Source organism: Eumetopias jubatus, unplaced genomic scaffold, assembly GCF_037043125.1.
Source record: "Eumetopias jubatus isolate StellerSeaLion01/CBP00866 unplaced genomic scaffold, mEumJub1_p1.0 scaffold_11, whole genome shotgun sequence".
NCBI lineage: Eukaryota > Metazoa > Chordata > Mammalia > Carnivora > Otariidae > Eumetopias > Eumetopias jubatus.
Window position 1 is genome coordinate 90,652,133 of NW_028274817.1, and position 71,545 is coordinate 90,723,677.

Here is a 71,545-nt window from a genome sequence, read left to right on the forward strand (position 1 = left end):
ACAAAGGTTAAGTATTATTGCTTTAAATATCTTGGGGGAAATGTCTTATTTAAGACATTTATCACAAAAGAAAAGCTGAAAAAAGAAAACCAGGCAAGTGATATAGGAAGAAAAACATATCTTTAGTAAAAAAAAAAAAAAAAAAAAAAAAAAAAACGTGACCTTTCTTTTGTCCAAAATGACTCCAGGAAATCAGTGTAATCTGGCAGGTGAACTTTCTAACAGTAATAAAGGAATCAATTTGTGCTTTAAGATATATCAGAAGTCACTGGTGAAATCAGAAAGCCTTCTCTGAGTGGAACAATTTTCCCAACCCTTTGTAATAGTCAAGAAAGGAAAGCCTGAAATGAGAATTGAAGAAATTCCTCCTCAAGATATCATTTCCATGACCATCATTTTTCCCTTATTAAAAACCTACCTTTGGGAATTTTTTAAGGAATACCATGGAGTTCATAGTTAGTGATGTTTTCTCTGTCCTACCATTGGTATTGTCTTTTTCTTTTGTTTTTGTGACACTGTTGGGGACCAATCTCACATAATCTAATGCCAGAAATAATTTTGTAGCCATTAAGATTAGCTTTTCCAGAGACGGACAGAAAAACCTTTTTTTAAAAACACTTCATTTTAAAAAGGTAGAACTTTATTTTACTTTCCTATAACAGGTCTAGAAATATGCAGGCCAAGGCTAAAATGGCAACTCTGCTCATGAAGTACCCAGTGATGCAAATTCCTTCCAACTCACTGCTCCACCATCCTGAGGATCTGGCTCTTTGTCTTCATGAGCCAAGATGGCAGCAATTGGATTATAGGAAACAGGTAGACAAAGGGATGGCAAAAAAAAAAAAAAGTTATATAAGCATGCCTGGGTGGCTCAGTCATTAAGCGTCTGCCTTCAGCTCAGGTCATGATCCCAGGGTCCTGTGATCCAGCCCTGCATTGGGCTGCCTGCTCAGTGGGAAGCCTGCTTCTCCCTCTCCCGCTCCCTATGCTTGTGTTCTTGCTCTGATTATCTTTCTCCCTGTCAAATAAATAAATAAAATCTTTAAAAATGTTAAATAATGCTTCTGCTTACAGCCCATTGACAAAAATAAAGGCACGTGGCCACACTGAGCTGCAAGGGAGGCTGGAAAATGTATTCATTACTCAAAACAACACACATCCAACTAAAAATCCTACTACTATGGAAAGAGAGAAAAGCAATTCAAGGGTGACAATCTATCATTACTCCAGCTTCTTCCTTGTCCTTCCTTCAAATCCATTTTCAATAATTCTCTGAGACAAGGGTCCAGATAGGAGGTCAATTCCAGGCTGACATTGACCTATGAAAATGACCTTTTCTTCCCCCAGAGTCACGCAGTCTGCTGCCACCAGCATGAGACCACCTCTAAAAAATTGATTTGAGTGTATAGAGTAATAGAGACAACAGGAATACTATGATAAAGCAGAAACAGCTCTGGGAGCTGACGCCAAGGGCACAATTTGAGATAGGGCAGCCTGTTTATGTGGTACTCTCCTGCGCACATGTGCACATGCGCGCACACACACACCCATTCATTCATAGTGATGAATAAAACATATGCTCTATATCCTCAAGACACTTACATTTATAGGAGTGGCAAATGACAAAGAAATAAACATGAAAATAAATATCTAATTACAAATTGCAATGCATACCAAGAAGGAAAAGAATACAGGCTGGAAGGTCAAAAGGAGGAGATTAATTTGGACAAAGGACTAAGCAAAGGCCTTCCTGGATGAATGTTATTTGAGCTGCCATCCCTAGGCTAAGTGGATGTTAGCCCAGTGGAAGACAAGCTGTTCCAGGAGGGGAAAAGGGTATGTGCAAAGTTCCTGCAGTGGGAAAGAGCCTGGCACATTTGAAGAATTTTAAAGTAAGACTGCTGTTGCACCCAAATAGGATTCACCCAGCACACTGCTTGGATTCATTTTCTTTTTATCACACAGCCTGAAAACCCACCAAATAGAAATCCACTAATATATATGTTTAAGAGACTCATTAAGATTAATTTTTAAAAATATGCCACGCTCCCCCAGTAGCTCAGAAGTTTATTCAGTGCAGGACTCTTCAGGAAAGCATCAAGAACATCCAAAGGAGAAGGACCCAGAGGATCCCTGAGCAGGCCCTGGACACTGATACTAAGGGAAACAGTCTTCATCAATGGGCTCCAAGTGTGCACAAGCCAGACCAGGAAAGTTAGTCAGGGACAGAACAACACTGGCTCCTGGAGTAAATGGTATATCAAGGCTTAGTGCTAGGACTGAAGAAATAAAAAGAATTCTAAATCTAAAAGTGTGGGAGGTTAAAGATGGCTACAGATTTTTTGAGATGTCTCCTATCAAGAGGCAGGGTCTGTTTCCCTACTTCTTGAATCTGGGCTACATCGTGACTCCTTTGACCAACAGAAGGTGGCAAAAGTGATGCTATGCTAGTTCTAGGCCATCTTCAAGAAAGTCAGCAGCTTCTAACTTGGTCTTTTGGGGTCTTGAGCCACCATGTAAGGAGTTTGACTATGCTGTTGAAAAGACTCGGTGGAGAAGCTCAGAGACGAATTGGATGGCCTTCCAGCCATCACCACCAGAGTGCCATCCATGTGATTGAGGCCATCCTGGACTTTCTAGACCAGACAAGCCATCAACTGAACACCACCAAATAACCACAATCAATAAGACATGGGACAGGAGAATTTCCCAGGAGAACCCTGCCCCAAATTTGGAACCCACAAAATCATGAGATGCAATAAATTTGTTGTTGTTTTGGAGCACTAAGGTTTGAGGGTGTCTGTTCCATAGCAGTAGATAGTGAAACACTGGCCAAAGATCTCTTTTGGCCTATGAATTTTTCAGGCTTTTAAACCTATGGAATACTTGGGATTCCTGGGCCTTTGTGGGTCTTCTTCTTTCTATTTCTCTAGTTTGCATTACTAAAGTAGTACCTTTGGCTTAAAAAGCTAGACAGTTCGAGAAGAGAAGAAGTAGGAAGTGAGAATGTGGTAGGTACACAGTCAGGGCTGGCTGATATTTGTTTGTTGAATGGAGAAGAAAATGCCCCTCTGCATAACTGCCCAGCCCTGTAAAGCAGGAAGGAAAGACTGCCCTCCAAAGTCATTCATCCTGCTGGATTTTTCTCTTGAGCTGAGTGTCTTTTGAGATATAAGAATGTATCAAATAGGGTTCCAGAAACGAGCAACCCCAAGACTCACCACCATTTATAAGCTCATTTGAGAACCAAATCCACTTGTATAATGGTGACTGCAGGTTTGGAAGCAAAAGTTGAAAACCACCATAATAATGTATTTCTTCCTAATCAAGCCAGTTTTGTCATGCCCTCTGTATCTGCTTACACATTCCCTATATAAACATTTGGAACAGGCCCAAATTATTAATTATTCTTGGTAATTGGGTCACGAGTGGTTAGAATAATCACAAAGAAGTCTCACGCTTCAAATGAGTATGTAGTTTCAAACCAAATATCAGAACTGCCAAAAGTGAGTTGCCCCGCCTGGCTCTGCCTCCCTGGATAGAGTAGTTAAAAATAGTGAAATGGCAGTAGAACAAAAGGAATCCAAAGGCAAGCCAATATACAATAGAAGGCCCAAAGATCTACTATAAAGGGGTCAGACAAGGAATTAGGAGACTCCAGCCCTCTCATTTTGCCAACAACTGGGAAACGTAGACAGACCTAACCTCCCCATCTCAGTATCTTCTTCTGGACATTAGAGAGAAAATCTTACAAGTTTACAAGACTGTTGTGAAAATCTATGTGATCATTAATATGAAAGCATCTTTCCAACTCACACACACACGGGGACTTAAAAGTGTTCAGCAAATGTAAAGTGTTACTGTAGAAAATTCAAAATGTATTTGTCACTGAAGAATAAACGAATAGCTGCATTCAGCTCATCTATGGAGGTCAGCTAACACAACCCATTTGTTTTGTAGACAATAAAACTCAGGTCTAGAAGGGTCAGTGATGACTGTCTAGGAAAGTGTTCTCACCACTCAGAGGCTAGTGGTTTCTCAGTCCTCCTGACTTCCCTTGAATACCCCTGAAGTTGGAGGCAATGTCGAATGGTCATCGGTGTGTGTGCGGTTCTCAGGGCTTTACTGATTAAAATCAGAGATCCCCCGTCAGTCTCTGAACCTCCTAGCCGATCCATCACCTAGTGCTAAGTTTACTTCTCCAATCTTTCTGGAGATTCATTCCCTCCTCTCTACTCACCCAGCAGTCCCCAAACCAAGCTTTCCGTCCTCCCTCACCTGGTCTATGCTAACTGTTCCCCTACCTTCCATTCTTCAGCCCTGCAATCTGTTTTCCACACCAGAGCCAAAGGACTTTCTCAAAAAAAGCAAATCTGACTGCATCCACCCACTTAAATTCCTTCAAAGTTTTCCCATAAAAAACAATGACTTCCCAAGGCCCACCAGGCTCTATAGACTCTGGCCCCCGCTAATCCCTTTAACCTGATTTCCTATTCTTCTTCTGGTTCCAGGGCCAGGCCATGCCCTGCTAGTATGCCCACGACCACTCCAATCCCCTTTGCCTCATTAGCACCTTTCCCCCACAAATCTAATTCAACTGAAATGTCCCCCTCCTCCAGAAAATGTTGTGAGTCACCCACTAGACTAGACAGGGCTCAGGGCTTCCTATAATTTCCTTTCCATCTCTTTTCAGGATTTGGAATTATATATTTATCCGCGTAAATATTTGATCCATGCCAATCTCTGTTGTCACAGTCTATAAGGTCCACAGAGCAAAGCCCATGTCTGTTTTGACCACTCAGTAGTCAGGGCCTGGCATTCAGTAGGTGCTCAATTAACTGTTGATTAAGGAAAAGAATGAAGAAAAAAGTTGTTAACCCCAGGGCACAATAACCAGCATTTTTTTTTCACTGAATCCTCTAAAAATAAATGAAAATGATTTTTTAAAAAAAGAACCAGTTCTCATTTCATGAAGACCCTTGAAGCTGTAATGATTTATAAGTTCTGATGGAAAGGGGATCTAACTTCTAAAAGCAATTCCTATTTTCAGAACATTACTCTATCTAGTCTTCCTTAAAATCCCCCAAAAGACTGTCATCTCCTCTCTCTCCCCACCATTGAGCCCAGCAGTACCCTAAATCTAAGGTTGAAATGGGTATGAAACTTTAAAAATAATGAAAAATACATTGAAGTTAAATTTTCCAGTTGGGTAGAGAAAGGTATAGAGCAAACCAAAACCCTCTCTACCCGGATTATTCCAGTACAGACAGAAAATCCCAAATCTTTTTTTTAAAGCAGGTGGTAGGGAGAAATCAATTAGTTACCAAGCTTCTACTACATTTCAAATGTGCACTAGGCATTATGCATATCATTTAATCCCACACCATGCTATTAGTTGGGTGTTATCTATTTTATACATAAGGAAGTAAGCAAGCAGCAAGCCCAAGGTCATACATCTTTATACATTGGCACAGCTAGAATTCAGACTCAAAGCAATCTGGTTTCAAAGCTTACCTGCCATTTCTTAAACCATTCCATTGTCCATAAGAAAGATGCACAGAAGCACTCCCACCATAATCCAATTCTGTTCATTTTCTCCCCCAAATCTATCTTCCCAAATGAATTCCTGAGGATTTGCAGGAAATAGGCTGGAGTTAAGTCTCCTCCCATACCTTCATTCATTCTATGCACTTATGATCTTTGACTACTTGCTAAGGTTTGAAGTACTGAGATAGACACACATGCGTTTGTTTACACCAGTCACACCTCCACACCTAGCCTGTGAGCTCCCTTGAGAGCAAGGGCCATGTCTCATTCATCTTTGAACCTCTGGCGCTGAGTGAAGTCTCTGGCTCTCAATAAATCTTTGTTAAATTAACTGGATGAATGTGGACTGATGCAGAGATGAATAAAACATGGTCCTTTCCCCCAAGACATTTAAGATCTAATAGGAGAGGAACACACAGAAAGAATAATAGAAGACAGTAGTAAAAGTGTCACAGAGAGTTAAAAGGCCAAGAAAAGGCTTCACAGACTCTGGGCATGGCCTTAGAGACTTGGTGAGATTCCAACAGAAAAAATAAGGTAAGAACCAGGTTCATGGAGGGTATCCCAGGTGAATGGAACAACATAGAGTTCCAGAAGAAAGAAAGCCTAAATATGACTTGGGATAATCTCATTTAGATGGAGCATAGAGTTCAGATAAGGGGGTTGCCTGGCAAGTAGGCTGGAATCAAATTAGAGAAAGGAATCTTAGAAGACAGGGCCAGAAGATGGGCAGGGGGGATGAGCAACACTCAAGGAAAGGCTTATTTGGGAACCATGTGCAAGATGAACTGAGAAGTTGGGAGAAGTTAGAGCAATTCTTACAGGAAGGCTATGTACAGCTCAGGGCAGATGCAACTGTGCTCTCAGGTTCTCCTACTGGCCCAGAGAACTTGGATATTGTAACTTAGTACCCACCACTTTCTTCCCCGAAAGATGGACTGAGGTGTAAGCAGCCAACACTCAACATAGGCACTGGTTCTTCTAAATGTGCCAGGGTTCCCATTTTTCATCCAAACCAGTAGGTCTCTCTCTTGCTTGGTATTTATCATGAAGCTGGGCAAAGTAAATGCTCCAGGGAGATGATTTCCCTGGGACAAGCCCTCAGTAGATGATGGGTAAGGAGTTGGACAAATACCCCCCCTTCCTTGCTGGGGCAACCCTCGTGTGTGTTCCATTCTGTCTCCCAGAGAAACCCAGTGGGTCTGAGCCCCAGGTGGCCACAGTAGTAACCTGCTTGATATATATAAACCTTTATAAACCGCTTTCTCTTTCCTGTCTTACTTCCCTATTCCCCCACTGCTCTTTCCTAAGATAACTTTCCAAATAGATTATTTGCCCTCAGATCCCTGTCTCAGGGCCAGTTTCTGGTGGAACCAAAACTAAGACACAGGGATTTGTGGCTTCTTCAGGATGATGAAGCTTCTCCCACCAAAAGGAGGGAGACCCAGATGGTACCAGATTCGGGGCATTGTGGGGTGAAGTTTGGCATGGAGAAACCCCTCCCTGAGGCTTGGGACACCAGACCTGCCTGGGCCGACATAGGATGATGTACTGCCAGAGGAGAGAACAACGTCCAGGAGGTCTACCGGTTAGCGAGCCGTGATGACTCCACAACCAAATCTTTCCTCTATGGTCCTGGCTGCCACGTTCAACAAACACAGCTAAAAAATACTGAAACTAGCATTTAGGTCCCTGTGTTCTTTTCCAGTCTAAATTGCTGCTCTTACCTATCTGGAGTTTGCCCCAAGGCCTTTTATAGAAGCTTCCCAAAGGCCAAGGCAGCCGTGGGCTAAAACAGAGAGAGAAAAGCAAGAAGATCCTGTATGTGGAACATCAAATGACTCTGCTTATAAGACAGAAATTTGTTGCCAAAAGGAGAAACCCCTCAGTAAGGGAAATCAGCAGCTAAGCAGACGAGGACTTTCAAGTCAAGCCTTTGCTCCAGCCCGGAATCACAGTCAAGTTCTCTTTGGGCACAAACTCAACAAGTAAAGGAAACACCTCATTACAACTCAAAGGTAACTTTCCTAAATTGCATTAAGCTACATAGTGCCAAAATACCTACCCAATCCCTCTCTTGGTTGCAGGTCAGAAGGAGGGAACCTGGATGTCCTTCTCAATGACAAAAAACGTACACGTGAATATAGGTGCTCCCTCCCCTTCTGCTTTAAAAGCTATAGGCCTAGCATGTGTCCCTGAGCCTCGTTGTCTGTCATGGTGTTAAATTAGGTTTTACTGCCCAAACACAACATCTAGGACATTTCAACTGTCTGACAAAAGAATGCAATATATTTTCCTATCGAGAAGGCAGCATTCAAATACACTAAATCTCCAAGCCATTGTTGCTCACAGCCTGTAAGACTTGGCAAACCAGAGCAACATCTTTGTTGAATAATATATCAAGGGACAAATTCCACATCTGGAATTTTGAACATACCAGTCATGAGACAAAAGGATCCAATAGTAAGTGTTGAATCAAAATATTTAGATGATTAGCACAAGATTCTGGCAGAGATCACCATGAAAGAAGCATGCAATCTGAAATCATTTTCCGGCTTCTTTTGGCATGCAAACAGTTCCTTGTTTAATCTTCCCTGAAGTTAACCATAACTCCAGTGACTGAAATATGCTGTAACTTCAGAATCCAGTGCAGTGAAGAAAAGATGATGACCAAAAGTCATTTAAGGCATAGCGTGCAAGTCAGGGCACACAGCACACTGCATAATTGTAAAGGCACAAAACAGCTGTAAAAACCCTGAAACTAGAGTATCATGTCACCTTATTTTAGAGCGAGCACACACTGAAATTCATGGGCTTACAGTTTGGGGCAGAGTTCTAGACTAATGCTTCCAATCTTTCAAATGTTAGTCCTCCCGTGAAAGCAATGCCACACTATGGAATAGAACGTTGTCTTTGCATAGAGCCAGAATGGACTCTGCCCCTGACTGGTGGATCACACAAACCAATGAGGCCCAGTTATTGGTTTGACCCCCAGAGAGCCCAGTTAGCACTGCGTCTTTCTGCTTTCCTAGCTACTTGCCTGTTTCTCTTACCTCCCTGCCCTGCCCTTCAACCTCTTCTCCTTGCTCCCTATCAGCATGCCTCCACCACCTCTTCTCTGCCAAGACTTGGACCTTGGCCTTTCTCTCTTTCGTCTTTCCATTCTTCCTCCAGGGTATGATCTTCTCTATATCTTCATTCTCCACCTAATAACGGATGCCTCCCAGACTTTCTCTGGGCCCACAGTGCTAGTTATTTTAGTATATCTGTCCCACGGCATCTTACAAATAAAGTATCTAAAAGTGAATTCATTGCTCTCTCAATTCAACTTCTATCTTTTTAGGCTTCCCATTATCGGGACTAAGATTTTTCAGTTATACATGTTCGTCCCCTACTCTTTCCAAATTCTCGCCCTGGACCAAGCCCACTTCAACTCAAACGGAAATCACTGGTGGGGGGGGGGGGGGAACAAAAACAAAAACCTTCTAATCCATTTCTCTGCCTCTATATTCTTCTCCTTTATCTATCTGATACTAAATTCTACATATTGCCTCCAAAATAATCAGCCTATTCTGGCACACTGAATCAAATCCAAACACATTTTGGTTTGCAGAGCTAACCTTCCTTGTGTACCCAGCACATAGGACTAACCCTCACGATGTGTGAGAAAAGCTGGTTGTCATCCTTCACACAAGCACTCTCTCCTACTGACAATTGTGGGCTTCGAGGGAGCCCCCTCCCCAAATATGCATCTGGCTTCTTCCCTTCACTAGTTGTATAACTTTAGACAAGTTATTGAATTTCTGAGTCTTATTTTCTTGATCTGTGTATTTTAAGAGGGAGAGATTAGTTATACCTACTTCACAATATTGGGGTTTTTTCCAGCCTTATTGAGGTATAATTGACAAATAAAAATTATATATATTTAAGATGTACAATGGGATATTTGATATATGTATACACTGTGCAGTGCTTGTCACAATGAAACTGTTAACATATCCATAACCTCTCATAGTTGCCCCTTGTATGTGTGGTGAAAACACTTAAGATCTACTTTCTTAGCAAGGTTCAAGTATACGATACAGTACTATTAACTGGAGTCACCATGATGTACATTAGATCCCTAGAATTTATCTTATAACTGAAAATTTTTACCTTTTGGTCAACATCTTCCCATTTTCCCCACCCCTACTCCATTTCTGTGAGTTTCACCTTTTGAAATTCCACATGTAAGTGAGATCATGCAGGATTTGTCTTTCTGTGTCCAGCTTATTTCACTTAGTATCATGTCCCTCAGGTTCATTCTTGTTGTCACAAATGGAAAGATTTCCTTTTTTGTTAAGGCTAGATAATATTCCATGTATAGTGTGTGTGGTTGTGTATCTCACATTTTCTTTGTCCATTCATTCATCAAGAGAGACAGATTATTTCCATATCTTGGCTATTCTCATGGTATTGTTCTGAGGTTGGAATGAGTTAACTATACACTAAAGTGCCTAGAAGAGCATCCAGAAAATAGTAGAAGTTTAATTAATTAGTTCCCTTCTTTATTTCTTTTATCATCTCCCCCCCCCATCCCAGCTTCCTTGTTGGGATTATTTTGTTGTTATTTTCTGTTTGCGGGGGGGGGGGTATGTTTCCTTTTTTTTTAATTGAGGTATAAAGGTCATATATTATATGAGTTTCAGGTGTACAACATAATGGTTTCATATTTGTTTTGAAATGATCATCACAATGAGTCTAGTTACCTTCCATCACCACACATACTTATAAATTTTTTTCTTATCACCATAACTTTTAAGATCTACTCTCCTAGCAACTTTCAAATATGCAATGCTATATTGTTAACTATCATCCTTCTTAAAAGCTGAGCTCAAAGCTCGCTACTCTTGGAAACCTTCACTGGGTAATTCCAGGCCCTTCTGATCAGCTTTTGCATCCTCATTCAGGTAGGATTGTACATGTATCATGATGAACACTGAGTAATGTATAGAATTGTTGAATCACTATATGGTACACCTGAAACTAGTATAACACTGTATGTTAACTACACTGGAATTAAATTTTAAAAACCCATTGCAGCTCTAACCTGGAGAATATTTGAAAGAGTTACATTACACATTCAATTGCCTAGATACTAGCATTACAAAGATGAATAAAGCAAACTCTCTGAGCTCTGAGAACTTCTAGTGAGGAAGGCCTCTGGGTAACATTTACAATGTAATCAGGTAAATGTTCAGATGTAGGACAAGGAGAAGGTACTATGGGAAATCATATAAGAAAGGCTCTGCTTGGGGCAGGGGTTAGGGCAGTTTCACAGAGGAAATAACACTGGGGCTCAGCTTGAGAGAAGGAGGTGGATTTGTTCATCAGTATAGTGAACCCAGAGGTGACGATGAACTGGTTACACAAGTCAAATTCAGGAAATAATATCCATGGAGGAGAGGTGTCCTTTGTGAGGGGTGAGGGGCTTAGTGGAAGCTTGGGAGAGAAAAGGTTTTGGTAAAACACACACACACACACACACACACACACACACACACACACACACACAAAATCATCCAATTTTATAAATGAGACTTGAGTGGAATGTGAAAATTCTGCTGTGATATGTGACTTAGAGACAAAACCTGAGAAGGTGCCAATGACCCTAGAAGGCATTTAGAGTAAATAATATTCAGGAACATGAAAAACTACCTGAGGGGCACCTAAGTGGCTCGGTCGGTTAAGCGTCCAACTCTTGATTTTGGCTCAGGTCATGATCTCAGTGTTGTGAGATCGAGACCCACAATGGGCTCCATGCTCAGTGCGGAGTCTGCTTGAGATTCTCTCTCTCCCTCTCCCTCTGCCCTTCTCCCTGCTCTATCCCTCTCTCTTTCTCTCTCAAATAAATAAATAAAATCTTAAAAAAAAAAAACCTACCTGAAGTGCCCAGTCCTTGTTGTACTTCACAAGACAAGGTCATTGCACAAAGGTGCAGAAAGTAGTACTTCTCAAACTACTTGTAAATAACACCTAAAGTGGTCTATACCCACACAGTTCAATAAAAATATAAAAAGGGCTGCATATGTCATTTTAAGTTTTCTAGTAGCCACATTAAGAAAGTAAAAGAGGAAAGCTCACAATTGTCAAGATGCCAGCCTTCCCAATTTGATCTATAGATCCAATGCAATCCCAATGAAAATTTCAGCAAGTTACTTTGTGGGTGTCAACAAATTGACTCTTAAGTTTATACGGAGAGGCAAAAGATCCAGAATAGCCAACACAATATTAAAGGAGAATAACAAACTTGGAAGACTGACACTACTTTACTTCAAGACTTACTATAGTCTTGGATGGGAGAGATTCAGTAATCAGAACAATGTGGCATTGGCAATAGAATCGACAAGTGGATCAATGAACCAGAATCGAGAGCCCAGAAATAGTCCCATATAAATACTGTCAACTGATCTTTGACAAAGGAGCAAATGCAATTCGATGGAGAAAAGATAGTCTTTTTGATATGTGGCTCTGGAACAACTGGACATCCACATGCAAAAAAAAAAAAAAAGGAATCTAGATACAGACCTTAACACGCTTCACAAAAATTAACTCAAAATGGATCATAGACTTACATGTAAAATGCAAAACTGTAAAACTCCCAGAAGATAACATACGAGAAAATCTAGAGGACCATGGGCATCAACACCAAAATATAACACCAAATGTATAATCCGTGGAAGAAACCATTGATAAGTTTGACTTCATTAAAATTAAATATCTTCTGCTTTGTGAAAGATGCTGTCCAGAGAATGAGAAGATGAACCACAGACTGAGAGAAAATATTTATAAAGGACTGTTATCCAAACTATACAAAGAACTCTAAACAATAAGAAAACCAAAAAATCTGAGTGAAAAAAATGGGCTGAAGACCTGAACAGACGCCTCACCAAAGAAGATACACAGGTGGCAAAGAAGCAATATGAAAACATGTTCCACAAAACTGTGGAGAGAATAAAAAGATCAGGGGTTGCCAGGAGTTAGGGACTGGGAGGAATGAGTAGGTGAAGCACAGAAGATTTTTAGGACAGTGAAACTATTCTGTACGATACTATAATAGTGGATGTATGTCATTATAATTTGTTCAAACCCATATATAATATAAAACAGTGAGTGAACTCTAGTGTAAACTGTGGACTTTGGGTGATAATAATGTGTCAATGGAGGTTCATCAGTTATAACAAATGTACCGCTCTGGTGGGGGATGTTGACAGTGGGGGAGGCTGTGCCATGTTGGGGGGCAGGGTGTGTATTGGAACTTTCTGTACTTTTGCTTGATTTTGCTGTAAACCTAAAACTGCTCTAAAAAGTAATGTCTAGTTAAAAGTAAAAAGAAACAAACAAAAAGTAAAAAGACACAAGCGATCTTAATTGTATAATATCATTTCCTTAACCCAGTATATGTAAAATATTATCATTGCAACATGTGAAATCATTATTAATGAGATATTTTAGATTCTTTTTATTATACGAGCCTTTGAAATCCACTGTGTAGTTTACATTTACAGACGTCTCAGCTCAGGCTAGCCACACTTCAAGTGCTAATTAGCCACTTGCAGCTAGTGGCTATCCTACTGAATAGTGGAGGTCTGTAGCCTGCCTAAGAGAATGAGTTCAGCGAATATGCATTTGGGTATCTTTGCAATGTCAAATTGCTATGAACATTTTTAAACGCTCACTCTAAATTTTCAACGTATCATGGACCAGCAGTGTTGGTTCGCCCAACACACAGAATGGGCCATACTTTGAGCACCTATGGATTAGAAAGCTCCATTCTGCTCCAGATAGCAGGCAATCAGTAACACAACTCAACACGTGATGGACATGGAGTCTCTTAAGAATCATTTGTTCAGGGTGGAAGCAAACTACGGCTTGCAAAAGGGTCCTGTGTTGGGGAAGAGTAGGAGATCAAGTGAAGACATCTTTCTTTCTTTGCTCTGCCACCCAACCCCATGGAAACAGAAATGGAAAACACTAAACAAAGCTCAAAACAGGTGGTTTCACCCAGCTATGGCCATCTACCACCAAATCTTCCCAGGCTCTTGGAAATTGGTAAACACAGCTTAAAGCGAGATTTAAATAAGTAAACAAAAATCAATCATTTTCAAATATAGGTTTGAAGGGAAACAAATAAAAGAATTCCCTTAAGTAACATGGCAGTTCTGGAGAAATGGCCTTGTTTATAGATGTATTAAAACCATTGGAAACCTATAGGGAATCATTTTTCTGAGAAACAGTTCCCTTGAAAATAAACAAAACTTATTTATTCTGAAAGAGGAGGCAAAAATTCACATAAAACAGCTTCAAACAGCAACTTTTCAACCTAAATGAAACAGAAGAGCTTCATCTCTGAAAACCAGTCATAACATAGCAAATCAGTGCTCAGAAAAAAAGTTCAAAATACAAAGGAAATTTGAACAGAAAATAGTCACAAAAAGATGAAGATTTAAATGCACCACAAGTAACCATTAAAAAGAAATCTCCAATGTAGAATAACCAAATTTAACAGGTCCTGACTCTGCGACCTCATAATGTCAAGAACAAGTCAACATCACTCGGTACATATAAGTTATATATAGTTAACTCTTAAGGAACTGGTGAATTACAGAGTGAGTGACTTGCCTAATGGATTACCTGAGATGCGGATAGTTACACAAGAGCCAAAATCAAACTTGGAATTTAGATTATTATGGACTGAATTGTCCCTCTCTCCATTCCCGGCGAAGTTCATGTGTTGAAACCCTAGGCCCTGATGTGCCAATATTCGGAGATAGGGTCTATAAAGGAGGTAATTCAGGTTAAATGAGGTCATGAAAATGGGGCCCTAATCCAATAGGACTACATGCTCATAAGAAGAAGAAAAGATAGGGGCACCTGGGTGGCTCTGTCTTTTAAGCATCCAACTCTTGATTTTGGCTCAGGTCATGTTTTAAGGGTCATGAGATGGAGCCCCGTGACGGGCTCTGTGCTCAGCGCAGAGTCCACTTGAGATTCTCTCTCCCTCTGCCCCTCCCCCCCACGCTTGCACTCTCTCTCTCTCTCAAATAAATAAATTAAAAATCTTCAGAAAAAAAAAGAGGAAGAAAGGCCATCTGAAGGTAGGGAGAGGGGCCTTCACCAAATAACTAACAGTCCTGCCTGAATCCTGATCCTGGACTTCAAGCCTCTGGAAATGTAAGAAAATAAATTGCTGTTGTTTAAATCCCCCTGTCTGTGGTATCTTATTATGGCAGCCTGAGCTAACACAGATAATTTGGAAGTCCCCAATATACAAAGAAATTCCCAGACCATCTTTAAGGAGCAATTAGTACACACAGCAGCAGCTAATTGACTCAGCTGCTATGATGTTGAATGATCAAAGTGCGTGTGTGTACATGTGTGTATGTGTGTGTGCCTGAGCTATCCAGTGGTGATGATCGGTCATGGGGGTTTTCAGCCTAATCAGTAAGAACTTGGCCTTGCAAGAAATAGGAGAGACCATTCCTGTCAATTAAAAGCTCCCTATTTAGTTAGGAAGAGAGAACTAATGTGTGTAAAATACTTAATTATTCTCACTTTGTTCTTCATGCAGCAGGAACTCTCTTTTTAAAGATACAGGATCAGTGCTTCTTCCACAAGGAGCTGGCAACAAAGGAATATCAGTCAGTGCCATTGGTCCTGAAGCTGTCCCCAAAGACTTTCTTCATGTAATTCTTCTAATTACCAGAAACACCTGATACACAGAGCACCAGGATGGCCAACATAGCTCATTAAAACCAAGGTGATGAGAGTAAGAATGCTAATGAGATAAGAATTAATGGTGCGGTGTGTTCTAATGTGTTGAATCACCACCAAACGTCAGAACAGAACTTTGAACGTTGGAGCTAAAGTTAAAGACCAAAGGGTCTAAGCTCCCGATTTTCCAACCCAGGCTTCTAAGTGCCTGAAGGACTATTCACGAATGTAAGGGTACACAGGTTCCACATGGTGAAAGGGGAGGAAACTTCTTGAGACAAATGCTGGAGAATGGGGAACAAGGAAGAAAAAGGAAAGTGATGCATATCGAGCATCTACAAAGGGCCAAGAGGCACCATGCTAAATACCTGACATTAGTCATCATATTTAAATTCTCTTGTGTCTCAATGGACACAGATTAATTAATTAGCTAATTAATTAATTATCTTATGTACCCTTTAAGGGGAAAGGTGTTATTCACGCCATTTTACAGATAAAGAAACAAAAGCTCAGTTTGGAAGCGACTTGCGTAAGACTATACAGACAAAATGGCCAGACCAATACTCCAGCCGCTATCTCCAGCCAATTCTGAAGACGTCACTCTGCTTCTCCAGCTCACACACACCTCCAGCCTAATTCTTAAGCATACCGTAGAGCCAAAAAGATTTCCAGTGTAGGCAAAGCTCAAAAATAATACAGTTTCCAAGAAAATCACCCAGATCCCCCTTTAGAGCTAAGGCACTTATTCCCTCATTGCTCAGAGTATTGGTTGCAAAAGATTGCCAGCTGAGTCCTTCCCCAGGATTTGACCTTGGTAGGTAGGAACCGCCCAAAGTTACTCCCACTGTCTTGAAGGTAGCCACATCCAAGGGCTGGTCCATGGGTGTGGGGTACAAAGGTTCAGCCCCCTTGCCTCAATTTGGGGCAACTCTGAAGAACCATGTCAGTTTCAGAGTTCTGCACTGCACCTGCTGAGGCGCTGTTGTGACCGCATTACAGCTCAACTTCTCCCTCTGTCCGATCCTGCTTCCTTCACTCCCTTATAAATGCTGATCCTGAGGGCACCCCCCACTCCAAGAAAAAATTGGGAACGTGACCTAGGAAATACATCATTTTTAATTTTACCAAAAAGTGTACATAATGTATCTGAAGCAATATGGAGAAAATGTTGTTCCCTTAGCAGCTGATACATAAAAATCTCATTCCCTCCTAATGGGAAAAATCTGTTGATAGGTCTCTTGGTGTGGGGGTGTGGCCTGAAAACCTCAAAGAGCATGGCTGGTTAACAAATTAGGGTCACTAATTGGCTGAGATATAATGGGACAATCCAGGACTGGGGAGAACCTGGTGAGATTGAGAGCCACATGTAGGAAGAAATAAAGGACCTTGGACATTGGGGAAACAGCGAAAAGAAAGACCGTAACATTAAGGTAAGCACAGCATCCCAAGAAGATCAGAGTCATTTGCGGTGAGGTGTGCAAGGTCAACTCCTTCCTCTGTCTGCCCCGCAAAATCGTCAGTGAATCGGACACTGTTTACTTTGTGTGAGTAGATTCCCCCTGGGGAGTTCAGAGAGGTTGCTGTGGAGAGATCTGATACCTGCATTTGACTTCCAATGAAAAAGAGTTAAGTTCTAACTCAGGAAATAGTGACATGAACTCTCAGAATCCAAGGAGACAGATATATAGTTCCTCTCTGGTTCTAAGGATCTAAAAGTGCAAATAGGGGCACCTGGGTGGCTCAGTTGGTTAAGCATCCAACTCTTGATTTTGGTTCAGGTCATGATCTCAGGGTCATGAGATTGGAGCCCTGCGTCGGGCTCTGTGCTCAGCAGGGAGTCTGCTGAGAGATTCTCCCTCTCCCTCTGCCCCTCCCCCCACTCTCTCTCCCTCTTTCTCAAATAAATAAATCATTTAAAAAAATAAAAGGGCAAATAAACAACAGCATGCCATTTTCACTATCTGCTTAGCAAAGTGATTTTTAATGACATTACCAATACAAGAAAAGAAAGTGCATAGGAATGGACACTTCTACACTATTGGAGAAATTGTATGTTGTTACAACCTTTCTAAAGGGCAACGTGGTGATACAGAGCAGGAAGTGCGCACACATTCATGTTCTTTGACCCGCTAATTAGCCGTTAGGAAACATATCCCAAGGAAATGGTGCTACACACAAAAAGTTAGGTACATGAAAATACTTTGGAACATTATTTACAATAGCTAAAAACTACTCAACAGTGGGAAAATGTTTAAATAAATTATGCTACATTACCATCCATTACTGGAAATTCTTTCTTCAAAGAACATTTAATGAGATGGGAAAGTACTTGTGATAATGTTAAGTGAAAATATATGTGCATCAACTTCTACGCTAGAATCCCAATTCTGTGAAAAAGAAAAAGCTATAAATCTTTCAACTACTTGGTCCAGGTGATGTGTGCATGTGTAAATGAGTACCTAGATCTACCTGTGTGTATATACATTTGTGAAATTGGCAAAATGGGTATGTGTTTTTTACAAGCGGGAACAAATGGCACAAAAAGAGAAATCCAACTAAAAGACAGGGCTCAGTCGATTAAGCCTCTGCGTTCGGCTCAGGTCTGATCCCAGAGTCCTGGGATCAAATCCCCTATTGGGCTCCCTGCTCTGCAGGAAGTCTGCTTCTCCCTCTCTCCCTCCCCCCATTCGTTCTCTCTCTCTCTCTCTCTCTCTCTCTCTCTCTCTCAAATAAAAAAATAAAATCTTTAAAAAAAAACACAACGCAAAATCTTAAGTTTTATGTCCTTCAGCGTAAGAGGAACTTGCTTCTTCTCATTTATATTATTAAACAAGCAAACCCATTTGAGCACTCAAACTACGTACCTGCCTGGTTGGTTGTGTAAACTATAGAACTAATAAAATCATTCCTCCATGTTTTCCCAGGATGCGAAAGAGATGATTCCTATGAAGTCCAATTGTTGGGTCATCTTATTTAATGGCATTTCACTAAAGGAATGCGATTATGACATCCAAAAGATAAAGAGCCTCGGTCACTGTTTTCCTGTGGAGAAACCTGCCTAGTCTACCTCCAAGGCTTAACTCAGGGGTTTTAAGTTCCTTCCTGGCATGACAAGCAATAATAGAGAGGTTCCAGGCAGAGAGGCATGTTCAGGTTTCCAATTTTGCTTTGCCCTTCACTTTTCTACGAAACATGAGGGCTCAAGCTTTATGTAGACAAAAGACTCATCCAAGTGATGCGCATTTTGCCCTAAATAAAACATCAGTCTTCCTCCACAGATAGACGTGCTTCAGGAACAATGCAAAACAAAGAAAAAAAATATTAGCTTTAAAATAACACTTTGTCACACCCACAAAAGGTGAGATGAAACATCACTTCTCTCCTCCAGAACCTCACAGTCTACTAAGGAAATTCAGTGTGTAAGCAATCACAACATAATAAGATAAATAGGATAAAGAAGTAGAGACAGGAGGTGGTGGGGCCATTGTGAGTTTGCCTCCATGTTCTTCTCAGCGCCCAGCTGCTGGCTTACACAAAGTACCTGGTATATTTTCTTTGTACATGGAGGAATGGATGGTCCAATTAAAGGATGAATTAATGAATAGAATAGGGAATTCTTGCACATGAACTTGACCTTGAAGGATAGATAGGCTGCCATAAACACAGCCACGAGATTGTGCAGCTGGTCCCATTAAAAGGTGGAGTCTGTTTCCTCAACGCCTTCAATCTGGACTGATTTGTGTCCTGCTCTAACCAATGGAATATGGGGGAAGTGACACTGAGTTCTAGAACCTACATCTCAACAGGCCTTGCGCCTTCCACCTTTAATTTCTTTGAATACTCCTGCCACTATGTAAGGAAACCTACGCTAGACCCCAGAATGATGAGAGGGCCAGCACCAAGAGGCAGTGCCCAAACCCCAGTGATGTGAGCAAGGCCATCTTTGACCTCCCAGCCCCAACTGAGCTGCCAGCCGTCTGCACCAATGAGTGCAGTTGGGACCACCCAGTTAACCCCCGTGTTTGTGAAAACTACAAAATCGTCATTGTTTTCAGCCAGTAATTCTTGGGATGGCTTGTGACAAAACAACAGAAGACTAAGACTCGGGCATTGACTAAGAAGGGAAGGAAGGAAAAAGGGAGGGAGGGGGATAGAAAGAAGGAGAAAAGGAGAGAAAAGAGAAAAGAAAAAAGTGGGGGAAAGCTGTTCTAAACAGAGGCAAGAGCATGTACAGCATTCCAGAGTACACAACAAGAACACCACGTGCTGAGAAAACAACATCAACTCTGAGGGGGGGCGGCGTGTAAGCGTCCAGTAAGGAAGTAGCAGGTGGATGAGGCTGGAGAGTTTGGTTGAAACCAGATTGGGAAGGCCTTGTTTGCCAAGTTAGGGAATATGGGAAATGCGAAGGTTACATATAACACTTTCAAACTGAGATGATCAGGCCGGTGTTCTGGAAAACTGACCCTGGCAATTTAAGGACACTGAATTGGAGGGTGAGAAACTGGTAACAAGAAGAGTAGGTGTGAAATGGTGGCATGGGTTCCACTGTGAGGGGATGAAGACCTGAGTGAAGGCAGAGTCAGTGCAGGTGACAAGAGCTGGCTCCTGCTGATGCTTACAGGATTGACGCACATGAATGTGAAGGCTTCAGATGAGGGCAGATGAGGTGACATAAAAGAACCACTATTCTGTCATCCACATGGATTCTGTGAGTTGGGTATTCGGACAGGCACAGCAGGGGGACATCTATTCTCTGCTCCACAGTGTCTGGAATGATGATTTGAACAGCTGAAGCTGACTCAAATGGCTGGGGCTGGGGGATCCTCTTCAAAATGATGTTCTTGTTTAGATGGCTGGTACCTGGTCTGGGACAGCTGAAGGGCAGGCTGTGCTGAGACTATTGACTGGAGCACCTACATGTGGCCTTTCCGCATGGCTTGCATTGCTCACATCATGGCAACTGGGTTCGAGAGAGAGTGCCCTGAGAAAGAGTAACTAGTGGATACAACTCCAAGACATCAGGGCGGAAGCTGCATGGCCCTTTCTGTCCCAGCTCAGAAATCACACGCTGCCATTTCTGCCACATTCTGTTAACTATTAACCTTAATACATATTATAGATGGATAGATGGATAGAGACATGGAGAAATTTGACCAATAATAAATATGGTGGGAGTGACATTCTGTGCATTCCAGAGCCTAGACCTCAAGGAGCCCAGCAGCTTTCACCTTTGCTCTCTTGGAATGCTCCCACCACCATGTAAGAAAGCCTAGGCTATACCCCTGAATGAGGCGAGACGGGCAAATAACAATACATAATATTAATTAATTAATTAATTAGAATCATAATATTAATTATTAGGTAAGTCCCTAAGGCCAACCCACATTCAAGAAGAAGGGAATTCCACTCCACCTCCTAATAGAGGAGTGGCAGCCTCCAGTGTAGAAGAGCCTGTGGCATGGGAGCTTTGGTGGAGGCCATCTTTGGAAAAAACCAACTGCCACACTCAGCAACATCAAGAGGGAGCTGGGGAGGAAGCCAAGACCAGACAGAAGGGGGTCTGAGGAAAATGAACCTTCAGTGGACAAAGCCCAACTAGCAGAACTATTGTTAGATGTTATTGTCAAAAGTTGGGAGATGCAGTCCTTAACAGCTCAGGGATGCTAAACCAGTGCACAGAGCATGGCGGGCAATTCTTAAAGTCAGTGGGAGGTGGCACTAGGTCGAAGGAATTCATCTATTCTCTACTGATCACCACCCAGCCAAGTGAAAGGAGTTTTAAGGTAAAGGAATCAAAGCCTATTAATTCCCCAGAACCATAGCAAGCAGTGGAAGGTGGTAGAGGTAAGCTAAAGCTTCATGGGGAAAAAGGCATCCAGAGTGAACACCTGGCCCAACCGAGAGATGGGTTTTGGCAGCAGAGTTTTATTCTAGGCCACACTGCACACATGGGCTGAGGCTGCTAGTGAGCCTCCTGCTGTAATAGTAGCGATAACTCCTAATATTTATTAACATTTCTTGGGCATCCCGCATGCATCAAGGCGCTGGGCTAACCATTTCACATACATCAAATCCCTAAGAGCTGGGTACTATTATTATAAGCATTTCTCAGAAAAGATACCGTGGCTTAGGAAGGTCGAAAGGCTAGCAAGTTGTCATGCCACAACCCATACGTGGATCTCAGCCTGTCCTACTGCCTAGAAGCCAAGCTCTCCCATCCAGCCTAGGCCGAGTCACCCAGCTAGTAGCAACGGGTGAAGTGGGGATGGGAGCCCAGGCTGACCGTTTAGATGCAAACATTTTTCCACTAAGGATTTCTGCAAAGGGCAAGATTAGGGGACAGGGAAAGGAGGTGATAGGGAGGAATGGTGATGATCGGGAGGTTTCCAGACTGGGAGATTGGGTGGATGTGGTACTGTTGCCCAAGACGAGGAATATCAGAGAAGAAGGCACTTTGGGGAGAACACAGTGAATTGAGCATTGGACACTTTAAGCATGGGAGAATGTAATTTATTCACTTTTTCATCACAGAGTGTAAAAGAACACCATCCCTCTCTTGGACTCCCTGCTTGAAGAAAAACGAAAAAGAAGCTATGAAAGACAATTTGAGTCAAGCATTTAAAGGCCCCAAACATAGAACATGGAGTTTCATACACAGAAGGGACCTGAAAATTCACGGAGGCTTCAATCTCCTCATTTTACAGATGAACAAATCGAGGCTCAGGGAGGTTAAAATTTTCACCCAAAGTCACACATCCCGTGTTATGAAGGTTCGTTCACCAAATCCTAGATTGCCAAGAATGGTTTTTTTATTCCTTCTCTTACTTGAAAATACATGAACATTTTAAATCCCCAAACAAGGATGGCAGCTATTTGGGGAAGACCTAAAAAAAGCCCCACGATGGTCTGTGTAGTGCACGCAGCTCTGAAGGAGCCCATATCCAATCACTGAAGTTGCCATAGCTCAGTTCACATCCTACAGAAATCCTCTGATAGCAGCAAACACTCAGCGCAAAGGGCTGCCTTATTTTGAACACCGTTCAGAACCAGAGAAGGGAGGAGACAGAAGCAGTCACTTATTATTTGGGACAAAAGGCATAATCAGTGGGAAAATCTGATTTGCAATCATTTAAAAGGGTATTAAAGTGAAAGAAAGACCTGGAAAGATGTGTCTGAGGAGGCTTTTTTTTTTTTTAATGAAAATAGCACATGGTGGGCTTGGCTACTGTATGGATTTAGATCAGTTGTGATGTTAAATCTATATGCCAAGAGAGAGCATGAAAGACCTGTGGCTCACTGATTCCCCTCATTCAACCCCAGCTCGATATGATTTTATTAGCTTGTTATTGATATTTTGATTCATGGAGCAGTGTTAAAATTCAGTACATAAGCATGAACACAGTGGAAGTGATTATTTGAACGACAACCAAAAAAACACCTTTTCCCTAACATAACGATAATCTGGGTGTTATCACCAAGTCTCTAGGCCATCACAGTTATTTTTTTAAGGAAATAAAATAGAAAAGTAAGAGAAAGAGAGGGACCGTGGGTGCTGGGTAAGTCAATATGAGAGAGTTGAATAGAAATAAATATTTCTTTGGGTTCTTTTCTCAACAGAAAGCATATTTGTCCCCAAATTAATTTCAAAATTAATTGCTTGGAAATGAAGTAGCTGAGAAGCTCAAGACCTCATGAACAGCAACAAAACCTTTGGCATACAGGCCTTGCTAGGGCTTGGCTCAGGGCTGGCAATAGAGAGAGGGAAGAATGGATTGGCCCTCCTTTTTTCACCCATACCCTGTTAATCTGGCCAAGCAAGACTGATCCATGCTACTTTCTCCCCACCACATCATCCCTGCTACTTTGGCCTTTGTTCATGAATGTTGAAGAAGAGGAAGAGAAGGAAGAAGCAGCAGGAAGGGAACGCTCAAGAGAAAGCAAAGATTAAGCTACCAAAACAGTTGAAACACCTCATCCCAAAAACTTCACCCTAAAAATAGTTGTTCCATAGTCGGAACACCAGGCTATCATATGCGTGTTCTCTCCTATGCCAAGGTAGGACCACATTCCATGCAGGTTCTCAGGCATCCATAAATATGGATTATGTCCCTGTGGCAAAAATGGTTAGCTGTCCATGAAAATTTTTGTTCCCCTTCATAGTAAAGACTTATTACTAAGACACACAGAACTACATTTCCCAGCACCCCCTATTATCTAGGTGTGGCCATATGACTAGTTGTTACTAACAGAATGCAAACAGAAGTAAAGTACATCATTCTGGACCAAAACTTTTAAGAAACAGGACTACCTTCTCCATGCTCTTTTTCACCTTCCATGATTAGATGCAGATGACAAAAATAAGATCTTAGAGAATAGTGGAGCCACAAGATAGAAGGAACCCAGGTCCCTGAATCAACATGAGGAAGAAAACCAACCACTGATGAGAAATACGTACTTGGAATGTTATATGAGCAAGAAATAAACTCTGTTATGTTAGAGCCATTATATATGTTGTGGACAACTCACAGAAACAGGATGGACCTCTACCCAAAATTTGGTTAAGACGTTGAGACTGATGATGCCACAAATATACCATGAGCATCTGAAAAGATTATTCATATAATGAGGCTTTCTGGAAAGAGCAGGGCAGGGCCCCAAGGAGGTCCCAAAATGGCTTGAGAGAGCAGGAGGAGTAACTGGCTTGGAGTTTAATGGTGGTTAGGAGGCAGGGCTGGGGTGAGGGTTCCCACATGTGAACCAAGGCTTGCATGGTTTGATCCTCCCACCAGCACCAAAGGAGGGAATGCCTGGGCTTCCTTAATTGGCTTGCCCAGATGTGCAGTTGAAGGAGAAGAGGAAATGATGGGCTTAAAAGCTATCAGCGGTCACATGTCAAAAACTGAGCTAGACTTTATAACAATTACTCTTGACATTTGATTGATAACTGAAATGTGCCACGTTTCATTTTATTGAATGAACTTGCATAAGCAGGCCGTTATACTGCTCTATGAAGCCTAGAGCCCATAAGAGAAGTGAAAGTTCTTTTGAATGTCTTATCCAAGAGCTCAGTGTTGTGTATTTTGAGAAGTAAAATGAGCACCTTGGGAGCACCTGGGTGACTCAGTCAGTTGAGCATCTGGCTCTTGGTTTCGGCTCAGGTCATGATCTCATGGGTTGTGAGATCAAGCCCCATGTGGGGCTCTGCGCTCAGCGGGTAGTCTGCTTGAAGATTCTCTCCCTCTGCCTCTCCCACAACTCTCTCTCTCTCTCTCTCTCTCTCTCTCTCTCATAAATAAATAAATAAATATTTTAAAAAATAAAAACTAAAAGGGGCACCTGGGTGGCTCAGTCAGTTAAACGGCTGCCTTTGGCTCAGGTTATGATCCCAGGGTCCTGGGATTGAGCCCCACGTCCAGCTTCCTGCTCGGCGGAGAGCCTGCCTCTCCCTCTCCCTCTGCCTGCCACTCTGCCTACTTGTGCTCTCTCTCTCTCTCTCTCTGTCAAATAAATTTTAAAAAAATCTTTAAAAAATTAAAATATAAATTTAAAAAAATAAAATGAGCACCTTGGTCACTCATCATCTGGAATTCTGAAGGGGATAAGGAAAGTCTTGGTGAGGTCTTGTATTGTGGCTTTAGTATATGCAGAGACATGTGTGACATTCATTTACACATGTGTGAAGCAAGAGCTTCCCAGAGTTCTTTACCCTGAAAAAGGCAACCTTGGACAAAGAACTGTTGCTGCCATTGGCCAAGTCAGACAACCAGACCATTGACAATGGCCCCATGAATGTGTAAACTGTGCAAAGGAGGCCAACTGCTGACCAGGACCTCCGCTGCTAAGACAATGCCTGAAATTCAGCCAGTTGTGCTAAGGCCCCATCTTTGATCAGGTAAGATCTGGCTAAGGGGTGAAAAGCAGAAACTCTCCCACAAACTCCTATTACATGTGATGGCGGCAATACCATACATAAAGTGTCCAAGCTCCCATTTTTGTTTGCTCCATTTATCCTGAGGGGCTTCTCAGGTAGCCAATGGAGTCTTGGAGAGAGGTAACCTCCTCCCGGACCATGACACTTGGCAAAGAACTGAGGACAGGAGAGGCTACCCTCCTCCCAGCTACAGGTAAGATACACCAAAAGACACAGGTTTGGCTCCATCTGGTAGCAGGGAGGCCTCGGTGGCCATGCTGGGCTGGCAGGACGCTGCTTTCACAATCCAAGGCATAATCGTCAGCTGGGTCCAGAGGGTCACATGTTCAGGGCCTGTGCATTCGCAATTTCTGACCCTTATGGGTGGTCCAGGGACTCCAGGAGGCATGAGAGGAGGTGGCTAAATCCTCTACAGTAACAGAGTCTCTGGGGAGCACCAATAGGAGGGCCTGTTTTATTGCATTTTTGGACAACTTCTAGAGCTTCTTTTTGTAGGTAACCCCATTCAAAGTTACTTACAAAGAGTAACAGTAAATATACAGTATAAGTAGGCTTAAGTAGTTAACAGTATAACAGTATAAATGTAAGGAACAGGGGCACCTGGGGGGCTCAGTCAGTTAAGTGTCGGTCTTCGGCTCAGGTCATGATCTCAGGGTCCTGGGATCAATCCCACATCGGGATCCCTGCTCAGCGGGGAGCCTGCTTCTCCCTCTCCCTCTGCCTTTCCCCTCTGCTCGTGCTCTCTCTCTCTCAAATAAATAAATAAAATCTTTAAAAAAAATAAAATAAATGTAAGGAACAGTATACATGGGCTAAGTAAAATTTGTAAATGAGTAATACATTATCTCCAGAACCCGAAAAGCCTAAAAGATGCTGGGCTTGTTTTAATGCTGTGGGTGCTAAAAGAGCCAATAGCTGTTTCCTGACAATGTCGGGACTTTAAGGTGGCCAGGCACCGTACTGTGTGGGGGGTAATTGTCCATTCCTTGTTTGTGAGCTCGTTTGTGAGTGTTTCTAGTCTCTGCATTAGTGTATCAAATGAATCTCCTCGGAGGAGAATGTGATCAGTTTGATGTCATATGTGTGCTTTCAGAGAAAGGTGGGTGTTCTTGAAATCTTGTGTGTGACTGCAAGGCTGTGGAGATACCCCACATGTGGCCCAGTAAAGGTGAACTGAATCACCTCAGGCAGGAAGGCAAACTGGCTGACAGGTTTTGAAATGGCAGTGACCAAAACCTATCAGACAAATTTATGACTGTGGAGTATTTACCAGTTGCTGATTGGATGGAGTAAGTAATTTCAGTAATATTTGGTACAGGGGCCTCAATGGATGGGACCATGGAATTATGGTTGCAATGATCCACCGTGAGGTGCTTCCATCCTTTCTGGTTTTAAGAACAGGCCAAATTGGTCTGTTAAATGGAGAAGTATTGGGAATAATCAACTGTTCTTTAAAATATAATGAGTTTCAATCCTTGAAGGCACTGTGTTAATTAACAATAGGCCTCCAGACCAAATTCACCTTCATTTTGCATGTTTTTCCATAGCTGCATAAGTGGAAACTATGAAAAGGCTTATTTAGTTTCCACAGCTGGTTGTTTGTATGATGACTTCACCCTATGAAGCATTCCAAAATCCAGACTGAGAAAGGGTGGCCTCTGAATCCACCAACCCAGCTGTGTGGCAGCTTGTTTTCTGTTTCATGCTGGCCTTGTCTGTGTTGGTCACATCAAGTTCCACCGGGAGTTGCCATCCAAGTTATTCATTGGCTTCCAATAGGGTTTTACCGTGGCCTTGGAAACTCAGGGTGAGAAGGATTTATACAAAGGTGAAGAGAAAGGGTGAAATTTTCCTTCATTGTATGACTAATGTAACTTTCCTAAGGAGGAGACAGAAAGTTCATGACTCATTTTATGAATTTGTTTTCTATTACAGCATTTATTTATTGACATATGGCTGTGAGGGGTGGCCATTGATGAAGCCTCGGCCAGCTGAATAAAGCCAGCCTCAACTTTTCAGCAGGGTGAACCTTCCAGCTCTTGATTCTGGGATCCAGAACAACAGCTTCCACATGGAGAACATCGCTGACACAGGAAAGGAAAAAAGAAAGAAAAAAAAAACGCTCTGTGCAAAAGTCAACCATGAAGACTCAGGCTAAGCAAAAATAATGCTGACAAGAGTTTTTACATTTTTTTGCTTAATGTGTTCCTCCTGTTCTGCTGTTTGCATAATTCAGACTGTGGCCATTAATTTCTAATTATGCGGGCTGCCTATTGTTTTCTTTAGAAAATAAAATTAAATACTGCCCCTGGACTTGCACAATGAGGAGGTATCCTCAGTCTATCTATCTGGTTATTTAATGCCAGGCAAGGCCCAACCATTTGAGCCACATGGTCTGTGTGTTTTGACATTGGTTTTCTCCTATGACTGGCTCCTATTGCCAAGCTCCCATTTCTCAGGAAAGTCATTTTCGTGGCCCAGGTTTGCTGCTGGAAAATACAAGATCTCATAAAGTGGGACTGCAGAAGCACCTATGACTTGTTAGGTAGAGAAATTAATGCAGAGTTAATTTCGACAAAGTTCATCACATCAGTTAAGAAAACCCTGTCTTCCTTCTGAGGATACTGCAGAGGGACTAAAGGCACAGGAGCAAACCAAACCGGTTTAAATCCTGGCTCTACCACCTCATCACTTACTGGCTGTTTGACCTTAGGCAACTTGACCCCTCTGAGTCTGTTTCCTCCTCTGGACAATGAGGATGATGAGCAGTATCTACCTTAAAGGGTCGCCAAGAAGAGTCTGGGAAACAATGCATGTGTTCTTGATTTTCTAGGTTTGTCCTCTCCCCTGCTGGACTGAAAGCTGAAATAGTCTATAAGTTTCCTGGCTTTGGTTTCTAAAAGTTTAATCCCCTAGGAGATCCTAGAGAACAGAGAGCCTCTGGAATACAGAACATAAGTTTGAGGGGGAAAAAAATGAAGGAAGAAAGATTTCAGGACCCAAGCTAGAGCAAGATTCCTCTGGGCAGAGGTGAGGAGAGGGGAGGAGAAGAACAGACACACCATCTGGTAGTGTGGGCCCCAAATCTTGCTTCTTAGGAAGAGAAGACCCTCAAGATGGGCCAAGACCTCTCCAGGAAGTTCAAGATTTGTCTTCTAAGGAGTCACATGTGCTTGTCCTAAACTATCTTGTCTAAAATGTGTCACAGTCTCTCCTTCTTCAACATGGAACCTCTTCTTAGTGGCCGGGTCATCATGCGAATTCATTGCCATGCAGCTCTAGCGAGTGATGCCCTCAGGTCCTCAGGTTCTTCCAAAATCTGTAGGGCCATTTGTCTCTGCATTCCGTGGCCCCAGACCAGTGTGCTAATCAATGTTTGAATCTTCTTTTCATGTTTTTTTTCTCCCGTCTCTTGATTTCGGGCAGTCTCTTGTCCAAAGTCCCTTCCTGCCTACAGTAGGTCAGTATGTCTCTCTATAGCAGCTCCTCTCCTTTATTCTAATTTGCTTTTACAAACCTTGTATGGGCTTCGAAATGAAATAAAAATTTCTTAGAATTGATTATAGAAAGAGGTCAACAGATTCTGAGTAAGAGACCAGGGAGTTAGTAATGAACTTTGTCAGATCTATTTTGACTGTGTTATGGACTGAATTGTGTTTTCCCCAAAATTCCTATGTGGAAGCCCTGACCCTCAGTGTGACTGTATTTGGAGATAGGACCTATATGTAGTAATAAAGGTTACGTGAGGTCATAGGGTGGGGCCCTAATCCTATGGGACCATGACCTTATAAGAAGAGGAAGAGATAGCGGATCTCCCCCCCACCTCTCTACAGGCACACAGAGAAAAGACTGTGTAAGGACACAAGGAGAAGGTAGCCATCCGCAAGCTAGGAAGAGATGTCTCACCAGAAACCACCTTGATCGTGAACTTCTGATAAATTATTCTTGTTTAAGCTACCTAATCAGAGGTATTCTATTATGGCTGCCTGAACAGACTGACATAGACGGCTTAAAGAGCTTTTTTTTTTTTTGGCCAACACTCAGGATCCTGCCTGTGTTATTCAGAGGAGTTGCTGGATGAGTAAGAAGTTACTTTTAAAAATTCAAATAAAATATTATAAAAGAAAAATTAATGAAGATTTTTCCATTATGTGACCTATTGGAAAATGTATTATAAGGTAAAATTCCAGTGCCACAATCGATCTTCATCTGCAGACTTGTGCAAGAAGTCCTTTTGGTCAACGTAAAGCACAACTGATCAGCATTCTGGTGATACAAATCTAAACACGAAAAAACTCTACTGGTATGAAGCCAATGTTTCGGTGCCCACGTTTTAATTCAATTCTAAACACATTCTTACAACCATCACCACTAGCTTTCCCAATGCACCATCAAGAAAGGTAATCATTGTGGTACTCATTGCAAGACCTTCTTGCAGAAGTGTGGAAGATAAATCCAAGCTCCAAGTATTCTCTGGCAGCTTTGTTTTCTTTTTTTAAGAGAATACCAACAACTACTCAAAAATAGCTGTGTTAAGATAAATGATATTAACCATTTAGATGGGGACCATCATGACTGTCATAAAGATGCTTTTTTGTTATTGTTTAAAAATTTAAAAAAAAACTAAATAAATAAAATCTTTAAAAATGGGGGGGGGGGGCGCCTGGGTGGCTCAGTCGTTAAGCGTCTGCCTTTGGCTCAGGTCATGGTCCCAGAGTCCTGGGATCAAGCCCCACATCGGGCTCCATGCTCGGCGGGAAGCCTGCTTCTCCCTCTCCCACTCCCCCTGCTTGTGTTCCCTCTCTCGCTGTGTCTCTCGCTATCAAACAAATAAAATCTTTAAAAAAATTTTTTAAAAAAACTAACCTTATTCATGCATCACTTAACTCACAAAGAAAAAATAATAATTTTTTTTCTGGAATCAGCTAGATCAGGGATGGCCAACTACAGGTCACATGCCAAATCCAAATTCCCACCACAGCCAGTTTTTGTAAGGCCTAGACCTAAGAATGTTTTTACATATTTTTATAAAAATGTAATTAACATACAGCATTACATTAGTTTCAAGTGTATAATATGATTTGACAATTCTATACATTACTCAGTGTTCATCGTGATAAGTGAACTCTTAATCCCCTTTATCTATTTCACTCCCACCCATCTCCCCACTGGCAACCAGCATGGGTAGAGCTAAAGAGTATTATGCCAAGTGAAATGTCAGACTGAGAAAGACAAATACCATATGATTTCATTCATATGTGGAACTTAATAAACAAAACAACAAAAAAAAGAAAAAAGACACAAAAAACACGGTCTTAAATACAGAGAACAAACTGGTGGTTTTACATTTTTAAGATTGGAGATGATGATGACGATGATGACAGTGATGAGAACTACGAAGAAGGAGAAGGGAGAAGAGGAAGGAGGAGAAGGAAGAAGAGGAAGGGGAGGAGGGGGGAAGAGGAGGAGGAGAAACAGAGAATTCATGTGGCCAGCAGAGCCTAAAATATTTCCTCTCTGGCCCTTCACAGAAAAAAATTGCCTGAGAGTAAAATTATGTATTGACTTTGGGGCAAGCGCTAGGAATGGAAGAATGGTATTTATATGAAATTGCAAAATAGGGCTAAATATACAAGACTCTGCACACATTCATTCCTCTTACAGTGGAAATATTAGATAATCAATCTCCACTAAAACAAGGAGTCTATGGGAAAGTGAAAATATTTGGGAAAAGTGTTTGAGGTTAATCACTGATACATCCCTTGCAAAGCAGAAAGTAAGTTCATGGTTCCAACGTCAAGGTAGGGAAGGGACACGGAGTAGAGACGTATGAAGGGCCATGATACAAAAAGATAAATTGATTGCAATAGGTAGCAAATCAAAGAAAATTAAAGAGGAGCACTCTTGTATAGACGTTGCTACAAGGCACACATCTAGACCAAATAGATCATAGATGTTAAAATCTGCCATTTAATTTGGCTGAGAAAAAAACATCAGAAGCTAAAGACATTTGCATTATTCTTGGAGGGAGCTTTTGATAGCAGAATTCTGTCTTCTCATCAAAGACAAGTGTGCCCAAGCACTCTTATTTATATTACAGGGGCTGAACCTCAAGAGGAAGATTTTAAAAATAAAGCCACCCCATGCAGAAGGTAAAGAACAAAAGAACATTCCTTTTCATTAAGTCTTGATTGGGATAGGTTGAGGGGAGGGCAGTGTGTTATTTTGGTTGAAAATCAAATACACCAAATGAGCAAAGGACATAAAAAGATAATTAACATTAAGAAATAAAAATATGAGAAAGTGCTCGTCCTCCTAATTGCCTAAAGAAATGCAATTTAAAGTAATCTCAAGGTGTCACTTTATGCTATTAAATTAGCAAGATTTTTTTAATGGCAAGAACGATGTGTGCGGGCAAAGTTGAGGTAAAGCTGGACACATCTACTGTTCTAGGGTGGGGTGGAGGTGAAAGGAATGCTCACTGGACATTGGAAAGAAACGGGGTACCTCGTGCTAAGAGTCAGAAGATGTTCCTTCTCTTTGGTATAGATGCTCACTTTGGGGAAATTAATCTTAAGGAAATAATTCAAGAGAAGAAAAAAAATTCTCAATTCAAAAACATGTTCACTGATACCCTATACATATAAACACAGGCAATTAGAAACAACCAAATGTTCAAAACCGGGAGACATGAGTAAATATTGATATTATATCCATTTGGGAGAGAATAGCATATAGCCATTGAAACCTTAATAACAAAGACCACGTAGTAACATGGAAAAAATATTTTAGGATATTGTCAAGTCAGAAAGCAAAATGCACAACAGTATGTGCAGTATATTTATAACTACTAACTATATACATGCTCACTGGACACAGACTTAAAGCCATACCCCAAAATAAAACATTGTATGAGAGGGGGGCGCCTGGGTGCCCCAGTTAGTGAAGAATCCGACCCTTGATCTCAGTTCAGGTCTTGATCTCAGAGTTGTGAGTTCAAGCCCTGCATTGGGCTCCACACTGAACCAGTAAACAAACAAACAAAAACAAAAAACACTATATGAGAGGGTAGGGTTGTAAGATGATGGATGTTTTCCTGGCATCAATTGTCTTTAATGTTGATATATTATGTTTTCCTTGTTAAAGAAAAAGCTTTTTGAGTTTCTTGCATGTACATATGAGCATTCAACTGATGAATCTAGATCCACCGGAATGTAGCACATCCCATCTGGGAATTTTTTTTTTAAGATTTTTATTTATTTATTTGTCAGAGAGAGAGAGAGAGAGAGAGCAGAAGCCAGGGGAGCAGCAGAGGGAGAGGGAGAAGCAGGCTCTCCACTGAGCAGGGAGCCCAATGTGGGGCTTGATCCCAGGACTCCCGCGATCATGACCTGAGCCAAAGGCAGATGCTTAACCGCCTGAGCCTACCCAGGCTTGCCCCCCACCTTTTTTTTTTTAAGATTTTTATTTTCATCTGGGACTTTTCTGAGACCAGGTTTTCTGGCACGTAGTAATGAAAAACCTCAAAGTGGCCACTCAGATGGAAGAGTTTGCAGTCTGCTTTATGAGCCAACCAGAGCCCTGAACTCAGACTCTTGCTTAATGTGAAGTTTTTCCTCATTTTTCATTCTATATCTAGACCTTCATGTCTGCTAAGAGAGTCTTGCTGAGCTAGTATTTGAGTTCCCAGGCAAACAAATTCAGCTTTGTTTCCAATTGCCACTTAGTAGTCTCTTTTACTACAATGGGACGCATCATCTGAAGATCTCACTTAATATCTATGGTAGTCACTACATTGGGGAAACTGTCATGGCAGCTCCCGCTCCCCTGGTCATGGCCGCAATGAGAATTGACTGCACCCCGTCGGCCCCCACCTGTTCCAGGAAGCAGCTGGGCACATAAAACCCGTCATCCCATTACTAAGCAATCCTTCCTCTTGAGATGTCCCCACCCAAATTGCTCATATACCCCCTTGTAGCCAACCGGGGACTGATAAGTGTACCTAAAGACAATTAGAAAGTCCCCCCTGCTTCTAAAATTCCCATCTCAATAGAATGCTTGCCAATTTGCAACTGTCTCAGTATTTGCTTACTTTCCACCATACAACTGATTCTCCCCGCTAATACCATTGAACCCCCACTGAAACCAAAGTGACCTGCAGAAGGGGTCCCTTGCTGCAAGTTTATGAATACACAGCTTCTGTTGATTGTGCCTTGGACTTAGTTTTGTCTTTGACACTTTATTTAGACAGTTTTCCCAATCTTTTAAATAATTAAGATGAAACAATTGTGAAGGAGTAAAAAGCCAGTGGCTCCTTAAGATTGAAAACGAATCCCATTAAAGGAAACCGAAAGCCAAACTTTTAGTAGTTCAATTATGAAACAACCAAAAATGAAGAAAAGATGAGGCCCAATTTTAAAGCTTCTGAATGTGAGATTTCAATCACGTCTCCAAGCTTTTCAAATTGGAGAGAAGCATTTTACTTAAATCACAGACAATCGTACCAAGACGTCTTTCCCTCTGGACTCATCTAGAATTTCCACAGAGTCATGTGATTCCTTTTTCTTTGTCCAGTTGCAGCTCCTCTGTCTTCTCAGCCTTATGATGATCCTTATGATGATCCAACCGGCAGAGAATCATGGTAAGCAGTGTACTTCCCAGACCCTTCTTTCTGCCCCGACTCCTCACATCATGTCCCTGCAATGATGAAAAGTTCTCCTCAAAGAAAGCCTGCAAAAAAAAAAAGTGCTTCCTTTGCACCAATCTGTAAGTAACTGGCAATAATTTAGTGCTAACCCTTGTCGTGGATTCAGCTGCATCCCCCAAAAGATATGTCCAAGTCCCAATCCTCAGGATCTCTGAAGGTGACCTTGTTTAAAAAGGTTTCTGCAGATGGAATGAAGTGAAGAGGAGGTCTTACAGGATTAGAGAGGTCCCTAAATCCAAGGGCTGTGGTCCTCAGATGGAGAGAGCAATGTGGAAGGACAGAGACAGACAGGGAATAGGGTCACGTGACTCTGGAGCATTGGAGTTGCAAGCCAAGGACTGCAGGCAACCACCGGAAGTCAGGAGATGGGCATGGAACAGAGTTTCCTGTGGAGCTCTCAGGGGCAGCATGGCCTTGCAAATCTTCAACTTTGATTTCTGATGTCCAGCCTCCCGAACTGTGGGAGAATACATTTCTGCTGTCTGAAGGTACTTTGTTACAACAGGCCTTAGACACTAATTCAACCCTCTTAGGCTATTTGTGCTTGAGAGGCCAGGGCTTAGATGGTGGGATTGCAAGAACGAGTCAACTGGTAGGGAAGACTTTTGAAGAGTCACAGGTCCTATAAGCAATTGCCCGGAAAGTACACCATGAGTCCTAAGGCAAAAACCAAATACTTGAAGGGACACAGGAGTCAGTGTGGTCCCCAGAGTTGTGAAGAGAGGGAGGAAAGGACATCTGAAGTGTCACCAAATGTTATTCACACCTGATACCACTGCACATATAGATCGCTAATTCAGGAACCCACCATTCGTCTTGCAGGTTACCTTGTCTTACTTCCCTAAACTTCTTCTTTAACTCTTTCTCTTCCTTTAAACATCTTACTAAGAAACTCCATCAGAGAGGAGGCAAGGCGAAAGGAGGAAACAATATAGGCTAGTAGGAACCACAGAAGGAATATTTATTGATACACTAATTTGATTTTTTCACTGTATTTTTCCCTTCTCCAAAGAAAGGAGAAAGGCCTTTGTATTCTTTTGTCTGGAGGATGGGGAGATGGTGCCGGCAGGAGGGGGAGGTGCTGTTACCTGACAGAAAGCAGGCTAGGAGGGATGCACAGTTTTGGAGTTTTGTTTTCAAAACCTTCAGATTATTGAGGTGATTAAATTAGGCTCTAGAAAGGAGAAGAAAAGGACAAGACCTTCCCTGTGTTGGGGTTGGGAGTTTCAGGAGTAGAAGCAGCTAAATCAGAGAGAGAGAGAGAAGGCATCTCTGAGGCGGGGATGGATCCCTGACCCCTGACTTGGGTAAAACCTCAATGGGGAGAGACTGGAGTGTCTTTAGGAGGCTGGGGAAACACACACAGAAACACCATGGCACCAGAAGCCCCAACAAAGGTCCCCAGTGGCTAATTGACCTGGAAGCAGCCTAGGCTTAAACAATGAAGCATGATTAATCATGTGATCTAAAAACCAGGCTTCAACACTGCCCAAGGGAGGGAGAGACAATGACCTATTCATACCTCAGTATTTCCCACAGTCCAGGCAAGATGGAGAATAAAGTCAGATCTGATTTGATAGATCTGATTTGATAAGAATATTAAAGAATGCAAAGTAATGTCTCTTGTCCATTCAAGTTTGTGGACTCAAGTAAGAAGATTTAGTGGCAGAGCCAGGGGGAGTTAATACTTAAATTCAGTTTGGAGGTTTAAAATGAATTTCAGTTCTGCAATGTTTTTTTGTAGGCTAAATTAGTAGAGAGAATTAGGAACTGACATGAATAGAATTGTCCTTTATTTATGAAGAGGTTTATTGTTGCCAAATAACAGAGACTTTCCCTATGTGGAGTCACCCATGTGTGTCTTTAACACACACACAAATGTTACTAGAGATAAAGACAGGAATAGGTATTTTATGATAATCGGGTCAGTCCATCAGGAAGGTGCAACAATTGTAAACACATAGGCACCTAACAAAAGAGTGCCAAAACACATGAGAAAAAAAACTCACTGAAATGAAAGGAGAAATAGACAACTTGACAATCACAAAGATTGCTATACTGTGCTTTCAATATTGGATATAACAACTAAGCCAAAGATGAACAAGCAAATAGAAGACTTGAACAAAGCTAGAAACTAACTAGGCCTAACAGATATCTCTATTAGAATACTCCACCCAACACGAGAAAATAGTTTTCTCAAGTGCACAGGGAACATTCTCAAGGATAGACCATATGCAGAACCATAAAACAAACATCAATAAATTTAGAAATAAGATAAAGTACTTGAAACAATGGAATCAAATTAGAAATTAATAACAGAAATAAATTTTGGAAACTCACAAATACATGAGAATTAAAAACACACTCCTACATAATCAACAAATCAAAGAAAAAATTAATGGAGAAATTTAAAAATATTTTGTGATGAGTATAAACAAAGACACAACATACCAAAAGTCATGAGATTCAACTAAAGTGGTTCTTAGAAAATTTAAAGTGGGACACTTGGGTGATTCAATCAGTTAAGCGTCCGACTCTTGATTTTACCTCAGGTCATGATCTCAGGATCAGGAGATCGAGTCCTGCATTGGGCTCTGCACCAGGCATGGAGCCTGCTTGGGATTCTCTCTCTCCTTCTTCCTCTGCCCCTCCCCCCACTGGTGTGCATGCTCTCTCTCTCTCTCTCTAAAAAAAAAGAAAAGAAATGAATATTTATAGCTATAAATGTTACATTTTAAAACATGGGAATTTTCAGGAATAGAAAAACCATCCTAAAATTCATATGGAATCTCATGGGACCCTGGAGAGTCAAAACAATCTTGAAAAAGTACAAAGTTGGTGAATTTACACTACCTGATTTCAAAACTTACTACAAAACTATAATAATCAAAACAGTGTGTTACTGGCATAAGGATAAATATATACACCATTTGAATAGAATCAAGATTCCAGATATAAATCCAAATATATAAGGTCAGTTGATTTTTTAAGTAGACTTTATTTTTTAAAAGTAGTTTTATTAGATTCAGAGCAAAATTGAGCAGAAAGTACAGAGTTTTCCCATATACTCCCTGCCCCCACACATGCATTGCCTCCTCCAATATCAACAAGAATGGTACAGTTTTTGAAATTGGTTAACCTACTGCCTATATACAATGGACTACTATTCAGGCATAAAAAAGAGTGAGATCTTGCCATTTGCAACAACATGGATGGATCTGGAGGGTATAATGTTAAGTGAAATAAGTAAAAAAAAAAATTACATGATTTCACTCATATGTGGGTTTGAAGAAACAAAACAACAACAAAAAGAAACAAACAAAAAAACAGACTCTTAAATACAGAGAACACACTGGTAGTTGCCAGAGGGGAGGTGGGCGGGAGGTGTTAAACAGATAAAGAGGACCAAGAATGCACTTATCTTGATGAGCACTGAGCAATGTATAGAATTGTTGAATTATTATACTATACACCAGAAGCTAATATAACAACGTGTGTTCACTATACTTCAATGGAAAATAAAATTAAAATTAATTTTTAAAAACTGATTAACCTATATTGACACATAATTATCACCCAGAGTCCATACTTTAATTAGGGTTCACTCTTGGTGTTTTACATTGCATGGGTTTGGGAAAATTTATAGTGACATGCATCCACCATTATAGTATCATACAGACTGGTTTGCCCTAAAAATCCTCTGTGCTCCACCTAGTCATCCCTCCCTCCTAATCCCTGGCAACCACTTCCATTTTTACTATCTCCATAGTTCGGCCTTTTCCAGAATGTCATATAGTTGTAATCACATAGTATGTAACCTTTTCAAATTGGCTTTGTTCACTTAACAATATGAATTTAAGATTCCTCCATGTCTTTTCATGGCTTGATAACTCACCACCTTTTAGTGCTGAATAATATTCCATTGTCTGGTTGTACCACTGTTCATCTGTTCATCTAATGAAAGACATCTTTTTTAAAAATAATTTACTTATTTGAAAGAGAGAGAGCACACACATGAGAGAGCAGGAGCTAGGGGGAGGGGCAGAGGGAGAAGAAAAAGCAGACTCCCCACTGAGCAGGGAGCCTATGCAGGGCTCGATCCCAGGACCCTGAGATCATGACCTGAGCCAAAAGCAGATGCTCAACCAACTGAACCACCCAGGCACCCCTGAAAGACATCTTGGTTGCTTCCAAGTTTGGGCAATTATGAATAAGCTGCTAAAAAACATTTGTGTGCAGGTTTTTGTATAGACATAGTTCTTACTTATTTGAGTAAATACTAAGGAGCATGCTTGCTAGATCACATAGCAAGAGTGTGTTTACTTTTGTGTGAAACTGCCAAACTGTCTTCCAACATGGCAGTACCATTTTGCATTCCCACCAGCAATGTATGAGACTTCCTGTTGCTCTGCATCTTCACCAGCATTTAGTGTTGTCAGTGTTCTGGATTTTGGCTCTTCTAACAAATATGTAATGGTATCTCATTGTTGTTTTAATTTGTATTTCCTTAATGACATATGATGTGGAGCATCTTTTCTTATGCTTATTTGCCACTTGAATATCTTTTTTGATGAGGTGTCTGTTCAGGTCTTTTGCCCATTTTTTAATTTGCTTATTTTCTTATTGAGTTTTAAGAGTGTTTTGCATACTTTGGATAACTGTCTTTTGTCAGATGTTTCTTTTGCAAACATTTCCTCACAGTCTGTGGTTTGTCTTCTCATTTTCTTGATGGTGTCATTTGAACAGCATAAATTTTTTAGTTTAATGAAATCCAGCTTTATCAATTATTTCTTTCTTTGGTATTGTATCTAAAAGTCATCACCATGCCTAAAGTCATATAGATTTGTCCCTATGTTCTAGAAGTTTTATTGTTTTGGGTTTTACATCTATTTTGAATTAATTTTTGTGAAGGGTGTAGGATCTCTGTCTAGATTCATTTTTGCATGTGGATATCCAGTTGTTATGGCACCATTTGTTGAAAAGACTCTCTTTTCTCAGTACTATTGCCTTTGCTCCTTTGTCAAAGATCAGTTGACTATATTCCTGTAGGCCTATCTGGGTTCTCTGCTCTATTCCATTGACCTATTGTTCTCTTCTTTTGCCAATACCACACTGTCCTAATTACTGTAGCCTTAGGGTAAGTCTAGAAGTTGGATAATGTTAATCCTCCAACTTTGTTCTTTTCCTTCAATAGTGTGTTGTTATTTTGGGTCTTTTGCCTCTCCATATAAACTTTAGAATCAGTTTGTCAATATTATTGGTCATTTGATTTTTGATACAGATGTCCAGACCATTCAATGGGAAAAGGATGGTCTTTTCATCAAATTATATCAGGAAAACTGGATATCCACATGGAAAAGAATGAAGTTGGACCCCCTTACCTTATACTATATATAAAAAATTAACTCACAATGGATCAAAGACCTAAAATATAAGAGCTGAAACCATAAGACTCTTAGAAGAAAACATAAGAGAAAAGTCCACAACATTGGATTTGGCAATGATTTCTTAAATATGACATCAAAACCATAGGCAAGAAAGGAAAATATAAATTGAACATCATTAAAGTTAAAAACTTGTATGCATCAAAGGACACCATTAAGAAAGTGAAAAGACAACCCACAGGAGAAAATATTTGAAAATCATATATCTGAGAAAGGATTAATATCCAAAATATACAAAGAACTCCTACAACTCAACACTGACAACCAAAAGAATAACCCCAATTCAAAATGGGAAAAGGACTCGAATAGACATTTCTCCAAAGAAGATAGGCAAATGGCCAATAAGTACATGAAAGATGCTCAGCAGCATTAATCATTAGGGAAATTCAAATCAAAACCACAATGGATACCAGCATTAGGATGGCTATTATCAAAAAAAAAAAAAATAAGCAAACAAAAACAGAAAATAACAAGTGCTGTTAAGGATATGGAGAAATTCAAACTCTTGTGCATTGTTGGTGGAAAAGTAAAATAGTCATTATGGAAAACATTTTGGTGGTTCCTCAAAAAGTTAAGCATAGAATTACCAAATGATTCAGTAATTCCAATTTTAGATACATACCCTATAGAATTGAAAACAGAAACTCAGAGGTTTCTGGGTGGCTCAGTTGGTTAAGTGTCTGCCTTTGGCTCAGGTCATGATCTCAGGGTCCTGAGATCAAGTCCTGCATCGGGCTCCCTGGAGCTGCTTCTCCCTTTGCCTGCCATTCCCCCTGCTTGTGTTTTCTCTCTCTCTCTCTCTCTCTCTCTCTTTCTGACAAATAAATAAATAAAATCTTTAAAAAGAAAGAAAACAGAAACTCAGATACTTGCACATCAATGTTCACAGCAACATTATTGACAATAGCCAAAAGGTGGAAGCAACTTACATGTCCATCAACAGAAAAAAATGGATAAACAAAATGTGGTCTACACCACGGAATATTATTCAACCTTAAAAAAGAATGAAATGCTAGTACGTGCTACAACATGGATGGACCTTAACGAGTGAAATGAGTCAGGCACAAAAGGACAAATATTGTAGGATTCTATTTATATACCTAGGATGAGCAAATTTGTAGAGACAGAACGTAAAATAGAGGTTACCAAGGGCTGGGGGGAAGGGGAGTGGAGAGTTATCCTTTAATAAGTAAAGACTTTCAGTTTGAGATGATGAAAAAGTTCTGGAAATGGATAATGGTGATAGTTGTTTGCATTCCAAATATACTTAATGCCACTTAATTGTACTACCAAAGTGATAAATTTTATATTATGCATATTTTACTACAATAAAAAATACTTGTATTTGAACTTAGATCTCAAAATATCTGAGACATTTGTTTAAAATTATAGTATCCTTATCTCATAGATGTATATCTCAGAATGGACCTAGGTAGTAGACAACAGTAGTACAACAACACATGCTTGAGATGAGATACACTACAGAATTTATGGTTGAATCAGTGTGTCTGCCTGGGCAATACACCTAACCCCACTTCCCAGTGTGCCCACAGTCCAGTCTTTTGTTTAGAATTTTTCCCATTACAACAATATATTGAGAGCTAGGAATTGTGCTAGTCAAAGTCAAATGGCCCATGTTCTCTGCTCTAGGTCAGGCATGCTGACCAGCATGCTAGATGCCATAAAAGAAGTGTGCATTGAAGCACAGAGGAAGTCCCACTGAGGCTGCTAAATCAGACTGAGCCTGGTCAGAAGAGGAGGTGGTACTTGATGCACAGTTTGGAGGAAGTAGGAACTAGCCAGGTGAAAACCTGAAGGAAGGCATTTCAAGAAAACAAAGAAACAACAACCTATGGGCCCCTATAAACACAACAGTCTAAGACTGGCATGTTCCAGAAGCTACAAGTAGTTCAATGTGCCTGGAGCAAAGGGCATGCCTAGAGCAGGGGAGTAGGGAGAAGTAAGGTAAAGAGGCAAGCAAGTGAGTAAAGCAAGATTAGCATGGAATTTTTCCTTGACCTTGAAAGTTAGGGAAATTTACTGAAGGAATTTATGACAAGGAGTGACAGATGATCTGAACTTCAAAATTAGTAACAGCAACAAAGAGGGTAAACTAGAGGGGACTGGAAAATTAAAAGGCTCTGGCTATCATGGAGGTGAGAAAGTAAGGCAGGTCTGATCTAACTAAGGCAATGGCAAAAGAAGGAGGAGAAAGAGACAAAAGATAAAAAGAAGGAATAACCTTTAAGACTTTGTGGCCCTGTGGATATCTGGCATGACGGAGAGGGACAGCTCTAGGATTCATTCATTCATTCATTCATTCATTCATTCATTTATTCATTCTCTGTCTTTATTGAGTGTTCAATAATGCCAGGCATACTATTTTAGAATAACCCCCAGGCTTAGGTTGGATTACCCAGAAGCAGATCCCTGAGTTGAGGATTTGTTCACAAGAGATTTAATAAGAACCTGCTCTCCAGCAAGGCTGGTAAGGAAGTGGGGGGAAGCAGGACAGAGATAGGGAGAAAGGCAAGTCCTTCAGAGAGTAGTTGCATTCTGTCCCTGCGGGAGAACCCCAGAGTGTGAGTTATACCCGAGAGATGTCTATATCTAAGGCAACAGAGCTGGGCTTTGGTTTTCCTAGGCGGAACCCCCACAGTGTAACCTTTCTAAATGTATCTTAGCTCCTTTTTTTAAGCTTCTATGTATTTTTTCAACATATAAACAGTTGTACATAATTAATGTATACAACTTAAGTATGGTTAAGTCTGGAGATAAGTATGCACCCATGAAACCATCACCATAACTTATACCACAAACTTAATTCATCACCTCCAAAAATTTCTTCTCAAAAAACTAGAAATGGAGCAACCATATGATCCAGCAATCCCACTTCCTGGTATACATCCAAAGAATTGAAATCAGGATCTCAAAGAGATAAATGTGTCTTAACCCTTAACCTATTTGTCTTCCCTTTTTTAATCCTATGAGAGACCATTCTACCTCATTACATGATTTCCTCTCATTTCCACCCCTAAACTCATCCCTGCTAATCCTCACTATCACTCTTTAAAGTTTTCTTCCCTACCCCTTCCACTAAGCTCAGGCAAACCTGCTCATTCATTCAACAGACATTGATATAGAACTTGCTATATGCCAGTCACTGAATTAGGAGCTGGAGGTAGGAAGAAAAGCAAAGACAAATAAGACTCAAACTTTAGCCATCTTTAGCCTCTGATGACATCATGATGTTGTAGTAGGACCTCTAACTTTGCAATCAGATAGACAGACCCCTTTACTCACAGACAATCTTGGACCAATTCATATAACCTCTCTAAACCTCAGGTTTCTTAATCTGTAAAATGGGAATACTAATTCCCAATAACATTTCTTCCAAAAGAAAAATCCCAAAAGATTTGAAAAAGATTAAACAATGTATGTAAAGCACCCAGCACAGTGTCTGGTACATTAAAAGTACCCGGGAGAAAGTTTTGCTAATTGTGGGGAGTTTTGGAAAAGGGAAAATGTTCTGTTCCCTTTCAAACAGTTGCAGCAACTACAGTACAATGGAAAATTAATCACCGACTTGGAAGACCTGGGTTTGAGCTCAACTCTAGTGCTTACCAGTGTCCTTGGACATATACACTGCACTTTCTTCATGGTAATTGATTTTTATAGATGGTTTAGAGGCTTTCCAGCATCTGATCCCCTTTCACATTTGACAGAGGGCAAGGGGTCCCAACTGTGTGACCCTAGGAAGAAGCAACTACAAAAGCCACAGAAGCCAACACTGCAGCTAGGACAGGCACAGGACCAGGCTCCGCCAACCAGAGATCCCCTCCTAGGACTGAGCCAGCAAACAGAGGATTCTGGGACAGTGGAACCTACCATTTGGTGCAAGCAGTGATAGCAGCATCCAGTACCCCTGGCAGTGATGCCAACAGAGATAATTCAGGGTTCATGATCCAAAAAAGGCCCAGGATGCCCTCTTCTGAAAATGAGGAGCATACCTATTTCAGAGGGTTTGGGGGGAAATTGAATATGAAAAAACTGATCATGGGGACTGGAGCATAATAGATGTCTAATAAATGTATCTTGAGTCTGTTTAGGAGGCTTTCCCAAGTTTCTCAAAAAGGCTGAGAGTTTCTGGACTGCTCCACCTAAACATAGAGTTCTCAAGGACAATTTTTCCATCTCCCATCCGAGTTATGTATTTCTCACCCCAGTTATATATTTCTCCTTACTCTCCACTCCAAGTTCAAAGTACACTTAGCTCTGATATGCAGAAGAATTCCGTTCATTATCTCCAGTATTTGTACATTTTGTCTTGCTCTCTGGTTAAAAAGTAACTAGTTTATCTGGTGCTTTCTGAAAGGTAAGATTGGAAGGCTTCAGAAATAGCTTCCTGCCTTCTAGTTTAAGGTCTAGGTGAAGGAGAGAAAACCCACAACCACAGAAATCATCTCAACAGCTACAATGAAACAGACAGTAAGTGCTGGATGTGATCCTTGCCAGCAAATATCATCACAAAATAAAAGTCCTGCAAGATAATGCTCTGTGCATAAGGGCATTCACTAGCTCTATTTCCTGACCCTCTTCCTTGGCTCCTTAAAGTTTTTTATGGGAAATCTCTTTCATTCTTTCAGGCCCAGCCATCCCCTCCAAGCTGGTGGCCCTCCAAGCCACAATGCCCCGTTTCCACCCACCTATTGTGTACCCCCACCTGGTTCCACCCACACCTCTACTCAGTACCTAAAACACTGAACTCACTATCTCCTACCTATCCCTAACCCTTTGCCCAAACCACTCCCTCTTCTGATTTCTTTCTTTTTATTTATGATTGTACCATTTTCCCAATCACCCAGGCTGCAGTCCTTGGTGTTATGTCTACTTCTTTCTCCTCCTTCTCCTATAACCCATGCTTTGCACAGACGTTCATATCCATCACCCCCCCTTCCCTTCCCACTGCCACCACCCTGGTTAAGGCCCAGGTGCTTTTATTTTTAATCTCTCAGTGGTAACAATAGCTTCCTAGTTAGCCTTTAGCGTTTCTCCCTTCTTCCCTGGCTATGTGCTCTCCTCCTTACAGACCTTACTTAACTGACTAAACATTGTCTATTCAAGCCAACGAACATTTATTACAAACCTAATTGTGCATAAAACTATTCTAGGTGTTCTCTAAGATTCAATAATTGAAAAAGATAACCCTTAATTGGAAGAAAACATGGCTTGTCTTTAAATTAAAGTTATTTTTGTATTTAACAACTACCTTGAGAGAAGTATACTCACACACATACATACAAAACATTATCAGTGTTTAAAGAGAGGGATAAATGGGTTTGGTGTAAATTTTAAAAACACACTTGAAGAACTCCATTTCTATGGACTTAATGTTTTCCCCCCAAAACTCATACGTTAACATTGTAAGCCCCAAGGTGATGGTAGTAGGAGGTTCGGACTCTGGAAGGTGATTAGGTCATGAGGGTGGAGCGACCTTGGAGAGCCCCCTTACCCCTTCTGCCACATGTGGTTACAGTGAAAGGATGGCCTCCAGAACTTGAACTTGATCTTGGACTCTCCAGCCTCCAGAACTGTGAGAAATTCTCATTCTTTATAAGCCACATGATCTATGGCCTTTTTGTTTTAGCAGCCCAAGAAAAAGAAAAAAGCCAACACAACAGTTTTCCAGAATCTGCCTTTAAGTATTCCCTACTATGCTTTTTTACTTCCCTGTCTCCTTATATTTGTTCACACTGTTCCTTCTGCCTGGAATATCTTCTTTCTCTCTTGAAGTCTTACCTATCTTCCAAATCCTAAGCTCAAAATATTTTCCCTCCAAGAATACTTTCCTAATTAGTTCCAATCAGAGGTGATCTTTCTTATGTCTAAATACTCAGACTCTTTGTACTGTTCCTTCCGTGTTCATGAAAGTCTACCTTGAGTTAATTACTTATGTACATCTTTTATTGTCTTAGAGAAAATAAGCTCAATAAGTATAAAAATCCTGTTTCATTCATCATATCACTCAAAAAGTCTACCATAAAGTTTTACTCATGGTAGGGACTCAACAAACAATTTGGGAAGGCATGAGTAGGAACTGAACTCTTTGATTTTATCCCAGTCATTTGACTCGCAATTGCCCTTTACCACCCCCCTTATTCTTTCCCCTCTCAAATATCCATTAATATAAGCTGCAGACCACCCATCAAACCTAAAAGCAAAACAGAACAGCTCAAAAAGTATCCAAGAATCTGGAAAAGGACATGGTTAGAGTAAATGCTGAGTAGGAAACTTCCTGTTTCTTTTATTGAAGAACTTTAGCAAGAGCATCTAGTACAATGGTTACACAGAGTAAGCACACAATAAATATTAGATGGCTGAATGGATGGATGGGTGGTTGAAAGAATGGATGGGGGAGGGACAATGTCAAAGAATCTTTTACTTAATAATTTAGAGAGGCTGGCTATCAATTCTCGTTCTTCATATCTTAAAAAAATAAGAATGTATCTTTTTATTTATTCCTTTTTAACATTCATTTCAACTCAGCAACTGAATATTAGGCAGGGCTCTAAGGATCTTACCTATTATGAAAATGAGTAGGTCCTGAGAGCCTGCCAAGACAGAAAGGATTCAGGGTGAATGTTGAAAAGACAGTCAACAGAGGCAACATCTCTGTCTTGAGAAGTCAGACTGAGACACTCAGGAGTAAAGGGGTCATTCCAGTGGAAGAAAATGGTGACAACAGCAAAGATTGCTCTGCTCTCTTGGTTGCCTGGAGGCAATGCTACAGAACAGTCAAAGCCGGAAACATCAGGGAAAACCTGGTCAACGGGGCTCCTAGGCATGGAGGTAAGCAAGTGTCAGCCGCTTAGATTACCTCTTCGGCAGTAGGGATCTTTGGTTAAGAGTTTTAGAGATCTTTTTCAGAAGTCCTCAGCCAATGTTCTGCTTCTTTATATGATTTACCGCTCAGGGTTTAAATGTTTCATTTGCATTCTGTATACAGCTTCTTGCTTCTCGTGCATTTGTCTGTTCTCTTATTCTCATGCATCTGTGTATTCATCAGAAAATGCCCTAAATTTTTGCTTTATAAAGAAGGTAAAATTCTGACTTCTATCCAGTAGGCACTATACTCTAGGAAATGACTTCATGGAAATACTCTAAACTAGTGGTTACACACAGCAGAATGTGCGCAAGCAGCTGTCTCCATGGGTGTTAATTGTAACATGTCAGTGAAAGACCTGGTTCCTAAGGCTGTGGGGTTGAGCCTCCTGCTGCTGCCAAGAGCCATAATGTTCAACAGGGACATAATTTTTGACACTGGCAATTTAGAATTCCGTGGCTACCCTCACTAGGGGACTCAGAAAGACATAAAATAAGAAAAATATGCTGAATTTATTTAAAATGTATACTACCCATTAGAGGCAGAATGGGGAGGTGGATAGAACACGAGATGGAAACATAGGATGAAACAACTCCGTGTTTTAAGAACAGCAAGTGGCCCATTGAGGCTGAAATATCTGAAGAGGGTAGGAAAGTGCTGGAGGATGAGGCCAAAAAAAGTAGAATGGGATTCTGCTCTTTGGGGACTTGAGTACCAAGGCCAGGAGCCAGTACTTAATTTGACAGACAATGGGGAGCCATAGATGACAGGATGGGTTTTTGTTTTGTTTTGTTTTTGAGCAATTAACTAATGTGATTAGAGCTGCTTAATTAATTATCAATGCATGGGCTAGATTTAATTAAGGAGATAGAGGAGACCCAGAAAACAAATTAGGAGAATATAATTAGAGACAGCTAGCTAACCAATAAAAATCTATCCATACTTTTATGGTGTAGAATGGGTGCTTCAGAGTGGCTACCCAGCTGGACTACATTAACTAGTACCCCTGCATGCTGCATTGAGAGGGACTCATGTGATTAATTCTCACCAATGGCATGTAAGCCGAGCTGATGATCATCACTTCCAGATTAAGGTGGTTAAGTGTGCATGATCCTCCATGCTTTCTTTTTCCCGCCTCTGCCAGCCCCTTGATCCCTGGCAAATTTGAAGCCACAAGGCGGTGAAACTGTAAAAGGGAAGCACAGACCTTTTCCAGATTCTGGAGAATTTTTAAATGTATGGGAACTTGTTTGGGACCACTTAGTTTAGTGACAGCATGAAGCTCACAAGCCATAAATCATAGATTTCACTTGTAGGGAAGCTAATTTGTTTGCACAGAGAAACACTGAAAGCTACCTTCTTGACATTCCTATCTTTCTCTGTCCCAGGTCTTTCTTATTATCTCTCACCGTAATATCTTGTCCCAAGGAGGACCTGATGAGGTCGTGTGCCTCAGTCATTTAAACCCTTGTAGAATTTAGAGAAGAATTGATTTTTTTTTTACTCATTTACGGCAGAATAAGGAGTCAATTGAACAATTCAATGGCCCATGAGGAGATCTCACCCTAAATACCCTATATCATCTGAACTTCAAGCACCTAGAGATTCATTTACTTAAAACACAAATACACACACACACACACACACACACACACACACACTTTCCTAGGCTAAATTTCAATGGGTTTGCCCTAATTTCTGGGAAAATCTCCTGGCCTGCAGCAGAAGAGCTGAACCAAAATGGCCACGTACAGTACCACTTATCAGTGTAAGTGAGTTGGGCAGGACCAGGCAGAGGGCCCGAGATTGGTCAGTACCCTCAAGACCTCCAGGCTTCAAGCCAATATTTCCTAAGAAAATCAGAGTGCCTCACTCCATAAAGGCTCTTGGAGAGCCCTGAGTGCCTGACAGTATCAAGGGAATCAAAAGTCAACAGGAAGGCAAGAGCAGGTAAGAGCTAAGTCGAGGTAGATCTTTGTGTGAATCAAAGATGATGCACAGAAAGGAAAGAATTGCAAGACAAAGAGAGATTTGCTCCTAGAACCCCACCAATTGCTGATGTATTTCCTCTCTTCATTTCTAGTGCTAGGATATCGGAACAATAAATTCCCCTTTTCTTAGGGTAACTTGAGGGAGTGAGTTTAAAAGTCAAACCGGCACAACATTTAAACGAGCTTACAGAACAGACTGCCATACTTAAATCACCAATACTGCTGTTGCTCTAAATTCCCTCCCAATTTTTATCAATATGCAGGATATATATATATTTTTATTTAGTTATAACCAGTATAAGCATTCTATTCTTTGTCCTTTTTTGTTTAACATTGTCCTGTATACATATATCCAAGTAGCAATATGCTCACATCATTTTTTTCCATCTATGTATCATGCTCATGTATGCCTGGTTTGAAATTATTTGGGTAGTTTTCTATGACTCATTATGAATAAACAGTGCTATGTACATCTTTGGACAAATTTCTTTTTTTTAATTTCACTGGGATTTCTTCCCAATGGGGGATAACCAGGTTAAAAGATACAAACAGTATTTTCATTCTTATGATTTGGTGCCAAATTGCTCTTCATATAGATATACATCTTGTTGAAAATGTAAATAACCGAAAATATATTAAATTTTTGCATTTAAAAGGAATGGAAACATTTATAAGCCTATCCTAAAGAAATGATCAAAGATACACAAAATGGTTTATGAAACAAGATAGTCATCATACTACTATTTATAACACTGAAAACACAAAAGCCAAAATATTCAGACCACCTGGGAATGTCCAAGTAAATTATGATATATCTATAGATAGAGTACATGGGTGGATTTTTTATTGCCATAAAAGTGATGTTTTCAAGGAATATTGAATGACATAAGAAATGCTTATGATATAAAGGCAGGGGAGAAATGAATTACCAAACAATAACCATTATAATTCTAATTGTATAAAGAGAAAAAATTATCTGCAAATATATGCATACAAAAAGACTGCAAACAAATATACAATAATGTTAAAAGCAGAATTCTAGGCATAAAGTGATACAAAGCAATAGTGAAGTTGAAAAGGCTGTTGGTCCGTCAAATATGAGTGTGAACTTTCCTTCTAACTTAACTGGAAAGCATGTGCATGTTAGGACTGTAATAGGAGTGAGGAACTAAGAACATCCAGGACACAGGAGAACATTTTAGAGCTTGAAGAGGAATGGTCTAGTGGGCGAGCTCCAGTCCAGAGGCTTTCTTTTGTCAATAAGTTCCAACAATAAATTTTTTGACCTTTGTCATTTACCACTGTGATATAATAAAGAGTATATCCAGTCTTTGTCCTCCATTCCCGACCTAGAGGTTCAAAAATCCTTAGAATTTTCCGATAAGAGTGTCTTTTGCTAGAGCTAAGGTGCCTCTCTCATTCATACCTGAGTTCATGTTAATGAAGTGACACATGGTGGGTCTCTAGATGACTTCAGGATGGGATTGGTGACCAGAAAGACCAAGCATATGATTAGAGGGTTGGAACTTTCAGCCCCACCCCCACTCCACTTCTAAGGAGGGGAGGGAAGCTGGAGATTGGGTTCAGTCATGTGACCAACAATTTAATCCATCATGTTACATAATTAAATGGTGAACACATGGATGCTCCTGGAAGGTAGTGTGCCCTGATTCCACAAGGAAAGGGCATAGAAGCTCTACGCCACCGGCCCCCCAGACTTGTCCAATCCATCCCCTTTCGTTTGGCTGTTCCTGAGTTGTATCCTCCACAATAAAACTGTAATCACAAGTGTAGCACTTTCCATGAGTTCTGTGAGTCATTCTAGTGAATTATTGAACCTGAAGGAAGGAGTGGCCATGGGAACTCCCAGATGTGTAGCGGGCCAGGCAGAAGTGCAGGTGGCTTGGGAACATCCAGGACTTGTGGTTGGCATCCGAAGTGGGAGAAGCCTTATAGGACCGAGCCCCTTAACCTGTAGGATCTGGGCTAACTCTACTTAGTGTCAGAATTTGAATTGAATTGAACTGAAGAACACCCAGTCGTGTCAGAGAACTGTTGTCAGAATATAGTCATCATCTACATATACAAAGGACAAAAGAGTTCTCAAATATGTTTAAGGAAAATTGTATTAGGGTGGTATTAGCTGCTAAAAGAGAGAAACCCCATAATCTCAGTGATTGAATACAGTAGAAATTTATTTCTTATTCATAGGAAGTCCAAAATGTGTGTTCCTGACTGAGTGGGTTTCCACATGGTCACTCAAGGACCCAGGCTACTTCCATCTTAGGTACTCTATATTCCTCCTAGGCCTCAGAGTCCTCCACACTCATCCAATAAATAGAGAAAGAGCATGAGAAGTCATCCATGAGAAGTATCTGTGAGCCAGCCCCTGGCAGTGGTGCACTCACTTCCATTCACCTTTCATTGCCTAGAACTTGGACCACCTCTCACTACAAAGGATCTTGGGAAATGCACTCACACCTGGAAGAGGAAATGGGTGTGATGAGCCAGCCAGTGTCTACCACAAGATCTAAAATAATTTCTTTATTCCTGAAAACAATAATCGCATAATCTAGATTTGAACCTGATTAATCTCAGAGGCCAAGAAAGACAACTACAATCAAGTAAGTTCTTCATTGTCAAGTGCCATGCTAACATATTTCCAAATGGGTCAGAACTACAGTGTTTCAGTTCAGTGTGAGAAAGATTTCTTCAGCAAAGGGGGTACAAAGATGACTAGACTTAGTCCTGCCCTGGAAGACCTTACCATCTAGTAGAGAAGCTTATAGACCAATGAAACTCTTTTCTTTCCTTTTTTTTTTTTTTTGACTTACAAAAGTTCTACTTACACATCTGAAAAATATGGAACGCTTCACAAATTCACGTGCTATCCTTGGGCAAGGGCCATGCTAATCTTCTCTGTATCATTCCAATTTTAGTATATGTGCTGCCAAAGCAAGCACTGGAACTTTCCGTTTTGCTTTCGTCCATTAAAACAACGTACAATCAATGCAGATGAAAAGTCCTTAGCAGGTAGGAGAAGAACAGTTCAAAAGTAGAAATGCTTTAATAAATACTGTATCAATAGCACCTCAAAAATGAGCATACCATTCAAAGAAGTAGAGGGCATATTGTTGGATGAATGAACAGATATTCTAGTATAATTTCAGAGAAAATTATTTTAATTGGTGTAAAACACATGACATATGATTTTGAAAAGTATGACTGACCTAAGGAAACAAGGGGAAAGCCACTTTTTAAAAACAACAAAATTCTTAGCTCGCAGAACAGGCAGTCCCCAACACAGGCACTGGATGTGTTTGTTTATAAGTCACTTATTTGGAACTCACACTGCATTTTCCCTTAGAAACAATGTCGTGAAATGTTGTTTAGATTCCCGGGCAAAAGCAGAGCTGTGTGCCTCTTTAACCCATATTGTATCTGAAGGATTGCACTGCACTAAGAGTTCTAGTCCAACTGTAACAGCCCATCGTCATTTCTACAAGAAAAGGCATCTGGTCTCCAACTCAGAAAACTGCTCCCACGATTCCAGCAGAAGCAGGTGAAGAAGGGAAGATAGTCCAGCTATGGCTGAAGCCAAAACAGATTCCTTAAGATACCAGAATTCATTATGGAAGAAAGAGGCAAAGTGTCCATCATACAGGAAGTCACAAGGGATAGATGTTCTCTGGGCTTCTGTAGCTAGTTAACATCCATAGCTCCAGTATCTTTTGAAAGCCAGGAAGATCTCAGTTCACGTTCTCACACAGCAAAAATCAGCTCTTGGGTTCACCCAGTCCCCACCCTATAATCATACACTTGCTCACTGAACTTATCTAAGTTTCCTGTCCAGCATGGTCAGTAGTGTTAAATGCTACAGAGAGCTAACGTAAGATAAGAACTGGAAAGCCTGGGGCTCAGTCGGTTAAGCATCTGCCTTCGGCTCAGGTCATGATCTCAGGGTCCGGGGATTGAGCCCTGCATCGGGGTCCCTGCTCAGCGGGGAGTCTGCTTGTCCCTCTCCCTCTGCCCCTCTCTCCCACTCATTCTCTCTCTCTCCCTCTCTTTCTATCTCTTTCTCCCCGTCTCTCAAATGAATAAAATCTTAAAAAAAAAAAAGAACTGGGAAGCCCTAAATTTACAGAGATGGCGTATAAAACTGAGGGACTCCATCCCTAGTTCGTATCTATTATCTCTGTGGAGTTGTAGGTTCATTCCATCTTTTGAAAATAGAGCAGAGGAGCTGGGGTAGGCAGATTGGCATGGACAGTGTAGGCCAGGTGAAGTTAGAGGTCATCATCACGTGTGACATTGTCCTCAAGCTTGCACCACTTTCTGCAGCAGAGATTAGCCACATGGGTGTCAAAGTGGAGAACCCAGAAACATCTCAATAGATTTTCATAAGAGAAGGTACTTCTTGGAAAATCATTTCCCAGAATATCCAAATTAGAGAGAAAAGGGCAGCTATACCCATCCAAAAGGGGAAGAAGGAAGACATGCAAGATTTTTCTTCACAAGCCAGCATCACTTGGTCTGTATGGGTCATTTTTTAACTCAGAATTTCCTTTATCAGACTTTTAATCTTCCTAGGCAACTTGAACCAATATTTCGCAGAACATGACAGACCTATGGAACTAAAATTAAGTGAAATTTTTTAAAATGAACTATTGTATCATAATGACATGAGCTAAAAGAATTTTTTTGGGGGGTGACAAATGTTTCACTGGAGACTGTTTAAATCTTTTGGTAGTTTCATGTGACTAACATTTTTTTGGAGGAGAAACTGCTAAGCAAAAATGATCAAAGGTTTCTCTGGGATTTTTCCCAGAAAAAAAAAAAAAACGAGTATGACACAGAAACTATGATGAATAAAGAACTTAAGGAGAGGGTGGATTACTTGAGGAATCTAGATGAAAATTATGGTCAAATGGGAAAGCCCGCTCGGACAAAAAATGACTCCCAATTTGTAAAAGGTTAATTTTAAGTATTTTGGTTCCTTTTGTATTTGTGTACATTTTATGCATGGGCAAGGAAAAATAAAACATCTAAATAAATTATACAGCATAGGAATATAATAAAAATCAATGAAATCACTACCTAAGCACTGTAAGATTATAAACAATTTCTATCTACTTATGCATTCTTTCCTAACTAATCCTCCTACCTCCTGACCAGAAGTATTTACTATCCTACATTTGGTTCACCACCCTAGTCCTTTTTTATAGTTTTATCAATAATATGTATGCGTCTAAACACTATGGCGTTGTTTCCTTGTTTTGAGTATTAAAAAACTCAAACCTGTTTACCCACATGCAAGCTTTGAAAGTTGATCTTTTCACTTAAGATTATGCTTCCAAGAATAATACGTGTTGTTGCTTGGAGATACAGTCCATTCATTTTCACTGCTGTATAATATTCCATTTTATACACATAACATCCTTTAATTCATTCTTCTGTAGATCAATATGTGGAGGTTTGGGGGCTTTTTTCACATGTGTATATACCCTGGAGCACTCTGTTTCTCTTTACTGTTTTCCATCTTTGTCTAATACACTGTTTAATCTGCCACTGAGTTTTTTTAATCTCAACAGTTATATATATATAAAGATTTAATTATTTTTTTAAAAGATTTAATTATTTATTTTGAGAGAGAGAGAGAGAATTCCAAGCAGACTCTGCTGAGTGCAGAGCACGATGCTGGGCCCAATCCCACAATCCCAAGACCATGACCCAAGCCAAAATCAAGAGTCAGTTGCTCAACCGACTTGTTGTATGCTTGGATTTACTGTGGGGCCCTTTATTTCCTTAAACATTTCATAGCCAGTTATTCTATGCTCAGTATCTGATCTTTCAATTTCATCATCGGGAGTTTTGTGGACAAAATTTGGCAAAGCTTTTCTCTAGAGAGTGTCTGCTTCTGCTTCTTCCAGAAGCCAAGAGCTTACTTCAGCCTGAAGGGCTTGGCTCAGTGCAGGAATTCCTGGATCATCTTCCTTACCTTCTCATTGTCCCAAGGCTCAATATCCCAGCAGCAATGCTTCTATTACCACATAACTTCAGGGAAAATCTGCCTCTCACCACAGCTCACTTCCCTGGTCCCAGTTCCCTGACATTCTGGTTCCAGTTCATGGTATATTGGGAGTGCTCCCTGAAGATATATCCTCCTCTAGAAAGAAAAGCACTGTCTCAGAAAGTATGTTCTGTGCAGAATGTGATTGCTCTGAAGCAGCAGGCTTCTTCAAAGCTCTTATTTAGCCATAATGCCAGAAGCAGACATCAAAGTGATTAATCTTTTTCAACAGCCCTATTTAATTCATACCAACTAATTCAGTTCATCTAACATTTATCGAATGCATACTATGTGCCAAGCAATGTTCTAGGTGCTGAAGATACAAAAATAAACTGTTTATTGGTAAACTACTCCATGAGCATCCCTCACTCGAAAAGCATTTTTTCTTCTTTACTTTTATATATTTTAAATTTATTAACCTATTTGAAAACTATTCTTAACAGAGTAAATATCATGTCTAAAGTTAAACTCTGTCTTTGCTAAACTGATTCCTTCTCTGTTACTCTACTTTCTGCTCATGATACTCGTGTTTTGTTTTGTTTTTTAACAAGGGACTAAAAATCTCAAGAGAACTTTAACTCCTTCCTCTCCTTCCCTCCATACATCAAAGTAGTCCCTGAGAACTTCCTGTGAGTGCTTCTTTGCCAACATCTCTTCCATCATGTCCCCGCTTTCCCATTCCCATGAACTCTTACTACCACACACCTGGATTCTTGAAATCGCATTCTCCTTCCTCTCCCTGTCTTTTCTTTTTCTAGTAAACACTCCATATTTTTACCAGACCAGTTTCCTTAAGCACAGCCCTAACCACCTGATTCATATCCATAAAATTCTCCAATGCGTTCGCATTGCCTACCTCAATATTTCTCAAATCTTAGTAATTCATGGATAACCCTTTAAGGGGGAAATTTTTTAAACCATTTTTAACAACATTTTGCTTACAGAAAATATAGAAGTGTCATCAACTCTTTATGTTCAGACGTTTTATACAATCCTAAACTAAAATAACTTTATAAATGAAATAAAAACTACCAAACCAATAAATGTCAAATTAACATGAATTTAGGGACACTGGGCTGGCTCAGTCAGTAGAGCGTGCAACTCTTGATCTCAAGGTCATGAGTTTGAGCCCCATGTTGGGCATAGAGCCTACTTAAAAAATTAAAATAATAAAAAAATTTAATTTAATTTAAAAATCTTTTCAAACAACATGAATTTAACATGACCAATGATAACTGGCTTAAAATAAATTATCATCTTAAACATAAGGACAGCACGAATGCTACGGCACAAGTCTGGTTGGTTGTTGGCGCTATTGTTGTTTGGCACACCTATATCGCAATGCACCTGTGATGACTAAATCCTCCTACTTCTGTATTCAAAGCCCTGGGACATCTTCATTGTACACTGGTGATGTCATTTGGCTTCAACTGGGGCAAAACATCAGGATCATTCATTTTCTCCAACTGCCTGTGATTGCCCAGGGAGTGCTAACAAAACAACCCAGTGGTACTATTTGATACTCTCTAATCACTGAAGCCAACATAGTTTTGAAATGTCATGGCTGTTCTCAGTCTAAAGGTGAATGTTCAGGTCATCCAAATTACATCAAATTTCTTTTTAGATGAAAGTCTAAAAAAAATACAACTTTCTCAGTTCTCATAGACCTTATTTGGCCAATGATATGCATCACTTCTGAACAAAAGCTTTAAATGATATGGCATGACTTTCCATATTCTTCTTCTGCCCTGCCAACCAGAAATGTTCCAGATGGATGCTGTAGCAATAGCTTGGGTCCTAGAGTGAAGCAGAGCCACAGAAGACCCATAATGTACATGTAATATGAATGAGAAATAATCCTTTATTATAAAAATAGTCTAAAAGAAAGGACATGAATCTTGTAGGTCTGTAGTTCTCATTTTAAGAATCACTGGCAAAGAAAAAGAAAAAAAAAGAAGCAATCACATCAGCATTTTAAAAGGCTTGGGTACTCTGCCTCAATCAACATTTCCCAAATACCAAATACTCCCTTTTCACTCCCTAAACAGGGCCTATATTTTCTTACCATTGAGCTTTTGCTCATGGAATTATCTCCGCCTAGACATTCCTTTCCTCCCTCCTCACCTCTGCTCCCTGTATACATTCAAATAATTCTTCTTCAACCACCCCAGTGGAATATCCACTGCACATTATACCCCTTGAGGACATATATCACATCTTTCCTTCTATTTTTTACTTTTTCTGTATGTACCTTCCCTTACCTACCAGATTCTCTCCCGGAGAGTTGCAATGAGTCTTTGACACCTTTGTATTCCTGCCAGTGCCTAGCACAATGTGTTGTTTATACTAAATGCTCAATAAACTGTTGTTGAATAAATGAGTTTATTTAATCCTTATTAATAAGAGTTTAACAGCAAAAACATTAAGATTGCTGAAGATGACAAATCCAGACCATGCAACTTTCTTTGTAATGCAGCTGCAAAAACTGCTGTCTTACAATGACTGATTGCATTTTTGAACAGTTGTAAAACATTAGCTATGGAAAAACGCCACAAAGGCAGAACGAATTTATCTGGTACTTCGTTAAAATTCCACACAGCATGAGGCAAGAGAGGAATTATTCTAAAAGCTCATTCTTATGAATTAATTAATTAGCCCTCTCTACCTATAGAACAAAATTAATTTAGACATGACTATTGCTGGGAAAGTTCTTCAAAATGTAAACTTTTTCGAAGCTAGAAGTATGTCACTAAGCTTCATTAGGAGATTCAAAAACAGTGCAAAACAGTCCCCTTAAACATCAAGGTAATTTTACATCAGCCACCTTTGGGAGGTGAGGTTGGTGCAGAAAAGCTGGGGAAAACAAATCTAGAAGAGAGAGGAGGCATTAGAGTCCAGCGCCTTCAACTCTTTGCTCTCCCAGTCTTGCTCCAAAGCCCTCGACTGCTCTACAGCCCACATCCCTCTAGACCCTGACTTCTCTTGACCTTGGTTAACCGCCAGCCTGTCCTCCAATGCGCAGCCCTCACTCACTGTTAGCTTCATGAGGGATGGGGCAGGAGCCAGAAGAGAGTTCAGTCTTGTGCTACATTTCCTACAACACTTCACTGAAGCTAGCCAACACTAGCAGTGTCCTCCAAAGCCACAGCAGGAGACTAATGCATCGACCCCTTAGAGTCTCAGCAGATTGGGGATTAGGAAGAGGTCCCAAATACTCATATTCTGAGGGAGGCTTAGGGCATAAGCTGGCTATAGAAGAAGGGGACACAATGGTTGTGAGCAAAGAAGCATCACATGTACAGGTAGAGAGTATTGTTATATTTAGGAAGCTGTCACATGCTCAGTACCACTGGGGCATATCTATGGATATGGAGGTGGAGGCGTGATGAAAGACAAGGCTTGGGAATATCATTATCAGATTTTTGTTTAGGAAAGGTCATTCTGAAATAGGAAGAGGTCAGGGAGATCACTTAGGAGGGGATTGCAGTCATATGGATGAGAAGTATTTCAGGGAAAACTGGGCCAGCACCAGTGGAGACAGAGAAAAGTGGACAGATCTGAGAAATTCATGAATTGAGGAATTAATCACCATGTTGGCAGGTGAGGGATGCCATGTTAAAACTAGGTTGAACGGTCAAGTGGAACAAAACCAGTGTGTTAAAAGGCATCAGATTCTGGACATGCCATGGGAATAATTTCCCTCTGTTAGTCAAATCTGATACCATTCTGAATTGAATTGACTTCCCCAGCCTAAGCGACAGATCCAGGATATTTGCTATTCCATGCAAGTCGCCAACACTCTAACAGCTCCACTGCCCAATCACTTCAATTTCTGGTTCTTTTTTTTTTTTTTATTGTTATGTTAATCACCATACATTACATCATTAGTTTTTGATGCAGTGTTCCATGATTCATTATTTGTGTATAACACCCAGTGCTCCATGCAATACATGCCCTCTTTAACCCATCACCAGGCTCACCCATCCTCCCACCCCTCTCCCTCTAGAACCCTCAGTTTATTTTTCAGAGTCCATCGTCTCTCATGGTTCGTCTCCCGCTCCGATTTCTCCCCCTTCATTCTTCCCCTCCTGCTATCTTCTTCTTCTTTTTTTTTAAAATATATTGTATCATTTGTTTCAGAGGTACAGATCTGTGATTCAACAGTCTTGCACAATTCACAGCGCTCACCATAGCACATACCCTCCCCAATGTCTATCACCCAGCCACCCCCTCCCTCCCACCCCCCACCACTCCAGCAACCCTCAGTTTGTTTCCTGAGATTAAGAATTCCTCATATCAGTGAGGTCATATGATACATGTCTTTCTCTGATTGACTTATTTCGCTCAGCATAACAACCTCCAGTTCCATCCACGTCGTTGCAAATGGCAAGATCTCATTCCTTTTGATGGCTGCATAATATTCCATTGTGTGTGTGTGTGTGTATATATATATATATATATATATATATATATATATATATATATATACCACATCTTCTTTATCCATTCATCTGTCGATGGACATCTTGGCTCTTTCCACAGTTTGGCTATTGTGGACATTGCTGCTATAAACATCGGGGTGCACAATTTCTGGTTCTTGATCATCCTCCAGTCCAGATCTCTGATGCAGAAACCTCACTTGTGCTTCTGGCCCATTGTTTGCCCTGGACCTTTCTCTACCTCAGCCTGGGAAACAGAAAATGCTGATCTGCTTAAGTCAACAAAGGTCATCCCTGAAGCTTGGAATGGGGCCAGCTATCCCCAGCATACTTGGGCTGTGCAAGAGAGGGTACAGTTAGAGGAAGGGGAAAAGGGTAACATATCTCTTATAAATATTCTTCCACCTGCCTATTAAAATTCTCCTCGCTCTTCAAGGCTCAGATGCTACCTCTTTAATGAAGTCTTCCCAGATTCCACCATCACACCACCCCCCAAACTTGAGGTGATTCTCCCTCTTGTATATATTTTTTAATATTTTCTAACTTATCTTCACATACTTACATAGTCTATATTTTATAGTAGCCATATGACTACATGTGTTCTATCTCCCACTAGCTTATAAATCTCTGGAAGCTAAGAACAATGTCTTCTTGATCTCTCATTTATTCATTCAACAAATATTTGAATGATTAAAGGAACAAAGGAATGAATCTCTTTGCCTCCCAGTTCCTTATATATAACAAAGGCCTTCCTCAGCAAATCTTCCCACAGCTATTAAAAGGCTACTTTTGATAGTCATGATTGTCACCTCCTTCTTCTGGGCTAGGAACAAAGTGCAAATAGCCAAAATAAAGAATTGAAATAGTAAAAAGAAGAGTTTGGAAGAAGGGGCTTAGACTCAATTGATGTTCCTCTTTCTTTCACATTGCTTTTTCCATTTTTTAAAAAGTAATTGCCTTGAACCACTGATAAAAACCCAAAGGCTTCTGGATTTTTATAGCCCAATTTGAGGTAATTTAGTTTTTCTTCACCCTGTCAAATCTCTTCTCTATAAATATATTAAATATATTCACCTTATTTTTCTTCCCATCAATATAAGTGTAAGTAAAATGATTTACAAAACAATGGTCTGTAATAGTTTGCCAATATGTGACACATATTTGAAGCACTGTCATAATGGAATTTTTAAGTAATTAAAATTATTTCACGACTAATTAACAACAGTTTAAAACCCCATAAAGCATTCCAACTTAAGCATTTCTATTCATACTCCATCTGCCAAATATTAAGTAGAACAGTACAAAAATAGGAGAGGGGAAGCCATTTCCAACTATACCCCTATTTTTTTTACTTATTTAGGGCAGTAGCTTAACTCAGATTACTTCTCTTGATTAATAGCATTTAATATATAAAAATGACTATAAACATTCATTATGAATGCAGAAGAAACACAGCTTTTTCTATTGAAAAAGCAAAATGGAACTATCCTGACTTTTATATTCATCTAAACAAAGACAAAGACTAGTTAGAGAAAACATCTGTCTGAATAAAATCAGAAAATTCCCAAGGACATACTTAACTACTTCTAAACATGCCTTCAGAACAGACCCACCCATACATGTGTCTTGCAGTCCAGATGGAATAAGGAAATTTCCCAGCCCCTCCTGGCATTTATTTAAATGTTTGGCCATCTAGATACAAAATTCATCCAACAAATCAGAATGACTGTTCCAAAAATAAGTGATTCAAGCCATCCTCTTGCTTGTAGAAGTAACAACTGAATTCTTCATGTATTAAATCAAACTGTGCTAATGTTGTTTTTGTTCTAGAATCTGAAGACCTTCAGTCATTCAACAAACATTGACTGGGTTCCTGTCATGACCAGGCAGGTACTAAGTGCTGCAAGTACAGAAAGATGAATAGGATATATCTTTCCCTTCAAGGGTTAAGTGTCTTGGTAAGAGAAAGAATTTAATTGTGAATAACTATAAAGCAATAGCAGGAAATTGCAAGAGCAAAGTTATTCAAGTAAGGGTTTAAAACTGATGCTCTGATGGTAAACAGAACAAGTATCATTTATAGCTGGGAAAATTAAGGAAGAATTTCTGGAGGAAATACTATTTGACATAGAATGTGAAGGTTGGTTAGGATTTCAAGAAACAGCAGTATGAGGGACAAAGGAACAATGACAGGAAAAACAAAGTATAAATGTGACATGCATGACCTTCTACATACTGTTAACAATATGTAGCAGACACTGTCGGCACCCAACCCATATCCCATTGGGACTTGCTGTTCTCTACACACTACCCTCAGACACAGAGGTAGGGGAGTTGATTGATAAGTTCCTCAGCTTCCTCGCCTATCAAGTAAAATGTTCTATACCCTCTCCTAGAGGTCCTCAGCAAGGCTGATCCCCAATTACTCACATTAACACACTTTTTATTGGCTATTTTCTCTTTCTTGTCTCACTTCCCTATGTCCCTAGTAGTGCTTCCTGACATTATGTCTCAAATAAAATTCTCCACTCAGACATACACATAAGATATGCCTTAGGGGGGATCCAAACCAAAACACAATAGCTCAGTCAAGTGGGGATGTCATTTAAGACTGACAGAATGATCTGTTATTTCACCAGTCACTAAAATAGATCAGTATTTCAATGACCAAACAGCAATCACTACGCTATCTGTGACCACTGATTTCCCCTCCTTTGAGATTTACAGTACACATGAGGATAAAAATGGCATTGAAAATTCCAGCAGCAAAACAAAAACCTATTTAACATTGTTTAAGAGTTAAATAAACCTATTTGACATCTTTATCAACCTTCCAATTAAAGCCAGTTTGGAAAGTGCCGGAACTGATACCACACATTCCTAAAATTTATGAAATTTTATTTGCTTTTCTTTCATGAGGACCAAGAACCAACTAAATCATGTTTGCTGGTATAATATTCAGAGTTTTAAGCCAGATTTTCATTTCACTAAAGTATATTTTAGTTTCTTTGCTGATGACAGACTGATTTTTAAATGCCTTAACCTAAACAATATTTAATACTGTTCAGAGCCTCAGCTCACCCGGTTTTCTATGCACCAATGGCCTTGACCTAGTTTCCTGTGGGCAACACCTACAATCAGAGGTGAGAAAAAGGCTAATGAGGATTCTGGAAAGATGTCAGCAGAAATATACATCCCTGCCATCCAGTGCCTCACAGTGCCAATCCAAATGTCTCTCACTTCTGAACAGGAGCATCCACAGGGTCCAGCAGACAGGTAGAGGCTGAAGAGAGTGGGGAAGTCCTAGATGGATAACTTACAGTCCTGAGGAAGGAGCTGTCACAGAACTTGGCTTCCCTCCAAACCAAACTAGAGTCCAGGAAATTCCTGTGGCAAAAAACTCTAGAGGTAAGAACCAGAGCTTCTCAATTCCTAGAAGTAAGTTTGCTCCCTTTAAAAAGTCTCAGGACATATCCCACCTCAGAATAAGGGTAGTACAAGCCATAGGGCATTGTCTAGGGAGGATCTGTAAGGGAACTGAATATGGAAATGAGTCCTCCCTGTCAGAGAGGCTATAAGAGTCTGGTCTTTGAATCAGAAAAGAGTGAGCAGTGAAGCTTCATCCTGGTGCCTCCACACACTAGAGAAGAACTACAATACTGAAACAGAATTACTAAAGGACACAGGTAACAGCATGGAGGAAAAGAAGGAACACCTAGTAATAATCAACCAGGGTTCAAAATAAGACTTTCTAGAACCAAGAAACATGATTTTTTTACTTTTTAAAATTCAGTGGATGAAATGAAAGAGAATATGATCACTTTTGAGATCCAAATTGATGGTCTAAAAGATAAAAAAGGAAACATACTACAAAACACAAAGCAATGGACTTCAACTTCCAGCCACAAAGGAGCAACTTGTCTTGGAATAACCTTCCTGCCAGGAACCATTTAAAAAGCTGGTGCGAATACACAAAGTATCTGTGTGAAGTCACTGAAAAATAACAAGGTAGGCAAGACTCCAGGGGTCAAAATTTCACAGAGGTGGGAGGTACATTGAGGTGAGGCCCTCAACTGCCTTTGACTTTTCCTTTAGTACATTTGCTAGTTCACTACAATGGGAATAGAGGCCTAGCAGTAAACAGTGGTCAAGGCTTGTGGAAATCTCTTAGGGTTGCAGAGAACATAGTCAAAATATGGTGTTGCCAAGGAGACCAGAAGTCAAATAGAAGAGAAGTGAACCCAAAAAACTCTAGAACCAATTTCACCTCAAGATATTTACTGATTACTGTTTACTGATTCTTCAGTATGCATACTCAAGATGAGAGTCCCAGAAAAAAACAAGAAGAAATAAAGATCTGGGGGGCTGAAAAGCTAACAAAATACATCAGAATTCTTAAGGAGGGCATGTGATGTGAGGAGCAATGAGTGTTATACACAACCAATGAATTGTTGAACACTACATCTGAAACTAATGATGTTGGCTAATTGAATTTAAATATAAGAAAAGAAGATGTTAGTTGAAAAAATAAATAAATAAAAACGATTCTATCTTCATGAAAGAAAAAAAATACATCACAATTCTGATAGTGTTAGGGAATCAGAGAATCAAGTTCAGGCTCAACTAACCAGGGAAAACCTTTTAAACAAAAAAGACTTTAAATTGAGACTCCATAAGAAAAAAAGCCCTTAAACTAAGGTTGATACTCTACCAGTAAAAAGAAACTAGGAATAGACCAGCCATGACAAAGGCTAACACCTGCCATCACCTGGATCAAGGTGATCTTCCAGTGCTATGTCTACCTGCCAGGAGAAATTTAACATCAGCTGAAGTATCTACAATTTTTAATATACAGTGTCCTGCATCCAATTACAAGGAATTTTTTAACATGTCAAAAACCATAAATAAATGCATAAAATCAAGAGAAAAACCAGACAATAGAAGCAGATCAACAGATACTTCAAATATTGGAGTAATTAGACAGGCAACATAAATAACTGTGAATAAAGGGCTTAAGAAAGCAGAGAAATGGATGACGAATTTCACCAGAGAATCAAAATCTATATACATATATCTAAAGGGTCAAATGGAATTCTAGAACTGAAAAACACATTCACTGAAATTAGGAATTCAATAGATGGATTTAATAGCAGAAGAGAGGACTGGTGAAGTGGAATATAGGTGAATATAAAATATCCACAATTGATAGAAAATTAAAATATGGAAAAATGCAGGAAATAAACATATGGAATAAGATTAAAGGATTTAAGGTGTATAAATTGAAGTCTCAGGAAAAGAGACAAAACAAAACCAATGATTGAAGAAATATTGGCCCAGATTTTCCAAAACAAAAAATGACATAAATTTCAATTCAAGAGCCAGTATAGACTCCTAGCAGGATAAATACAAAGGAGCTGTGTAAGTCTCCTAAAAGTCTAACCCCTTTCCAAAAGGAAGACGTTAAAAGCTTCCAGAAGGGAAAAAAGACATATTGTTATCAAAATAGCAATAACACCAACAACTATATTTTCAAAAGAAACCACAGAAGCCAGAAGACAATGGAATGACATCTTTATAAAATACTTAAAGAGAAAAGTACCAACATAGATTTTACCCAGTGTAGTGCCAGCTACACTGGGTAAAACTATTTTGAAACATAAAGCAAAATAAGTGTTATGATAAATAAGAATATCAATTCCAGCAAAACTTCACTAAAAGAAATACTGAAGGGAGTTATTCAGATGAAAGGAGAATGAAACATCAGTAACATGAAAAGGCAGAGGAGAACAAATAGCACTGAAGAGTTATAAAGTTCTTACAATGTTCAGGAAATAATAAAAGCATTTGTTTAAACTATAATTTGTCCAGTGTGCATGTTATAATCTATAGAATAGACAGCTGTCTCTTTCCCTGTTCTTCTATGAAAAACCAGTTGGCTTACACTTTAGCCCATATCTCCAACGAGTCTATCAGTCTTCTCCCAACTGACTTTTACCACAGCTTCCACTGTTTTTGTGAGTCTCTTAGGATGAAATTTCTTCACATCTGTGGCAAATCAAATAAGATCCTTTGGAGGAAGATTTGAAGCTTTCTGTTCTACGGTCTGCTTCTCTCCCCTGCCCCAAATTCTGAACCAAGATTCTGGTGCTGAATACAGAGAGAACATTCTTCTTTCTCAGTGACACCACTGCTTTAGGAACTGAGCATTCAGTGAATGGAAGAGGGATGCATCAGCTTGCATCTCTCAGCATAGAACCCCTGCCCCATGAGCCAGGGCAAAGGTGATCTGGATCCCAGTATCCTAAGGACCACCATACCCAAGATAGAGCTTCAATTCCCATGAGCAGAGCTGAGCAGAAGATGGGACCTCCACCTTTCAGCCCCACTCATTGCAGAACTTAGTTTCAGCAACAGGTAGCTAGGAGCAGAATGAGAAATGTTGACACTTTGACCATCCTTGGAAGATAGCCCTCTAAATGGGAGCTGAAGGGAGAGGAAGCCTTGTGTTCTTAGCTTACCAGTCTGAAATGGAGTTTCCATCTTGCTAAAGTGGGAAAGGGGGAAAGGACAGCACAGGTCATGCTTCAAGCACCACATAGTCTTGCAGTTCTTACCAAGGTTTAGATAATTTTCTTAAATATATGTTTCTTCACTTACTGTGTACCCACAGAATGATTTCTTGAGGTTCCAAATGATTGGGTTATTTTTATAATTTCACCAGTTTTACTGGGATATGAGTCATGGAGTTCATCACATCATCATACTCAGAGTGAAACTACTAAAATAAAATTGTAAACTATATAACCAACAAGCTAACCAACACAGATAAATGGATAGACACTGTGTTCATAAATTAGAAGAATTAATATTGTTAAAATATCCATACCACCCAAAGTAATCTACAGATTCAGTGCAATCCCTATAAAAATCCCAATGACATTCTTTACAGAAATAGAAAAAACAATCCTAAGATTCATATGGATTCACAAAAGCACCCTAAATAGCCAAAGCAATCTTAAGGAGGAAGAATAAAGCTAGAAGCATCACACTTCCTGATTTCAAAATATATTATAAATCCACAGTAATCAAAACAGTATGGTACTGACACAAAAACAGACACCGAGACCAACAAAAAGAATAAACAGCCCAGAAATAAATCCACACATCTATTGTCAACTAATATTCAACAAAAGTGTCAAGAACACACATGAAGAAAAAAAAATTTCTTCAATAAATCGTGTTGGGAAACCTGGATAGTCATAAAGAGAAGAATAAACTTACACACTTGTCTCACACCAAATACAAAAATCAACCCAAAATGGTTTAAAGTCTTAAATATAAGACCTGAAGCCATAAAAGTATTGGAAGAAAACATAGGGGGAAAGCTTCTTGACATTGGTGTGGGCTATGATTTTTTGGCTATGACACCAACAGCACAGGCAACAAAAGCAGAAATAGATATGTGGGATTGCATCAAACTAAAAAGCTTCTGCACAGCAAAGGAAACAATCAACAGAGTGAAAAGGCGATTTACAGAGTGGGAAAAATATTCGCAAGCCATATATCTGACAAGAAGCTTATATCTGAAATATATAAGGAATTCATAAAACTCAACTGCAAAAACAAACAAAGCAAATAACCCAATTCAAATATGAGCAAAGGTCCTAAAGAGACATTTCTCAAAAGAAGTCATAGAAATGGCCAAAGGTATATGAAAAGGTATTCAATGTCACTAATCATCATGGGAATACAAATCAAAACCACAATGAGATATCACCTTACACTTGTTAGAATGGCTATTATCAAAAAGACAAAGATAACAAGTGTTGGTGAGGTTGTGGAGAAAAGGAAATGCTTGTACAGTATTGGTGGGAATGTAAGTTGGTACAACCATTATGGAAAACAGTATGAAGTTTCCCCCAAAATTAAAAATAGGACCTTATGATCCCGCAATCCCACTTTTAGGTATATCTCCAAAGGAAATGAAATCAACATCTTGAAGAGATATCTGCATGATCGTGTTCATTGTAGCATTATTTACAATAGCCAAAATATGGAAACAACCTAACTGTCCATTAACAGATGAACGGATAAAGAAACACACACAGACACACACACACACACACACACACACACACACACATAAAATTTATCTATGTAATGGAATATGATTCAGCCTTAAAAAAGGAAATCATGACATTTATGACATGAATGAACCTGGAGGACATTATGCTAAGTGAAATAAGCCAGACATAGAAAGACAAATAATGCATGATCTCACTTATACGTGGAATCTAAAATAGTCAAATCATAGAAGCAGAGAGTAGAATGGCTAGGGGAGGGGAAAATGTGGCGATGTTGGTCAGAGTACAAAGTTTCATTTATGTAAGAGGAATAAGCTCTGGAAATCTACAGTACAGCAATGTGAGTACAGTTAACAATATTGTATTGTATACTTGAAATTTGCTGGGAGGATAGATCTTAAGCACTCTAACCACACAAAAAAATGGTTACTATGAGGTGATGGATAGATTAATTAGCTTCCTTGTGGCAATTATTTCATCATACATACTTAACAAAACTTCAAGTCATAAACCTAAAATATATACAATTTTATTTGTCAATTATATCTCAATAAAGATAGAAAAACATAATGAGGATATCATAAGCAAGCATTTGGAAAGTAATTTGGCAATATTTATTAAAACTATAATTGCACTTACTTTTCAACTCAGAAATCCTATTTCTTGGACTCTATCATGTAGAAATAAAAATGCCAGCATGAAAAATAAATCTTTAGTGTGTAAGGAATACATACAGATATTTACTGTAGCAATGTTTGAAGTGGCAAAAGAAAGGAAGCAAAATTAATGTCAATCAATTGGAGCACAGAACATTAGGCAGTCATAAAAAAGAATGATGAAAGTACAATGGAAAAAGGAAGATTCAGAGAAGTACATTACAAAGAGCCTGTTTTTGTTAACCAGTTCTTAATAGTGTGTGTGTGCGTGTGTGCGTGCGTGTGTGTGTGTGTGTGTGTAAAATTATATGATTATGGAGAAATTTCTGAAGAATAAACACCAAGTTATTTACATTGGTTACTGGGGATGTCAGTGGGACGTGGGAGTGTCAATAAAAAATGAAACAAAACTCAGTTTTTCAAAAGTTTGCTATAATTTAAAGATACCAGCATGTGTGGTGTTATCTCATTTAAGTAAAAGTACAACTGTGAATATGCATGCATACATAAATGGATGGTCTCCCAAAACATTAATGATGAGAACCTGGAATGGTGAGATTTCAGAAAACTTTTACTTTCTTTAGCACATTTTTCTAAACTGTTTGAATTTTTTGCAAAGGAAAACTCAAAACAATAAAATTATTTTCATTGCTAAAAACAGTAAGTGACAATAAAGGTATAAAGTTGAAGAGAGGGAATTGATAAAGAAGCTAAAGTAGAATTAGAAATCAAGCCATGAAGCATCCCAGAACTATGGTAGTAAGAGGATCTGTCTTCTTTGATTGGAGCAGGTCACCATGGCACCAGAGTCAGGAGGATCCCGGATAATCTCTTCTTTATTGTTCCTTAAATCACCTTCACCTATACCTGAACCAGAGGTGATTGATAATCTACACATGGACAATTATCCTGGGTCCCTCTGAGAAGCCAGGTGGAAAACCCAGGACATAGTGCTTCTGGCAGGCTCCCTTGCTTTGTCAGCTTTCCCAAGGTTCTACTTAGTGTGGACCCATGTAATTCTTTCCTTAGATTTGCTTATTCAAGATGACATCATGGTCCATTACGCCCAGGTACCAGGTTCCATTATCCAATCCATCAACTTCTCTCTGTTCTTTGTCTCAGTATAAACAACTCGGCCCTAGCCACCACCCACCTGGGCTATAAAACAGGTTTCAGGCTTTCATAGTGAATCACATCCCGGAGATATTAACAGGAGCTTGCTTTTCCCAGACTGACAAGTCTTTCCTTGAGGGTGACACCTTTCATTTTCCACCCACACACCACCCATGAAAGTTCTTTAATCATCTTCAGTTCTATTTGCTCTGAATAAATCGCCTATGTGGTTCCTGATGGGAATATGGGGTAGGAGAGTGCTACCACTTTTCCTTTGTCCAATAACAATAACCATTTTCTCCTTCCTAATGACTATTCCTGAGCTTTTCCTGAGCCACTGAAATCATATCACATTAACTGTTTCTGAATTCTCTCTACCTCTTTCATTGTCATGTTGCTCAGGCCAAAGACCTCAAAACCATGCTTGACTCCTCACTCTTTCACATCCCACATTGATTCCATCAGTAAATCCTGGCTCTGCTTTGCTCAACAACATTAGTCTTTAAAAATGCAAATTAAACCACAATGAGATACTACTCCATATCGGCCAGAATGGCTAAAATAAAAATACCAATAATACCAAACGCTGACAAGGTTGCTGAGCAACTGGAACTCTCATGTATTGCTGGCAAGAATGCAAAGCGGTATGCTCTCAATGGAAAACAGTTTGGCATTTTCTTATAAACTTAAACATACACTTACCATACATACCAATCACACCCCCGGATATTTACCCAAAAGAAATGAAACTTACGTTCGTCCAAGAACCTATACACAAATATTTATAGCGGCTTCATTCATAATCACCAAAACTGGAAACAATCCAAATATCTGTCAGTGGGCATAAATGAAGAAACAAACTGTGGTATGTCCATGAATGGAGTTCTACTCAGCAATAAAAAGAAATGAACTATTCATTTACACAGCATCAGAGATGAATGTGAAATGTATTTGTTTAATAGAAGAAGCCAGATCCAAAACGTTCCAGTTGTGTGAAATTCTGGAAAAGACAGAACTATAGGGATAGAAATAAGATTAGTGGTTGCCAGCAACTGGGGTTTGGGAGGGGTGACTACAAAGAAGCAGCATAAAGCAATTTTTAGAATAATGGGACTGTTCTATGCCATGCCTGCGATGGTAGATACATTAATATATGAATTTGTCAAAACCCCCCTGGTCCAAGCCACCATCAACTCTCCCCTGGACTCCTACAGTAATCTCCTAAATGCTTTCTTGCCTCCACTCTTGCCCCTTTACAGTACACACAATAGCCAGAGTGATACTTTCAAATCTAAGTGATATCATGTCATACCCATGCCCAACGGGCTTAAAATTAAATCCAATATTCTTACTATGATCCTTAAGGGCCTACACAATCCAGCCCCTCCCTGCCTAGTTCTCTGACCTCATCCCCTAGTACTGCCCCCTTCATATTCCAGCCACAGTGGCCTCCTTGCTTGTCCATGAACAGTCTATGGACACTCCAACTTCAAGGTATTTGCTTTTGCTGTTTCCTCTCACTAGAATGTTCTTTGCTAAATACCTGCATGGCCTATTCCCTTGCTTAAAACTCTCAGTGGCTCTCCATTGCTGACAGGATAAAATTTAAATTCCTCAGTGCAGCACTTAAGACTCTTCAGGATGTGGCCCACACCCATCTCTACATCTTTATCTGTTACACACTGGGTCCCAAACACAGTGAGCTCTGTTTCTGAATTCTCTCCACTTCACCTTTTTTGTCTGGTGAATAAATATCTACTTATTTTTTGAAACTCAGCTCAATCATCACCTGCGGGGAAAATAGCTCCCTCTTCGTGTACCCACCATGCCCTGTGTGTACTTCCATGGTGGCATGTGTTTTAATCAAGCTCTCCAGGTGATTCTTATAAATATTAAAGTTTGAGAAGCACTGGCCCAGCATGTATTATGTGTGTTATATTTGATTGTATGTCTGTCTCCACTGGCAGGACCGAAGAGCCCTTGAGGTCTTTAATCCATTCCCACAGGCTAACACAATATCTAACTCCCAGTAGGGATTCAGTAAATGTTAAATTAAAGAACAACTGAATGGATGGATGCACATGCTTCCTCTCTTTCTACTCCCATGTTCCTGACAAAACAGAGTTCTCTCCCTTGACTACATGCCCAATCAGAGATTGAATGGTACAGAACTACAGTTCGGTCTGACACATACTTGCCCTGTGCTGTTGGAACCACTGTGAGTCACCTTTCTTTTGTCAGCTGGCTTCCTAGGCCATTACAAACTTACTCGGGTTGTTGATTATTTAGGTAGTATTTAGCCACAAGATTTAGCCCCTGAAATCTGAGTTTGAGGGTTACATTTATTAAGTACAAACGTCTAGGGATCACTGTAGATGTTTTGAACTATAGCAATTATTTCACTGATTACATCTCCATCTTTATTTAAAGGAAGCCATCCCTTAGATATTTGATATATTCATGCTGAGTACTTTTTTTTAAGTTGTCATTTCATGGCTACTGCTTATGATTCGAGTTCACTGTTCTAGGAAATAATGCTTTAAACAACATCTGTACCAATGTTAGTTTCCTTTTTTTAAGATTTACTTATTTTAATAAAATAAAATAAAGAGAGAGAGAGCATGCATGAGAGCGAGCTGGGGGGAGGGGCAGAGGGAGAGAATCTTCAAGCAGACTCCCCTCTGAGCAGCAAGCCAACCTGGGGCTCCATCTCACCACCCATGAGATCATGGCCTGAGCCGAAACCAACAGACTGAGCCACCCAGGTGCCCCACCAATGTTAGTTTTCTATTGAATTTAATTTGTGCAAAGAACTTTAATCTGTAAAGTCCTCGACCTTCTCAAGTATTTACTGAAAGACAGCATAGGTTCTCTCCACCCACCTGTCTTTCAGTAGTATCACAACTGCTCCCTTCTCGATAGGG

General features: G+C 40.1%; 1 non-coding gene across 1 annotated transcript; it reads right to left on the minus strand.

Moving 5' to 3' along the window:
• Positions 1–51,115: 51,115 nt before the first annotated feature.
• LOC114216882 (U6 spliceosomal RNA) lies at positions 51,116–51,222 on the minus strand. The gene has a single exon (XR_003610856.1). It is a non-coding gene; the product is annotated as a U6 spliceosomal RNA (small nuclear RNA).
• Positions 51,223–71,545: the final 20,323 nt, after the last annotated feature.